Raw genomic sequence first — 72,089 nt, 5'->3', positions numbered from 1 at the left:
GGTTGCAGATAAACAACCGTTTAAGGGATTGGAGAATTACTTTACCGATTCCCTTCTTTACGGCGCTGAATCTGACACTGAATCATCGGCTCAAGGCACGGATAGCGGGGGAGAAGCTGACATAGAGGCAGGATTTGATTACAATGGCGGTTTTGTACTAAATGACATTGTACCCTTTGTAATCGGTCTTGACGATGACGAATCGTCAGACGGTAGTTGTAGGTGGCTCGGCCAAGGCCGAGCCACCCTGAGGTGGCTCGGCCAAGGCCGAGCCACCCCTGGGTGGCTCGGCTATGGCCGAGCCACCTAGGGGTGGCTAGGCTCAGAACTGTGCAAACGCACAGTTCTGAGAGCCTATAAATAGGCCTGGTACTCGTTCATTTGGGAGGACTTCTTCTGAAACTTTTGAGAGAGCCAAAACTCTGCCGGATTGTCACCTCAACTCGGAGATCTGAAGGCTTGAAGACTTGGAGACCCGGATTTGATTCTTAGCGAGCACCCGCACCGAAAAAGGCAGGAGTTCGAGAGAGTCTAATCCCCAGATCTACGTCGTCACACTCCGGATCTAAGCTTGGTTCTTAGATCCCGAGATTCGAGCGGTCGTTTCCTTGGTGAAACGATCCCTCCCGGCTATTATCTCCTTGGTGGGATAGTACCCGTAATACGTCGTAGATCTGCTTGGATCCAGATCACGCGGTGGTCCACGGTAAGCAACCCCGGCGCAGGCAAACAACCCACAGAAGCAAGAGACCGGATAACAGGATCTTGTGATTTGTTCGGTAAAAGAGAGAAGTTGTAATTTTGATTTCTTTGTTTTATTTTGATTTTCATTGTAAGCCGGATCTTATAAAAAGACCGGATCTCTTTGTAACGCATAAAGTTGTTAACTGAGTACAATGACATCGATAATGAAGAAAACACCAACTTTTCCCGCGAACATCGAGGAGACTGTTTCAAATCGTATAGCAATTTCTTTAACCTACAAACCAATTTATCTTTCCCTTCCCTATAGCTCGGAATCCTAATGGTCGAGTCATATATATTTCTTCATCAAGATCACCATGAAGAAATGCCGTATTCACATCCAACTGATCTAAGTCCAAACCATACTGTACCACCAAAGCTAGCAAAACCCGAATCAAAGAATGATTTACCACTGGAGAGAAAACCTCATTGTAATCAATACCTTCGTCCTGTGCATAGCCCTTCGCAACCAACCTAGTCTTGAACCTTACTGGAGTGCCTTCAATGCCCTCCTTCTTCGTGTATACCCACTTGCAACCAATCGCCTTCCGCCCCTGTGGAAGCTCAACAAGCTCCCATGTATCGTTCTTATGAAGAGACTTCATCTCCTCTTGCATAGCTACCTACCACGAATCAGCCTCTGAACTTTGCTTGGCCTCTCTAAAAGTAGTAGGTATCAACTCATCGATACTCTCTATCGGAAGTGCATGCGTAACTGTGTCGGTATACTGTGCTGGAACCCGATGTCTCTCCTCTATCTCCGAACCGTAATAGAATCCTGAACCTGAGCCGTCAGTCCCTGATCCTGCACATGAGTACCCGTATCATCCGTATCACCATCGTGGTCGCCTGGCATTACCTCAGTCGGCACTCTAATGGATACTACACCATCTGAACACTGTGGAGCTACATCGATCTCCACCACCTACGATATCTCCTCTGTCGGGTCGCTCTCCACCTGATGAGAGCTGGGAAGCTTCAAGATAGAAGTCTCATCGAATGTGACGTCCTTACTTAGCACAATCTTCTTATCAACTGGATCACAAAGCTTGTATCTCTTGACACCAAGCTTGAATCCTACAAATATGGCCTTCCTAGCTCGAGGTTCCAACTTATCAGTTCTAACATGATAATATGCAAGGCAACCAAATATCTTGAGCTGATCATAGTCATATGCTGTCTCTCCCGACCACATCTCCATAGAGGTCTTTCCCTCAATCGCAGATGAAGGCAGCCTATTAATGAGGTGGCTCGCATATGAAAGTGCCTCAGTCCAAAAGATCTTCTCCAAACTACTATGCACCAATAAACATCGAATCTTCTCCAGCAAAGACCAATTTAACCTATCTACCACCCCATTCTGCTGTGGTGTATGACTAACTGTGAAGTACCTCTCTATGCCCTCGTCTCGACATAACTGCTGAAAGGGGTCTGAAGTATACTCACCGCCGTTGTCGGATCTCAACGTCTTGATCTTTCTCTCAGTCTATAGTTCTAATCTCTTCTTCCACTCTACAAATATATCTAGGACTTTATTTTTCTTCGTCATGGTGTACACCCAACAACGCCTAGAATAGTCATCAATAAACGTGACGAACCAATATCGACCATCAAGTGATGCCATCTTGGTGGGACCCCAAACATCTGTGTGCACATAATCCAGGATTCCCCTCGTCCTATGAATGGTCATCGCAAACTTTACCTTTGTCTTCTTGCCAAGAACACAATGCTCACAGAAATCTACTTTTCCACTCTTGGCTTCCTTCAATAACCCCTTCTTGCACAAAGCCTGTAGTGATTTCTCTCCTGTATGCCCTAACCTGTAATGCCAAAGCCTACTCATGTCCGCCTCTGAAATAGCCGAAGCAACCTAGCCAACCTCAGTGTTCCCCTTTAGATAATACAAGTTTTGACTGTGGACTTCCTTCATCACCACTAAAGATCTCTTAGTAACCTATGCTACAGTGTTCTCAAAGGTCACCTTGAATCCCTTCGCCTCCAAAGCTCCAACTGAGATAAGATTCTTCTTCAGCTGAGGAATGAATCTCACCTTCTTTAATTCACAGACTACTCCATCGTGCATCCGAATCCGCATGGTACCTATCCCACAAATACCACATGATTGATCATTTACCATAACAACAACACCCCCATCGAGTCTCTCAAATGATGCAAACCAATCTCGCCTAGGGGTCACATGATAAGTAGCGCCAGAATCAAGCATCCAATCCGATGCATCTAAATGGTTCACCTCCGGAGTAATCAAAAGAGAAAAACTCGAATCATTAGAATCATCACCTTTCGTAACATTCACCTCATTAGCTTTCGGGTCCTTTTTCTTTCTATTCTCCTTCTCCTTGAACTTTGGGCAATCTCTCTTCCAATGTCCTTGTTCCTTACAGAAAGCACATTGGTTCTTAGCTAGCTGGTAACGACCTTTTGACTTTGACTTTCCTCTATTACCATCTTTCGGATATGAGCTTTTACCTCTCGTCGACAAGGCCTCTCCTGAAGTATTAGCGCGGGAAGTCTCCTTATCATTCCTCCTCAAATCATAGTTCGTTAATGCGTTAGTCACTTTACTATAAGTGATCTCCCATTCAGCAAAGTAAGCACGAAGGTATCATACTCCCCATCCGGTAAGGAGCCCAAAAGAATAATAGTCTTGTACTCATCTGTGATCTTCTCATCCACATTCGTCAAGTCCGACAATAACTTAGTGTAGTTGTTCACATGAGCTGCAAGCGAGGTGCCTCGAGCATCGGGAATCTGAATAACCTACGCAGCAAATGTAACCTATTCTCAACACTCTTCGTAAGATACTTATTGTTGAGAATTTCTCACATCTTCATCGTAGACGTCACCCAATCACATCATATTTCAACTCCTGTTCCAAACAGGACCTAATCACCCCACAAGTATTTCTATTCATCTTTTCCCATATCGCCTCTTCATATTTAGGTGGCCTCACATCGACCATGATGGTCTCCTCTAAATTTTGAGCATTGAGCGCGTCCTATACGTCGCTCATCCACAAACCAAAATTGATTTTATCGTTATATTTCACTACACTAATCTTAGTGTTCTGAAACCCAACTTGAACTGTACCCGTCATCTTGCTGCTTTCACCAACTTCTTCACCGATAATCATAAACTCCAAATTGTAAGGAAAAATTCAAACTTTATAGAATTTAGAAGTTACCCACTTGAACCCTAGATTGGATTCCAAATAGAACTCCTAACCACAAGGGGAAAGCGAGATCTTTCACGGTAACTTCAAACCCTAACTCCACCGAAGCCTAGAACTCCAAGAATCAAGCTTCAAACTGAATTTCCTCTACCTAATCCAAAACCCTAGATATGAAAACTAAGCTCTGATACCACTTGTCGTGCGCCTATGCGGAAGCATGCACACAAAGAGTCAGGAAGAAGAGAACCACACAAGTGCAATCCAAACCAAATATGACAAATCAAATCACAAACACGGAGATATACGTGGTTCGGTAACTTGCCTACGTCCACGGGGAGAGGACAGAGAGATTTCACTAAATCAAGGAGAGTACAAAGGCTTACAATCACACAAGATCACTCAATCTAACCCTCAACCAAAGCTCTTACCTTATTCACAATATCTCCCTCACACAATGCTCAAAAGACTCCTTAATCTTTGATAAAAACCCTAAAGAAAACGTGTTTTGATTATATATCAAAATCCAATCCCAAAGCGAACAGGAAACAAAGCCCAAAGCCCAGCAGCTCTCGCGGTCGACCGCGGCAGTCGACCGCGACACGCTTAGTCGAACACCGCCTCGACAGAAATTTAAATTCCTATCAGGGGTTTGGCAACCTAGATGCACACCCAGCCTCCTTGCATGTTTCCGGTCGACCGCGCCTGTCTCACGGTCGACTGCCGGGTGACCAAAACTGTTTTCCTGCTGTTTTTCTCCAGTTTGGAGAAACATGGGGAGTTTTTATCTGATTAGGACTTATTGTTCATCTATTTCTATAGTTTATGATTGTTGCTTTGATCGAAGAGAGAGGTGGGAGTTAAATGTTGGTTATTTTTGGAGAGAGATTATGAGTTAGTTATTCATTTTAATTGTTCATAATCTTAGATTACTATTCATTTTAGCTTTTTTATTGTTCTCCTTTAATAATAAAAAAATAGATTGAACAAGATCAACTATAATAACCCACTATTTAATCAATTACTTACAAATACGATCTCTAAAACAATGCATTTTACTGCACCGACAATAAAAACCACTCAACGTACCGACATGTTTACTTATTCCCTCACTTCTAGATGAACTCTTTGAAGAGATGGTGCTCAGGATAAGGTCTTCAGGCAAACAGGTTGGCAGTCGACCGGCACGGTCGACCGCATTCGTGCACAGGAGTTTCTGGGCATTAGGATTGGTGGCGGTCGACCGACACAGTCGACCGAAGATGGTAGCGGTCGACCGACGCGGTCGACCGCCGAACTCTCTGGATCTTTGGGCTCCTGGTCGGTCGACCGGGCCGGTCGACCGGAATTGATCGCGGTCGACCGGTCCGGTCGACCGACGCTGTTTTGGGCTGGGCTTTCAGGTTTCAGACCCGTTTCGTTTTGGATTTGTATAAATACCCTTTGGGTGTTTTTTAGGGTTAAGAGCAAGGACACATTTGAGCAGATTGAGAGAGTTTTCTTTGGGCTTCTATTCTAGGAGCAATTGGAGAGATTGAGAGTTGATTGTTGAGGGTTTATGAGAGATTTGTAACCCTAGTTTGTTCCTCTTGATTTCTAATAGTGAAAACTGTTGCCCTTCTTGTTTTGAAGATGATTTACAAACAATTTACTACTAATGTTGTTTGTCTAGTGTTTGTGCATTCCTATGTATTATAGACAAACAACGTTGTTGGAGGATGGATGGAATAGAGCTTCAACGATGATATCCAATGGAGGTTGGCGGAATTGTGGATTGAAGCCGCGTTGACTTTGGGATTTTTGGCTAACCCCCAGCCTTCAACGGATTTGATTAGCCTTTACCGACTACCGTTTGAGTCAGGCTAGCATGCGAATTGCCTAAATCCGTTCCGCATGTGACGTTGTGCTAAAAGAATGAACTCCCTTAGACTTGATGCTACGACTTCGAATATATATAGTTATATATATACATACATGTGTTTTAGTTTTTATGATATTACATACTCTATTGTGTTTTAGTACTTATTGCATATGATATGTAATTTTGTAAAAATATTGTCTTATTAGTTTATAGACTTCAATATCAGTTTATACATGTTTTATTAAGTCTATAAAATCATTTTGCATTGTTTTAAAACATGGTTTAGCTAAAATGTCAAAACTCATGTGGTAAGGCATGGATTTTGGTGTTATTAATAACAACCTGTCACAATGTTGAATATGTGAACGGGTGTTCTTTCTGACGGTTAAGAACTAACCGGCAGCGCGTGTTAGGTGCAGACTTATCCCTGCTTAGGTTTCAGGATATAATACCCCAGAATTGAATTCTGGTGTCTTTTTCTACGGAAAAAGACTAAACCGGCAGCGCGTGTTAGGCACCGACAATAGATCCGTTAGACACTAACGGCTATTTTTCTGAGCTGTCTTCTGGGGACTGTTTTGTCATTTTGTTTGAGGGTTTTTGTTAAAATCTTGAGTGGGTATAAATACCCAATTGCTGATCTCTTTTCAAAAAATCAAGAAGTGTTTTAAACAAAGTTTTTAAACAAGGGTTTAGGGTTTTACTGTTTGTTTAAAAGATTGGGTTTCTGTTTACAAAGGAGGAAGTTTTCACTGCAGATTGAGGGATTCATTCTCAATCCTCTTCATCCTAAGTTTTCTAAACTCAAACTCTAGCTTTACATTTATATACTTGTTTGATTATCATTGTTCTTAAGCTAGATTTTATATTTGAGTTTAGTTTGATTTTGATTTTACTCATTGTTACACACACCCACATTGAGCTTTTAGTATTTACATACATAGTATAGTTGGGTGGTGAGAGATTGTAACTTTGAGTTGTGCTTAATTGAGTTCTCATCCATAGTTGAGAACAATCATTTGTTATATTGTGCTTATTGTGAGAATCACTTTGTAATACACTTGTACACCGAGTGAGGAGTGTGTGGTGAGAGTCGGGGATCGTCCCAAGAGGAGTGGCGTCGGTTGACGTGCCTAGGGAGAGGTTGTAACCGAGCACTTGAGGGAGACACGACTAGGTCCAACACTTAGTGGGTGTAGAGTATGATTGCAAGAGTGTGAGTTGTAGAGTTTTCGGTTAGCTAGAAAACCGAGTGTGTAGAAGAAGTTCCGGCTTCCAAACAGGACTGTGTTAGTGGATTTCTTCCCGGGAGTAGGGAGCAGAGACGTAGGACGGAAGGTCCGAACTCCGTGATCATATTGATTGTTTGAGTGTGCTTTGGCGTTCATTCATATTTATGTTCATATCTTATATCGCCATTGTGCATTGCTCATTTCTATATCATCCACTATCTTGTTTAGATTGTTTACCCTTGTGTTGTTTATATATCCTTGCACATATATTGCCTATATCTCTTTTGCTAGGATATATCCCTTGTTCATATTGTTTATCCTAGCTCACATATCTTGTTGTATTTTATACTTGCTAGGATAACTTATTAATTAGTTTTAATTAGCATTTAATGAATGATGCATCTTGTTTAGGCTATGATTCTAGTGTTTCTCCTAGATTAGACAATTTCCCCTATGGTCAATGGTGTGTTAGATTTAAACTATTTGTTAGATCTAAACATTTTGATTTATGGGAAATTATTGATAATGCTTATATTGTACCCACTATGGAAAAATCCAAGTGGAGTAAAAATGACAAAAGATTGTTTACCATGAACAAGATTGTGTTAGAATATATGCATAATGCACTTGATTCCTCTATTTCTAACAAGCTTGTTTCCTTTGATAGTGCTTACAAATTGTGGACATTCATAGAAGCACATCATGATAACTTGGAGGAGATCCAAAGGATTCCGTTGGAGGATCCCGCTTCAAGTTCATATGGAGCATCATGCACACGGCCACTAGGCGATAGCCCTAGTGAGGTTTGCAAGTTCGAAACCATAAATGATTTACCTAATGATGAACTTGCTTGTGCTAGTGAAAAATTATTATATACCTTTAACAAATTGCAAAATGATTTTATTAATTTACAAAGCAAGCATGAAATTTTGAAATCCGATCATGAGTTGTTGTGGTAAGTCTGGAGGATGAACTCCTCAGTGATCGGGTCCCGACAGTTCATCGCCTTGTTCCGAAACCTCTTGACGAAGGTGTCGACTAATTCCCCGTCTTTCTGCTTCTCATCGAGCAATGATCCGATAGATATCTTGGTATCGTCGTCGAAGAAATTGGTGAGGAACATGGTCTCCATATCGTCCCAGCTGTTCATGCTACCTGGCTTGAGGCGGCGATACCAATCGAAGGCGGCTCCGCGAAGAGTGCCGACGAATGACCGCACCATCAGAGGCTCATTGCCGGAGATCACCCCCAAGTGTGATTTGAAATAAATCACATGCTGAGTGGGCGAACCCTTCCCATCAAACGACGTGAAGTTAATTAGGTTACATGTGTGCTAAGACTAAATCAAAATCATCCACTCATTATGCACACATGTATAGCAAAACTTATAAGTGTTCTATTTGTGGCCGTCAATGTCATTTAGCTAAGTTTTGTTATTATGCACAAAAACATAAGAATATTAATCATTCTTGTGCATCTCATGTAGCTTCTTCATCACATGTACACACACATGCACCCATTATTCATCATAAGCATGCTCATGTGTATAGATGTGATCATTGTGGTCGTCTTGGTCATTTGGCCAAATATTGTTTTGATTTAAAAAGAAAATCTTATTTGCCAAATACTTCTAGTAGGCCACATGTTTTTAGATGTGATGTTTGTGGTAGATATGGCCACTTAGGAAAGTTTTGTTTTAATAATGTTTCACATTTGCAAAATAATCTTAAAAGAAAATCTTTATTTGCAAATGTTTCCCGTGCACGAGCTAATGGTCCACAAAAACAAATGGATCTCTTTCATTGCACAAATTGCAATCGGAATGGTCATTTGAATGAATATTGTTTTGACCAAGTTAGTGCACCATATGTGCCTAAGAGGGTTCATAACCCTAGGGCTTTGAGCTTAAATGATAGGGGTCATGTCCCTAAATCTTTTGGTACCAAGAGTTCTTGGGTACCAAAACAAATTTGATTTTCAAACTAAGAATTTTAATGTTTTTATCCTTCTTTATCTTGGTTTTGAAAATTATGCTTTAAAATCTTTTGGTTATGAAAACAATTTTTCTTGTATCAAATCTTTTGTTTTCATGATTATTATTTTTGTTTTGATGAGAGGACTATGTTTATATAACCCTCCGGATTATTGGGTGTTTATTCCCAAATCATGTTTACCGGATGCTAGAATGTTTATATGGGTTGTTACTAGCTCAAGAGCTAGATATAGTTGCCCCTCTTGATTTTTAAAAATCAATGATGATTTGGCTTTATACTTTTAAAGATGATTTTTATTTTTCCAATAATTCATGATTCTTGTGCGTTTTGTAATTTTTTTTTGGAACTATGAAAATTTGTTGTGATTTATTCTCTTGAATTCATTATATAGCTCAAATAGATGATTCAAATTTTAAATTTGCTTTATAATTTCTTTATGTAGTTTGATCAAGTTTTACAAAGAAATTTTATTTATTGATCAAACATTGTTTTTTTTTGCTATAAACTTTGATTTATGATTTCATTTGATTGATTTGTTTTCTTTCGAAAACTCTTTTTTTTGCATGATTCTCATGTTATTCTCTCATTTGTTTTCATAAATCTATTTTTACATTTTTGTGTTAATTCCCTCTGGGGATATGACGCTTTATTAGCGTTTTCAAGAGTCGCTCGTTCAAGTCTACACTTTTGCGAGCGTAAAAACTTAACGGGCTCTTGAACTTTGACACACAACCCAATGCGGTCGGCAATAGGGGTTTTCCCTTTGTTATCTTCCTTGGGGAGATTAGCACGACCCCCAGTCGGGTTCATCATTTGGGGACCTTTCAACGGACCCAATCGCTCCTTGACAGGTGCTTTACCTCGGTTCCCAGGTAAAGGACCGAGGCGACCTTTCAAAGGAACCCTGGACCTTAAAGGATCCGTGTTCTTACCTGACTCTGCTGGAGGTGCGGGGGCAAGGGGAACGTGATCTGGATTTGATGAAGGTTGGACAGCAATACCGTCCGCTCTTGTGTTAGGCGCCGGCTTTGCCTTTAGCACCCACACCTGCTTGAGTTTTGACGGATTCTTAACCGTCTCTTCTTTCTGCATCTCCTCTGCTTTCTACAGAAGGGCTCGGGCATGCGCAAGCAATGCGCGACGCTTCTTGATTCGCTCTTCGAGGGTTGAGCGAGTCCTCGTGACACGAACCCAATCGTTCGTTTCTGCCTTAGAGGAGGAGTTGGTTATGCGCCGTTGTTGCTCTTGGCGCTGTCTGGAGTTGGAGGTTGGATGGATTGAGCCTACACGATCATATCAAGAGGAGGTTGGCGGAATTGTGGAGTGAAGCATCGTACAATTCAAGTTCAAGATCCAAGTTTAGCTTCATCCGCAACGTGTACCAAGTTGAGCTCAATGAAGATTAAGATCAAGCTTGGTTAATTCAGTTTAGGATTTATATTATGTGTGTTAAGAACGTTAAGCTCAATATCTATACACACACATTTATTGGTTTCTTCGTATATATATATAGTTATATATATATGGATGTCACGGGGCACGGGCGCAGCAATGGCGACGGGATCTTGGATCTTAGAGCCGGAGGTCCCGCGAATATTTTTGGAAGAGGATGCCTTCCTACGCCTGTTCGGAGAGGCGGATCTGGAGGAGGAGGAAGAGAGGTACTCTTCAAACTTTTGCTGATCGAACTCGTATTCGATCTCTTCATTCACCCGGATCTTGAATGCCGGTTGCGTCACGACGGCCTCGGCAGCGAGGCCGTTGGCTCCCACTGTGGTCGCCAGCTTGTTCGCATTGAAAATTGTTGTATTCATTGCTGTATTCATTACAACTTTAGTCGTTACAATGAAATCAAAAGGATTGTCTTTTTATAAGACCTTTACACAATGAAAACAAAAAGTTACAACTCTCGTCAAAACAAACGCAGAGATCGTTTATCGGTCTTCTGCTTGCGTGGGTCTTTTGCCTGTGACGGGGACGTCAATATCCGTGGACTACCTGGCACTCAGATCTGTTCCGGAAAAATCGGACAGAGCTTCGTCGATCCGCGTGAGATCTAGAAGCCTGAAGCGTCTATCTCGGCTAAAACGAGATATCTGCTCTTCTTAGTGATTACCGGCGAAGGGTAATACTAAGGAAAGGGGGGACGGGTGATGAAGACTCTGATGAAGACCTCTCCTCTGTTGAAGCGCTCGACCACTCTTCACCGCAGCAGGGCTTCGCCAACTCTCCAAAAAAATCCAGATCCTCAAAAATGAGGCCTAAGGTTGCTATTTATAGGCAATGGGGGCACCTGGGGCGCCTAGACACCCCTGGGGGTATTTTGGAATTCCTGAGACATTCCATTGAGGTGCATTCGTCCGCTTTCGCTGTAAATTCTTCGTCCAAACTCGGATTTGAGTGGTGGCTCGGCCACCGAGCCACCTCAGGGTGGCTCGGCTTTGGCCGAGCCACCTTGAGGCGGCTCGGTTTTGGCCGAGCCCCTCTGGGTTTGCTGTTTTCCGTCGTTTTGCGCTGTATCCGTTTCTCAGTTCTGTCCGTGATTCGGTTGACTTAGATTCTGATTTTGTTGATCTGATTTGGCAGTAAATCCGCTTCTGATTTGGCAGTAAATCTGCTTCTGAGTTCGAGTCTGAAACTGATCTTGATTCGATCGTGATTCGTCCGAGTTTGTCTTTGGTTGGATCACTCGTTGACTCTTCAACACTTGGCTTGATTCCGAACGCGAATGGATTTATTCCGTTGCTTGCGTGCGATTCGTCGCCTCGTTGGTTCGTCGGTTTGTGCCGAGCTGTGCTAAGGGACCTATAAGCAATTTTATATGCCTACATAGTAGTCAACCAAATACATGGAGAGTACGGAGTCAGAAACTAGAGCTTGATTCTGTACCATAAAGCGGCCATTGAGATGGCAGACTTGTTTGAAGGATTCTACATCGAGTACGTCCCGCGTCTCCAAAATACGTATGCAGACGCACTGGCGACACTAGCAGTGTCTTTGGCACATCCTCCCGACACTAAACAATTAGTTACCCTAAGGACTCACCAACTCTTCATACCAGACTACGCCTTGGATGCAAAAAAAGCACACGTGACCGGAATTGAACTCGAGCCTCGAGATTGGCGATTCCCCATTATCGACTATGTCGTGCATGGTATTTTGCCGCAAGATATAAAAGAAAGAGACTCAGTCTGACGAAGAGCGCCAAGATTTTATTATAACACGGTGACCCAGACATTGTATCGTCATGCATACGACGGTTTGCTACTCCGATGTCTTTCAACCAAAGAAGCGGAAGAGACTCTCAAAGAAGCGCATGACCGAACCTATGGTGCACATCAGCCCGGTTCCAAGCTCTGCGATCGTCTCAGAAGAATAGGATATTATTGGCCAACCATGGTTAAGGACATAGTTAATTACGCCCGGCGGCGTCATGCGTACCAAATGCATGCAAACTACATGCACCAAATCCCCGGAGCATTTACACCCTTCGGCCACTTTATGGCCATTTGAGACATGGGGAATGGACATCGTTGGCCCTATTTTCCCACCATCAGTTAAAGGTGACCGTTTCATCTTGGCGATTACTGATTATTTCTCCAAGTGGGCCGCAACTATTTTGTTCAGAGAAGTAAAGACGAGCAACATCATTGCATTCATCAAACACTACATTATTTATCGATATGGTGTGCTGAGGCAAATCGTGCATGACAATGGTCCTCAATTTGTCAGTAATGCCTTCATCAGATTTTGCGAGAAGTTTATAATTGAAGACATTTCATCAATGGCATACAATCCTACTGCAAACGGATTGGCTGAGGCCTTTAACAAAACAATCATAAAGATTTTGTCAAAGCTTGTGAGAGCTAACAAGCGAGACTGGGATGACAAACTTGGTAAAGCTCTCTGGGCCTATCGTACCACCGTTCGCACGCCTACTGGTGCAACCCTGTATTCTCTGGTGTATGGGTGTGAAGCCATCCTCCCGTTAGAGATTCAAATTCCATCCCTGCGTATTGCTCTTGCAACGGGGATGACGACTGATGAACAACATCAGAAACGTCTTGAAGAACTTGAGGCGTTAGATGAAAAGCGTCTAGAAGTTTAGTAGTAGATTCAGTTCTACCAAGCCAGAATCTCTAGGGCTTTTGATAAGAAAGTTCGACAATGAAGTTTTAAAGAAGGAGATTTGGTCCTTGTCGTTCGATGACTAATGATCCTTAATTCTAAGAAGAAGGGAAAATTCCAACCCAAATAGGAAGGACCATTCGTGGTAGAAACGGTTTACTCAAACGACGCATATCACCTGGTCACTCAAAACAGTGACAAGCTTATGATACCAATAAATGAGAAGTTCCTAAAAAGTACTATCGTAGTATGTTCGGGATAACCTATTTAACGAGAAGATCCTGAAGAACGCTATTCACGGTGTTCCTAAGGATAACCCAAGATCGGCTGACTATCCAAGATCAAAACTAATTGTCTGGATAAGTCATTTTTAATCACAATAAAATAATGATTAAGAACCTCCCGCTGTATTTTGGAGCCTTCTTTAATCGAGAGAAGATTTGATGACCTCATTCAATCAATCTTTCCTCACGAAACCCTACAGTTAAGTTGTGGAGTGCTTGGTGACTTATGATCCTCCACCCAAAAATCCCTCATCGATCAAACCAAATGACGATTGGCCCACCAAATTCTTTGTGGTTAAATCCACCCAAACTCCCACTATGTCTAAGCCTTTGACACTCCCACTATTGAGGTCTGACATGACACTCCCATCTTCGTGTTAAGTCATTATTACTTGACATCGAAAACCCCCACTGAGTGATTTGTACAAGTTAACATTCTTATTGTTATTTGTATCTTCACTCCTACTGTTTCTTGGTCAAACCTTCCTATAGTTAGGACCAAAACCAAAATCCCCTCTTGATTCCTTCAATGAACGAGAGGTCCACTTTCAAAACTAGAATTCGCTTTCGATAAACGAAAGGCCTCCACCCAAGTTGAACGATCAAAGCTATAAAAGTTATGGTCGTCTCAAACCCCCCACTCAGTTAAATCTCCCCACGGTTTACACCAAAGTTAGAATTTTATCTTGATAAACGAGAAAGTTGTCTTCTGATCGGGTCACCAATCCTATAAAAGTTAAGGTTATCCAGATCTTTTCGATTCTTGGAGTGGAGATCCCACTCTTAGTTTCACCTTCCAAGATTCTCGAGGTGGAGATCCTACTTTTAGTGTCTTTTGGATCATGGAGATAGAATATAAAATTCTTCCTCTCCAGATTTAGGAGATAGAATATAAAATTATTCCTCTCCCACATCGGGTTCGTCTTTACCCCAAAAGAAGACCTAGAGATAAAATATAAAATTCTTCCTCTCCAGCATTTGGTTCGTCTTTGCCCCAAGAAAAGACACAATCTTTCCACACAATCAAAATCCATGTCTTTGAGACATGATAGATTTTATCTTAAACCCTGAGTAGAGATAAGTCTACGCCTAACACGCATTGCCATTTAGTTTTTTTTTGTGAAAAAGACATCAGGATTCGTGCCTAGAGGAATTTATCTCAATCCTCAAACTGAGAAAAGTCTACGCCTAATACAAGCTGTTGGGTTGTACATTCTCGTGAAAACGACCAAGTCTACGTATTCAATATTGTAGCAACAAAAATCCATGCCTTTTAGGCATGGGGGATTTTATCTTGAACCCTGAGTAGAGATAAGTCTACACCTAACACGCGTTGCCATTTAGTCTTTTCTGTGAAAAAGGCATCAGGATTCGTGCCTAGAGGAATTTATCTCAATCCTCAAACCAAGATAAGTCTGCGCCTAATACGCGATGTCGCGTTGTACGTTCCCCATGAAAATGACCAAGTCTATGTATTCAAAATCATAGCACTAAGTCTAAAAAGAATTCACTCTTTTAGCATAACTTTACATGTGAAACGGGTTTTAACAATTCACATGCTAGGCCGATTCAAATGGTAATCGGTAAAAGCATGCCAAATCCGTTGATGGCTGAGGATTTGCCAAAAATCCTATGAGCACCCCACAAGGGATGATTAAGTCTATGTATTCAAAATCATAGCACTAAGTCTAAAAAAAATCATTCTTTTGGCATAACATCCTATGCAGAACGGAGTTAACAATCTGCATGCTAGCCCAATTCAAACGGTAATCGGTAAAGGCATGCCAAATCCATTGATGGCTGAGGATTTGCCAAAAATCCTATAGGTGTTGTGGTTATTCATCCTAGATTGGATAATGATCAAAATAAAGAGAAGAGTGTGGTAAGTAAAATACTTTGTTTCATTAATAAAGTCAAAATGAAAATACAAAAGTGGAAACTATCGCTCCGAGTACAATCCACGACTGAGGATCCGAAGTTCTAACATAGAGAGATCGTCGGCAAAGCTCTGCTCGAGTTTAGCCTACAACTCAGCCCGAATGGAATCTTCAGATGTAATTAGTGTCTTCACATCTGCGCTCCTCAACTTAGCCAACTTCTTTTCTACAGGATCTGGCTTCTCCAATGTCTGTCTTCGAGAGTCTTTAGCATTGGCTAAGTCGTCCTCAAGAATAGCAAGATTCTTCGGCATACTTCAAGGCCTTTTTGAGTTTAACAATCTTCTCATCGGCCGAAGCTAAACAGCTAGGTAATTCAGCCTTAGCTTTGTCCTTCCTCAAGAGATTAGCCTTCATCTGCATAGCAGAGCTCTCCCGTGACTGAAGATCATGTCCAATGGATGCTCTGGAGTCATGTCACTGCTTCAACTCAGATTCTAACTGAGTAGCAACAAAAGAGGAAACACTTCTAGTCCTCTGCTCCCCTAACTCTTGGGATTCGTGCTCCAGTACGGCAAGATCTGCAACGAGGGAATCAGCTAGCTCTGGGTACCTCTCCTCTCTAATCATAGTCATATGGCGGTCAAGAGATCGTTTGTACTGATCAAAATGGAATCCATGATGAACTATCCTCTTGACCATCTTGCCCAAGAAGGTAAGGAAACTCTCAAGGTCTATCCAGAACATGTCTGTGCTTGGATCAGTATTAGATAGTAAGGTCATAATGCACTCATATGGAGACAATGAAAACCCTATAAATAATCATACAGAAGAATAAGACACTTTACAACATTGTGGGGAAACTTAGAGCAAGTTATGAACTCACCAGCACTAGCAGAAGTCCCTTTAGTTTGGCGTCCTGTGCTGGGTTCTGCGGAACTAATCTCAGCGATCCCTGGAATGACGGTAGGCATAACTGTCGTTGGTATATCGACTCCACCAGGAGACCTCACAATCTCCGTCTTCATCGGATCAGAAGGAATAGTAGCCTAAAGCTGAGGACTAGGCAGCTGAGTTGTAGCCATAACTCTCTCTGATGATGAAGGGACAGAACTCTCAAGCAGGCTAGAAATGCCGAGGATCGTAGCTGTATCAGCCCTAGAGGCAGGTCCTACAATTAAAACTCCCATATGTTTGAGTAAAATATTGATAGATGAAGGAGAGCAATCTGTGAATCAGATGTATACCTGCAGATGAACCACCCTCAGCGGATGGTTCTGCAGCTCCTCGATTGGCCTATTTTGTCAACATATCAACGAGCAGTCTAGTATCAGATCCTGAGAAGCTCGACGCTGAGACAAATACGTGTTCACTGAATCTTCCAGGATCCACACCATGAAATGCTTCCTCCTCGATCAGTCTCCCTAGTGTGGCATCTACACAAGAGCTTAAATGTTCAGTAAAAGAGAAAGAGGCTACAATTCATAATAGCGGGAATCAGATTCACCTCCATCAGTTGCAGAAGGTTCTTTTACCCCGACATTCGTGTCCGCATCCTTCAATTTGTCTAAAAGAGAATGAAGTATGGAAACGATTAAAGGGGGAACAAGTTCTGAATTGCCTAACTCCTTTAATTGCCACTCGAATGGCTTACTACCGGTGTTAGATGTACCTGTCTTTAGAATCCTCGATTCAACATTGCTACCCTAGCTAACACCCTCGCCTTCCCCGACATGCACGAGATCATCGCCAATAGCATCACACATCTGCTGCACGAAGCTCGGTCCTTCAAAATGGTTAAAGTTGGAGAAGATAGAATCGTGCGTAAATTCATCCTCCCCATGACCCCCTGAAATACGAGACATGATTAAATTTGAAGAATCCATAAGAGAACCAATTAGAGACTGGTGGTGAGGGATTACCTTCTCCGCCAATGGGTACATGGCCAAGTAACTCTGCCTTGCGAATGCGCGGACCAACATACGACTTACTCACTATCTTCTTCCGCTTAGGGAAGCGAGCCTCTGTGTGGGTACTAGGTCTCTCGTGTTTGGATTTGGCACGTACCTCAATCCGTGTAGCAGACTCAGCGGAAGACCGTAATCTCACATGACGGAGGATAAGAGGCTCTTCTTCTTCAACCATCCCACCTAGGGTAACAAGAGTCATCTTGTTAGGATAAGTAAACAAAACCTCTCGCCTCGACTTTGATGGAGCAGGTAGAGGTGTAGGCAAAATAGAGCGCTAAGCCTGATGAGCAAACGCCAGACTCAGTAATTCAGAGAAGAAAGAGTCTGACAGACCTATCTCAACTTCTCCCTCATCGCCTCTAAGTCCGATATCCATATCTCGAAGGTCTTCTTCGGAAGTCTCCTCATCGTCATCGGTAGGAAGGAGCTCCTCCTCGTCCTCCACCCTATCTCTGCCTCTGCGGGAAATTCTGACAAGCTTCTTCCCATGCTTCTTCAAAAGCTCAGCATCATGAGTAGCTTTAGCGGTAGCTCGGACTAAATACTCAGGCTCCAACTTTGCGATGTCTCTCACATTCAGGAGCTCATTTGTAGAAATAATCCACTTACAGCTGAGGAAGGTAAGTTGTGGCTTGTGCTTGGATGTAGAGAGAGTGAAGGTGGCACCCGTGCAACCTGTCATAGTCCAAAGCTATGCTCGAACACCGTCTATAAGACCTCCCTCAGTCCTTAGGCCTCGGTTCGGGTTCCTAACATATAGTTGGTTGTAATCGAACTGACAAGCGAATTGAAAGGGAAAATGTGATTCTATATGGCAACAACCATTCACCCGAAGGAGAAGATATCCGGGGCGGATGTTCACCAACCATCGGAAGCAACCCATATCAAGAGAGGTCCGACCGGTCCCTAGCTTCTCTTTATCAACCAATACCTCGCCGTAACGACTCGAGAAGTAAGGAAAACATTTAAAGAATTCCCAAACCTTATGGACTTGAAGCTCATGCTTAGCATCAATAAAGTTCTTCGCAAACCATCTGCTCTCCTCTAATGACTGCAAGAGAGGCACTAAAGTGTCTACGACGCCCAGTGTCAACATCAACTCGGGCCGATGAAGGACAAGCAATGTCATCACGTATGTATAGGGGAACTCAACCTTCACAATAGGAATCTTCGTTGATGGTTCAGACCCTATATGTGTAAGTTATAGACCATATATCTGAGCCCACAATGAATACCGACGACCATCGCCGAAAGTAGAGATAGGTCCTTCCCATGAGCAAGTTGAATAGCCGGGAATAGAACATCAATCGACAAAGCATCGAAAAACAGATACGGAATGACGCACTTCTTCAACCAAATAGTGAGATACCCCGCCAGGAGAGTCATAGGCTAGATACGCTTCTACACATGCCACAAAAAGGACTGAAACTTGGCCCCTGCAGGAAAAGGACCCTCGACAGTCGAAGAAGTAAATGACTGGGCGCCAAATAGTGCAATAAAGTCATTAATCATTGAAGTAGTCAAAGGGGCTAACTCACAAATGACTTCACCAGAACTACTCTCCAAGTGCTAAAACAAATAATCAGCAAACTGCTTCAAGCTTATTTGTGTCCTCTTCTTCGCCAGTGAACTTACGCTGATCAGGGCGGTGTGGTAATGATAGGTAAGATCCCATAACGTGTCGTATATGTCGGAAGAGGCCCTCTTCAACTGTCTCAACTGCCAGTTCGAAGGAAAATACTCTTGATACGGGTGATCACCCATCGGTAGGCTAGAAACCTTCTGCATCTCATGAAGAGCCAACCCTAACTCTCCATTGCGGGTCAGGAAAGTGTTGGTATTAGGATTATAAAGTTCCAACAATGCTTGGAAATGGTGTTTTCTGATCTGTAAGCCATACATGGTGACACATACCGGAGCATACAATCCAATGCGCTTCAGTTCGTGCTCCTAATGCCCGAGGACATAGCCCATCATGCGAGTCCACCACTTCCTAGGCAGCGAGTGAACCCAATCATAGCACCTGAGGTCTCTCATGGGGAGTTTCCTCCCAAGTCTTGCAAGATGATTCCTCACTGTGCTGGCGGCTATCGATACTTTATCTGGCACTGCCGTATCAAGCACCAAAATTCACGGTTGAAGACCATGAATATAGTTATACCCATCTGAGTTCGGAGTCCTGTGATGGGTAATGAAGCCACAATGAACCCGCTCATGATCATATGTAAGATGCCAAGGCATCTCTCGTCCTACGGCTTGCTTCTCCAAGTGTGCAAACGAGTACTGGCGAGGAATGGAAAGGATATATAGGGGACTTACTTCATCATCATTCAGCCAGTCCTCATCATCAAGGGTCAACATATCTAGATCCTCGACATGATCACCAAACAAATAATTCGGCTTCTTCAGAGCTTGAGTGGAGCTAGAATCTTCAATAAGTGGAGCATCTGTGATCTGCTGGCGCAATGTACGACGATCCCCACTTTGTACTAGCCGATGAACCTCCCTAGGCCTATCTGGAGAAAACTGAGGAGTCAGGCCAATAAGTGATCTCAAAACATTAGCATCGAATGTCTCTCCGCTATTACCATTTGATAATCACATTTTATTGCAAATTTTATACCCTCATTATCTATTTTATATGAATAAATATGCTACTAATAATTGTTCTTATCTTTAATTACAAGTTAATGAAGAATAAATCTCAAACTCCAATCTCTCAATAAAAAGCCATTGATTTAATGAAGAAATGAAGCCCATGAAGCCAAAGGAATTCTTTCAAATATTTAATGAAGAAATAAATCAAAGCCCAGTGGAAAAATCAAGAGAAAATACCAAAGCCCAAATGTCAAAGCCCAAAAGTCCAAGCTAAAGCCAAAGACCCAAACCCAAAAGCCAAATACAAGAGGATCTGCGGACAGCACACAGGAGAAGGGCAGGCATCGATGACCGCATCGATGGCGGCGTCGATGCCTGCATCGATGCGGACATCAATACCCTGGGCAGTTAGTTACGAATCTAATGCTAATTTTTGATGTTTTTGGATAAGATTTCAATCCAATGGCTCTCATTCACTAATGTTTACTATAAATAGGGGTAGAGAGTGAGGGGTTAGAGGTGTGAAAATTCTTATAATTTATTTTGTAGTTTAGATTTTACAATTTATTTTGTAGTTAGATTTTAATTTCTTGCACTATTCACCTTGAGGCTAAAACCCTCTTGGGTTTAGTTTTTCTTTTTGTTTATTTTTATTTTGTTTGATTCGCCTTTAGGCTAGAACCCTCTAGGGAATCACTATTTTCTAAGAAGTGGGTTTAATTTTAGATTACTCATATCTATAATTGAATCCACCATCTTTAATTTATTGTATTTTCTTTTATTCTTGAATTTTATTTTTGATTTGTTTCTCAATTTTATTCATTCTTCTTTCTTGCCTTATTGATCACATTTATTCTCAAATACATTTATCACTTCCACTCTCTCTATCTCTCCACAATCACATTCACTTATCACTCCTACTTGTCACACACACAACATAAGAACCGATTTTATATTTTCTCCTACAAAACACCTTCCTCGTGGGATCGATATCTTAAATACTATAACTTGACACGGTTGTGCACTTGCAACCTTTTTGGTACATGTTTATGCCGCATCAAGTTTTTGGCGCCGTTGCCGGGGAAGGTGCTTAAGTAGGTTTTAATTATTTTGGTTCTTTAACTTGTGTGTTTTTTGTGAAGGAAACGCTTGGAGCTTGAAGATCGCGGATTGGAGAGCTAGGATTTGAAGATTTGCTTTCGGGTAAGTCCTCTTTATAGTTTTTAATTCCACCCTTTAGCTACTTCTTCACATTTAGAGACAATTAGGACTTAAAAAAAAAGATTTTATTTTTGTTGACCATAATAAAATTCACCCTCCACTTTGACATTTACTAACAAGATAATAAATTCAAACATTCCCCCCCCCCTTCTCATTTGTTTGATTCTGAACCTTAATTAAAAAAAAGATTTTTCTTTTCCATCCTTTTTAGTTGCTTTTAATTTATAGGGTTGCATTTCATATTGATAGTAGGAATTCACCAAGTGATTTGAGCATCTTAATTTGGCACATACTTAAAAATATTTTTAAGGATAAAACCCCATAATCAAGATAAGGTGAGGGATTTCATCACCCTTTCCTTAGACCAAAAATCACTAATTCCTCACTTCACAAACCCAAGCCTAATAAAACTCATTAGACGTTGGCCCCTTAGGATTCGAGCTCAATAAGGAACAAGAAATCCTTAAGTGAACCAGTTTAAGTTTTCTCAGATTAGTTGGTATCTAAGGTAAGGTTTAGGGGTTGCGTAAAGCGCTCCGTAAGGAACGAGGTACTTAATTGATCTCTGATCACCCTCTTGTATTATCCTTACCTGGCTAACTACCTGGGTAAAACTTTAATCTTTTCATTGTAGGAGTTTTTGGTTAGGAGCCGGTCTAGTTGAGTTAGGCTAAACCCTAGAATTAGAGTGATTGAAAAGTGATTGCTTTGATTTGTTTTAGTTAGGTTTTCTCTATTTTTTTCATAAAAAACTATTTTTTTCTCTTTTCTCTTTCTTTATAAAAAAAATATATAAAAAAATTAGTTTTGGTGTATGCAATAGTGGATTAGGGATAATACACGTCGATTAATTCACTTTGAACCAATCATAGAAATGGAGCATCCTAATCCATCCGTTCTTCATGATATGTGCTATCCCATTAGGAATGCAATCCCTTCGTGCATTAGGCTCCCCGAAACAAATGGAATAAATTTTGAGCTTAGACCGCAATACATAAACATGCTTCCCAAATTCCTTGGTAATGAAACAGAAGACGCATATATTTTTATTTCGGAATTTGAGGAAGTGTGTATTATGATTAAAATGAGAGAATTAAATGAAGATGCGGTTAAGCTTAGATTTATTCCATTTGCTCTTAAGGATAAAGCTAAAAAATGGCTGTACAGCTTACCAACAAATTCCATCTCAACTTGGGATGAATTTATCACTGTTTTTCTTAAGAATTTTTTTCCTATCCATAAAACGGTGAAGCTAAGAAACAATATCATGAATTTTAAAATTGTCTCGGGAGAACCCTTTTGGAAGTATTTTGACCGATTTAAAGATCTTCTCATCCAATGTCCTCATCACGGTTTAGAAAAATGGCGATTGTGCCAAATAATTTATGAGGGATTAGATTATTCTGCAAAAACTTCCTTAGAATCAATGTGCCACGGGGATTTCATGAGAAAAAACGCTGATGAAGCTTGGGAGTTTTTAGAGTCTTTCTAAAAAAACAATGCAATGGGAACACTGTGATGATAGGGTTTCATCAGTTCCCCAATCTAAGTCTAGTGGTCTTTCCTTGGAGATAAACATTGCTTCTGAAGCGAATATGGCGACGATTCTGCGAAGGTTAGAAGCTTTAGAAATTAAGAAACGAGCTCCAGCTCAAATCAATCATGTTTCTGCCTCAGGATGTCATAATTGTCAGTCTCCTACCCACGTTTCAGAGGAATGCCCTCTCCTAGAAAACAATAATGTATTAGAACAGATGAATGCTGCATTCCAGCACCCTAGAAATGATCCATTTTCTCTAACCTATAATCCAGGGTGGAGAAATCATCCCAATTTTGCATGGAATCTAGGAAATTCTCCCGGAACTCAAAACTTCACTTCCGCTTCGACCCAACATTATCCTAGGGGAAACACAGTTTCGTTCAATTTCTCATTCATAATTTTAACAACCCAATCTGCCGTATCAAAATCAGTCTCCTCTTCATCAAGCTGTAATTCAGACTCATCACAATCCAGATCAGGATAAACGTCTCAATGTCTTGGAAAGGGGTTTAGAAACCATAATTAAGGCCTCTACTCAAACCACGAATATGTTGACTCAAACGTCTAGCACGCTGAATTCCTTCATGCAATCAACCGGACAAATGCTCAACTCCAACACTCAAGCTATAGCTAGATTAGAATCCCAACTTGGTCAACTAGCTAGTGCCGTGAGTGAAAGAGAGAAAGGAAAATTTCTGAGTCAACCCGTGGTCAACCCTACGAACACAGGATGCAGTTCATCCTATGAAGCCCAAGTGAATGCAATCCATTCACTTCGGTCAGGTAGACAGGTCAATAATCAAGTGAGAACTCCTCCAAGTCAAACTCTTGATCCTGTACAAATTCCTTCTCCTTTTCCTTTTGATGAATCTATTCAACAATCACTCCCCTCAGATGACCAAGAACCTGAACCTGAACCTGAGCCTGCTTTTGATAGATTTAGACCGGTTGCTCCATTTCCAGATAGACTCAGGTCTAGGAAACACTCTCCTCAGGAGGAAAAGATACTAGAAACATTCAAGCAGATTAAGGTCAATATTCCTCTCTTAGATGTAATTGAACAAATTCCATCTTATGCTAAATTTTTAAAAGAATTGTGCACTAAGAAGAGGCGACTAAATGTTCCAAAGAAAGTCTTTTTAGCCGCCAAATAAGTGAAGTAGAGGAAGGAGAAATTCTGAGTCAACCCGTGGTCAATCCTAAGGACACTCAAATGAATGCACTACAGTCAGGAAAACAGGTCGATAATCAGGAAAGAACACCTTTAAGCCAAATTCTTGTTCCAATTCATTCTTCCCCTGATAATTCAATTCAGGAAAGACCGAGGGAAGAAGAAGAAGAGTCAGATCTAAGTTTTGAGGAAATTTTCGGTGAGGAGCTAAAAATATTAGGAGAAGCAGATCGGGTTTGTCAAAATAAAGAAACTGTGTTGGACAATTGCTGTTTTGAACTGAATTTTGAAAAACTCTTTCTTGATGAACTAAGATTTTTGGAAAATAAACAACAACCAAATTTTTACACATCAACCATGAATCTTGGGGTTGAGAAAATTGTTAAAGAAAAATTGGTTGTTAGAGAACAAACATTCACAAATCAAGAATCTAAGTCCAATATGCATGACACCAATAATACCTACCTTCCATTGCCACAAAAATCATTGAACACCCCGGAATGCTTAGAATTTCAGCACATTGTTGATTATATCATGTTGAATTTATTTAACATCCGTGGGAGAATTTTCAGCAATAAGGTAGGATTCAATGTAGAACAGGAACTCTTCATGTTGAATATTTCATTCTACATTGTTTATTTTGTTTATTTCAGAATAATAAAAAGAATTTATTCTTCTCTCATTTGAGAGTTTCTTGTTCAGTTGTTAAAAAAAGAAAAAAAAAAGAAGAAAAAAAGAAAAAAAAGAAAAGAAAAAGAAAAAAAAGAAAAGAAAAAAATAATAATAATAAATTTTTGATTTCATCCTCTTTAGACCAAAGGTAATTGCAGATTTTTATCAGCCGACCAAATGTAAGTGCTTCATTTCTTATCTGCTTTACTTCATGCATCATAGAGTTTGCATTGAGGACAATACAAAATTTAGGTGTGGGGGTAGGAATTAGTTATTTTCTCTCTTTATTTTACATTTTTAGTTACATTTTTTCCCTTTTTTTCTTTAAAAAAAATTTATAAAAATATCGTCACTTGCCAAATTGATGGAGTTATGTAATAATTGATTTATTTGATAAATTTGAAATTTTCTAATCTCTAGTTAGTTATTTACTTAAGTTCACCTTTTATGATAACTCTAAATAAATTTCTTAAGAAATAATTTTCAAAGTAGTATACTTTACAAGCCTTAACTTGGACTTTTATTTAAAATAATGAAATTTTTTCAATGCTTAGCTTAGAGTTGAAAATAATTTTTCAAAGTGTCTTGATTTACATATTTTTCAAAATATATATACATATACAAAAAAAAACATTTGCAAAAGAAGAATGCGAAAAATGGGCACCAAAAAGAAAAAAAACTCTTGAATTCTAGGTGATTCTATATTATAAAGCCTAAACTGACCGAGTAATTAAGCCCAATGAGTATTTTCGTACTTAATGACCTAAGCCCAATTGGGTTGGGATCCATTGGCCCAAAATTCATTAAAAGGTCACTTAGAAAGCCCGTTAAAGTAGAAAAAAAATCACCAAGGATGAAAGAGTTAAAAAAAATTAAAAAATAATAATAATAAATGTTTTATAGTTATATATATGGTCTTGAAAAATATTTTAGATCAAACAACTTGAAAATTATTTAAAACAAAGAGTTAGCATGTTCTTTTCAAAACTTTTAAATTAAATTTCTAAGTTTGGCTTGGTTTTGTATTGCTACAATGAGAAGATTTTCTTGAAAATATACCTTAGAGTTATATATAAAAACGTTTTCTATTGCTACAATGAGAAGATTTTCTTGAAAATATACCTTAGAGTTATATATAAAAATGTTTTCTTGAGGTGATAACTAGCTTCAATTAGATTGTCTAAAGTTATCAAGTGAATTTAGTTATTTACTGACTTCTTTAATTTGGCAAGTTGACCGAATTTTGTGAGTATATTCACTGCAAACCCTCACGAGACTACAACTCGTTCACTAGGGTAACCTAGGGGTTTAAAGACTTGTTATATGCGCTAAATACAACCGCGATTCCTGCGAAAGTGAGTTATGATTTTTTTATTTTTCTTTCTTTGCTAGAGGATTAGCAAAAGTTTAGGTGTGGGAGTATTTGATAATCACATTTTATTGCAAATTTTATACCCTCATTATCTATTTTATATGAATAAATATGCTACTAATAATTGTTCTTATCTTTAATTACAGGTTAATGAAGAATAAATCTCAAACTCTAATCTCTCAACAAAAAGCCCTTGATTTAATGAAGAAATGAAGCCCATGAAGCCAAAGGAATTCTTTCAAATATTTAATGAAGAAATAAATCAAAGCCCAGTGGAAAAATCAAGAGAAAATACCAAAGCCCAAATGTCAAAGCCCAAAAGTCCAAGCTAAAGCCAAAGACCCAAACCCAAAAGCCAAATACAAGAGGATCTGCGGACAACACACAGGAGAAGGGCAGGCATCGATGCCTGCATCGATACTGGCATCGATGCCTGCATCGATGCCTGTATCGATGCGGGCATCAATACCCTGGGCAGTTAGTTACGAATCTAAGGTTGATTTTTGATGTTTTTGGATAAGATTTCAATCCAATAGCTCTCATTCACTGATGTTTACTATAAATAGGGGTAGAGAGTGAGGGGTTAGAGGTGTGAAAATTTTTATAACTACTTTTGGAGAGGAGGGCTACTCTTAATTGAGAAGGTCTTCCAAATTTGTAATTTTTTATTATAATTAATAATAATAATTTTTTCACCACTTTAAATATTTTTTCTCTTTGTTGGATGATGAAGATGGAGATGAAGAATTGTTTAGAGGTTTGCATTTCTTTTCTTTTTCTCTTTTATTTCTTTTTTATTGCTTATTAGTTTAGATTTATTTCTATGCTTATAGTGAGATTTTATTTTCTTGTTAAATAGCCAAGAGGCTAGAACCCTCTTGCCTTAGATTTATTTCATGCTTATAGAGTAGATTTATTTTCTTGCATTTAATTCTTGTAATTTATTCTGTACTTTAGATTTTGTAATTTATTTTGTAGTTAGATTTTAATTTCTTGCACTATTCACCTTGAGGCTAAAACCCTCTTGGGTTTAGTTTTTCTTTTTGTTTATTTTTATTTTGTTTGATTCGCCTTTAGGCTAGAACCCTCTAGGGAATCACCCTTTTCTAAGAAGTGGGTTCAATTTTAGATTACCCATATCTATAATTGAATCCACCATTTTTAATTTCTTGTATTTTCTTTTATTCTTGAATTTTATTTTTGATTTGTTTCTCAATTTTATTCATTCTTCTTTCTTGCCTTATTAATCACATTTATTCTCAAATACATTGATCTACACACTATCACTCTCATTATCTCTCCACAATCATATTCACTCATCACTCCTATTTGTCACGCATACAACATAAGAACCGATTTTATATTTTCTCCTACAAAAACACATTCCTCGTGGGATCGATATCTTTATACTATAACTTGACACGGTTGTGCACTTGCAACCTTTTTGGTACGTGTTTATGCCGCACCACCACTCGTCGTGTGAAGTGGGAGCTACCCACCGGGAACTCAACTGAAACAAATAACACACAATCAGAAAGATTATTTCTAAGATAAAATGAGGAGTTGAACTCACCTGGCAAATTAGCCAGATAGGACCACTGTTTGGTCATGTCGGCAAGAAGATTTCAACTGTTTTACACAAGAGGGACAATGTACATCATTGTGCAAGTAACGTGCCAATATAGCCCACCCTACAGGGTACAATACAGTATGAAATCGCCCCATATGCCTTAAAATGTGTATTGGCCAAGCAACAGACGCCTCTCAAAGCTTTAATCCCCGCGAAGGAGGATATCAGCTCTTCCCGATTGACTCGTCGAGGAGACAAACAAGGGTGCAACATAACCTAATATCGTCCCGAATGCTTGAAAACGTGAATTGGCCAAGCAACACACGCCTCTCAAAGCTTCAATCCCTGCGAAGGAGGATATCAGCTCTTCCCGATTGACTCGTCAAGGAGACAAACGATGGTGTAATACACAGAATATCAAAAATTATGAAATCTCACCCCGTATGAGGAAACTACAGTAGCCGCCTTCTCATTATGTTGAGAGATGGAGCGACTCCTATGAAAGCGCGATCATCGTGGAGACATGGCTAACCTATAATGAAATCAAGTACAATCTCAAATTCAAGAACCCGAAATTAAAAAGAGAAATTTATGAACTTTAACTAAAAAATCCTACAAATAAAATGAGATTTTACGGTTAAAGTCTAATTAAACCTATGTGATCCATACAAGCCAATAACAGGTTCAAATTGTGTTCAGGACCCTCATGATCAATTTTGGGCAAAATACTCGAAATACCCCTCATGCTCAAGGCTCAATGCTAACCATGAGCACACTCAAAATTCGGCCATGTTTGAAGGGGGAACCTATTACCCTCAACACCAAAATTTTGGCCACTTTTGCATATAACCTCCTCAAGAAATTTTGGTCAATTTTGCATACAACCCCCTCCAAAATTTCAGCCATAAACCCACATCCACTCCTCACAAACTTTCGGCCATGGGTATACATCCCAAACTCCCAAAATTTCAGCCCCTTTTTGTACATAAAACCCCCAAAGAAATTCGGCCACTTTTTGCATATAAGCGCCAAAAAAATCAACAATATATATGCAATAAAACCCTTCAAAATTCGGGTATAATCAAATCACTTCAAACCCAAGTCTTAAATTTCTTTCTCAAGCCTAAATATCGGCCATACAAAAACCCACTTTCAAATTTCAATCTTTCCCACCAAACCCAATTCATGAGGTAAAAAAGCCCTAATCTTTGCATACAAATTCATGAACTCTTGATGCATACCCACATTACAAAATCAAAGTTCCAATCTCTATATCAACCCATAAGCTCTTGCATTAAAATCAAGCATACAAGTTGTGAAAGAAGCTTACCCAACTCAAAAGAAGCTTGAGAACCCAACAAATCCAACAAATCCAAGCTCTAGATTTTGAGGAGGAGGGCTTGGCTGAATTTATGATGAATTTTTGAGGGCTTGAGGAGTTTTAAAGTTAAGGGTTTAAGGGTTTTTAGAATCCTTACAGAGGGAAAACTATGAGTTATGGAGAGTTTTAAAAAGAAAGAAGTTGAGGAAGAAGATGAGAATAAGAGGGAGTTCAAATTTTGGTTTTGGATAAAGGGGGAACACAAAAAGAGTCATTGTACAAACCCTCTATTTTCTCTCTCCTAGGCCGGCCCTCTCTCTCCTCTATTTTCTCTCTCCTCTCTCTCATATTCACTTTCTCCCTTATCTTCTTTCTCTCTCATGAACCCTCTCTCTCTCTCTTGCTTGGCCAAGATTGTCTCGGCCAAATCGAGACTGTCCCGAGTCCAAGATTCTGTCCCGAGCCCAAGATTCTGTCCCGAGCCCAAAACAGGGTCCCTCGCATTTAAAATGTTGTATTTGGTCCGTATTCACTCGTTATTAGCCATTACGGTCTATTTGGAGCCCGTATTCACACACCGATGAGTATACGAGTCTAAATTGCATCTCCTTGCACCTCCGACGGGTACACGAGGTTAAACTGATTCCCGAAACTCTCAGGAGTATATGAGTATAAACTGGTCCTCCCCGCTTCAACACCTTAAGAGCCTAAACTATGTAGACTCCAGTCAACGTACGAGTATAAACTGTGTTTATGCCGGTCAACACGTAGCCATGAGTCAACGCCGGTCAACGCGTTGTGATGAAAGTCAATGCGTAGCTGTGAGTCGACATCGGTCAACGCGTTATAATAAAAGTCAATGACTATCAACGTGTTGCAATGAAGGTCAACGCTGGTCAACGCATTATAATAAAAGTCAACGCCAGTCAAAGTGTTGCAATGAAGGTCAACACCGATCAATGCATTGTAATAAAAGTCAATACTAATAAACGTGTTGTAATGAAAGTCAACGTCGATTAACGTGTTGCAATGAAGGTCAAAGCCGGTCAACGCGTAGCCGTAGGTCAACGCCGGTTAATGTGTTGCGATGAAGGTCAATGCTTCAACAGTTTGTACCGAAACAAGGCTTGAATTAAACCTAAGTCAAAGGATAATTCTGAGGATTTCAACCGTAACCCAGGTGTGAATCCCTGACGAAGATAATCAGCTCAACATCGACTCAACGATATGAGTTAAACACAACATTTTCAATTCAGGACTTCAACAACGGAGACGATAAGTGTAGCATGGGAAGAATTTTAGCTATTCGACAAAATACTAAGTAGACTAAAAATTGTAGAAGTTAAGAACTAAAGCTAATTACAGGTTCTTTTGTTGCGCGCAGCGAAAATTTCGGCAGCACTTCGGCAGCACAACAAGAGAGTCAGGTCGCAATAAGAATTCTTGTTTCTCAAAGGGAACAAGAATCTGAAGCCTAATATCCATCAAAGTGGGATATTAGCTCTTCCTCTCGTCAGCTCTAATTGTGATCACGTGAGTTGGGGGAACGCGGTTTCAAACCGCATGAAGCACAAGCCCACGCGGACACAACCAGGCCCACCCGAATCACACCCTCACAAATATATATACGTGAGGGTTTTGTAGGTTTTTTTTAGCAGCAGCAATTGAGGGTGCAAGAGGGCTTGGCTGCGGAACAAAAGCAAAAGCAGAGGAAAAAGTTTGCAGCAACGGCTGTAGAAGAAAAAAAAAACACAGAATTCAGGAGGAGATTTTGTGTGTAGGCTTTTGTGCTTTTGTAGAGAGAGTTTGTGAGGGATTTGAGAGAGTTTGTTTGAGGGTTTAGATTGTGAGTGATTGTAAACCCTAGTTGTATTCTCTCCCTCTATTAGTAGATCTCTCCCCCTCCTTGCCCCGTGGACGTAGGTAATTTGCCGAACCACGTAAAAATTGGTTGTATCGCTTTTGTGTGATTTGTAATAGCTTTTTTAGGTTCCCTCGACGCGTAGTCCTAGAGCTGACGAGAGGAAGAGCTAATATCCCACTTTGATGGGATATTAGGCTTCAGATTCTTGTTCCCTTTGAGAAACAAGAATTCTTATTGCGACCTGACTCTCTTGTTGTGCTGCCGAAGTGCTGCCGAAATTTTCGCTGCGCGCAACAAGTGGTATCAGAGCCCATATTTCAGATCTAGGGTGTTTTGGATTTGGTGGAAGAAGATTTTGTGTGAAGCTTGGTTCTTGGAGTTTTAGGCTTCGGTGGAGATAGCATTAGGAGTTGCCGTTGGAGATTTCGCTTTCCTCGTGTGGTTAGGAAATCTATTTGGAATCCAATCTAGGGTTCAGTTGGGTGGTTCCTAATTTCTATCAAATTTATTCTTTCTCTACAATTTTGGAGTTAGTTCGTAATGAGAGAAGAAGGTGAAAGCAGCAAATCGATGGCGAGTACAATACAAGTTGGTTTTCAGAACACTAAGATTAGTGTGGTGAAGTATGACGGCAAAATCAACTTTGGTTTGTGGATGAGCGACGTACAGGATGCACTCAATGCTCAGAATTTGGAAGAGACCATTATGGTCCACGAGAGGCCACCTAAATATGAAAAGGCGGTATGGGAGAAGATGAATAGAAACGCTTGTGGGGTGATCAGGTCCTGTTTGGAACAGGAACTGAAATATGATGTGATTGGGGTGACGTCTGCAATAAAGATGTGGGAAATTCTCAACAACAAGTATCTCACAAAGAGTGTTGAGAACATGTTGCACTTGCTGCGAAGACTCTTCAGATTTCAGATGTCCAGAGGCACCTCGCTAGCGGCTCATGTGAACAACTACACTAAGTTGTTGTCAGACTTGGCGAATGTTGATGAGAAGATATTGGATGAGTACAAGGCGATTATTTTGTTGGGATCCTAACCCGATGAGGAGTATGATACCTTCGTTCTCACTTTGTTGAACGGAATATCTTCTATCAGCTATAGTGAAGTGACTAACGCTTTGACAAATTACGATTTGAGGAGGAAGGACAAGGAGACTTCCCGCGCTAGTACTTCAGGAGAGGTCTTGTCGACGAGAGGTAGGAGCCCATATCCGAAAGGTGGTAACAGAGGGAGGTCAAAGTCTAGAGGCCGCCACCAATTAACAAAGAACCAATGTGCATTCTGCAAGGAGCAGGGACATTGGAAGAGAGACTGTCCGAAGCTCAAGGAGAAAGAGAATGGCAAGAAAAAGGGCCCGAAGGCCAATGAGGAGAACATTGCGAAAGGCGATGATTCCGATGATTCGTGCTTTTCTCTACTGATTACTCCAGAGGTGAACCATGTGGATGCATCAGATTGGATGCTTAATTCCGGTGCTACTTTTCATGTGACCCCTAGGTGAGACTGGTTTGCATCATTTGAGAAAGTCGACGGGGGCGTTGTTGTCATGGGAAATGATCAATCCTGTGGCGTTTGTGGGATAGGTACCGTACGGATTAGGATGCACGATGGAGTAGTCCGTGAGTTGAAGGAGGTGAGATTTGTTCCTCAACTGAAGAAAAATCTTATCTCAGTTGGAGCTTTGGAGGCGAAGGGATTCAAGGTGACTTTCGAAAACGCTGTAGCGAAGGTTACTAAGGGATCATTGGTGGTGATGAGGGGAGTCCGCAATCGGAATTTGTATTATCTGAAGGGAAGCACCGAGATTGGCCAGGTTGCTTCGGCTACTTTAGAAGCGGACATAAGCAGACTTTGACACTATAGGTTGGGGCACACATGTGAAAAGTCACTGCAGGCATTGTGCAAGCAGGGGCTATTCAAGGGAGCTAAGAGTGGGAAGATTGAGTTCTGTGAGCACTGTGTTCTTGGCAAGAAGACGAAGGTGAAGTTCGGGACTGCCATTCATCAGACGAGGGGCATCATGGATTACGTGCACACAGACGTTTGGGGTCCCACCAAGACTGCATCACTTGGTGGTCGACATTGGTTCGTCACTTTTGTAGATGACTATTCTAGGAGTTGTTGGGTAAACACCATGACGAAGAAGAGTGAAGTCCTAGATCTGTTTGTGGAGTAGAAGAAGAGATTGGAACTGCAGACTGGGAGAAAGATCAAGACGTTGCGATCCGACAATGGTGGTGAGTATACTTCTGACCCCTTTCAGCAGCTATGTCGAGAGGAGGGCATAGAGAGACACTTCACAGTTGACCCCTATGGAGATGTGGTCGGGAGAGACAGCACATGACTATGACCAGCTTAAGGTATTTGGTTGCCCTGCATATTATCATGTTAGAACTGATAAATTGGAACCTCGAGCTAGGAAGGCCATATTTGTAGGATTCAAGCGTGGTGTCAAGGGATACAAGCTTTGGGATCCAGTTGATAAGAAGATTGTGCTGAGTAGGGACGTCACGTTTGATGAGCCTTCTATCTTGAAGCTTTCAGCTCTCATCAGGTGGAGAGCGACCCGACGGAGGAGATATCGCAGGTGGTGGAGATCGATGCAGCTCCACATTGTCCAGATGGTACAGTATCCATGCAGGTGCCGACTGAGGTGACACCAGGCGAGCACGACAGTGACACGGAGGATACGAGTACAAATGTGCAGGATCAGGAACCGACGGCTCAGGTTCAGGATTCTATTGCGGTTCGGAGACAGAGGAGAAACATATAGATGCCAGCACGGTATGCCGACACAGTTATGTATGCACTTCTGGTGGAGAGTATCGATGATTTGGTGCCTACTACATTCAGAGAGGCCGAGCAGAGTTCGGAGGTTGATTCGTGGCAGGTGGCTATGCAGGAGGAGATGGAATCTCTTCATAAGAACGATACATGGGAGCTTGTTGAGCTTCCAAAGGGACGGAAGGCAATTGGTTGCAAGTGGGTATACACGAAGAAGGAGGGCATTGAGGGCACTCCATTAAGGTTCAAAGCTAGGTTGGTTGTGTAGGGCTATGCACAGGAGGAAGGTATTGACTATAATGAGGTTTTCTCTCCGGTGGTGAAGCACTCTTCGATTCGGATTCTGCTAGCTTTGGTGGCACGGTATGGTTTGGAGTTAGATCAGTTGGATGTGAAGACGACATTTCTTCATAGTGATCATGATGAAGAAATATATATGACTCAGCCATTGGGATTCCGAGCTGCAGTGAAAGATAAGTTGGTTTGCAGGTTGAAAAAATCGCTATACGGTTTGAAGCAGTCTCCTCGACAGTGGTATAGGCGATTTGATGGTTTTATGCTTGGTCATTTGTACACTCGGAGTCAGTTTGATCCTTGCGTATATTTTCGCAAGTTGAAGGGAGGTGCGTACATTTATTTGGTTCTCTATGTCGATGACATGTTGGTTGCCTCTATTTCCAGGTCGGCTATAGATGAATTGAAAGTTCAGCTTTCAAATGAGTTTGAGATGAAGGACTTGGGTGAGGCGAAGCGCATTCTAGGGATGGAGATTGGCAGAGACAAGAAGATGGGCAGAATTTGTTTGACACAGGTGGCTTATTTGAAGAAGGTTCTACAGCGATTCCATGTTAGCATGGATACGAAGCCAGTTGGTGTACCTTTGGGAGCCCATTTGAAGCTTTCAGCTGGTCTTTCACCAAAATCAGTTGAAGATCGTGAGTTGATGTTGAAGACTCCATATGCGAGCGCGGTTGGGAGCTTGATGTACGCCATGGTATGTACAAGATCAGATTTGTCACAGGCAGTAAGCATGGTATCGAGATACATGCACGATCCAGGAGTGGGTCATTGGGATGCTGTGAAATGGATTTTGAGGTACATTTAAGGTACGCTCAATGTTGGTTTGGTTTATGAGCGGGACACTACAGGTGGGCAGCTATGTATTGGTTATGTTGATTCGGATTATGCCGGGGATTTGGATAAGCGCCGGTCTACTACGAGGTATGTGTTTACTTTGCCGGGGATTTGGATAAGCGCCGGTCTACTACGAGGTATGTGTTTACTTTGACCCGTGCACCGGTGTGTTAGAGATGCACCTTACAGTCGACGGTGGCTTTGTCTACGGCGGAGGCAGAGTATATGGTAGTTACGGAGGCTGTAAAGGAGGCTATTTGGCTTCGAGGACTTTTAGAGGAACTTGGTATATCGCAGAGGTCCGTCACTATTCATTGTGATAGCATGAGTGCTATCTATTTGACGAAGAATCAGGTTTTTCATGCGAGAACGAAGCACATTGACGTTCGTTATCACTTCGTTCGGGATGCTCTTGAAGATGGCGATGTGGAGATTGTGAAAGTCCACACGAAGGATAATCCGGCAGATATGCTCACTATGGTGGTTCCGAGCAACAAGTTTGATCATTGTCGAGACTTGTTGCACATTCGTGATTGTTGAGGCCGTTGGTGGCCATTTGGGTGAACTACGTTCGGCTTGATTCCTTGGGCAAGAGGATACGTAGGCAGTCATGTTTGATGCAGCCGGTTTGGATTAGTTGATTTTGATGGGGGTGAGATTGTTTGAGATCTCGTTCGGGTTCTCGACTTGTCGTGGATTGAGTTCGTACTGGACACAACAAGTGAGATATTTGATTGCTTTGGTGTCGGCTCAGTTTTGGGAAAACTTTACCGAGGTGGAGAATTGTGATCACGTGAGTTGGGGGAACGCGGTTTCAAACCGCATGAAGCACAAGCCCACGCGGACACAACCAGGCCCACCCGAATCACACCCTCACAAATATATATACGTGAGGGTTTTGTAGGTTTTTTTTAGCAGCAGCAATTGAGGGTGCAAGAGGGCTTGGCTGCGGAACAAAAGCAAAAGCAGAGGAAAAAGTTTGCAGCAGCGACTGTAGAAGAAAAACACAGAATTCAAGAGGAGATTTTGTGTGTAGGCTTTTGTTCTTTTGTAGAGAGAGTTTGTGAGGGATTTGAGAGAGTTTGTTTGAGGGTTTAGATTGTGAGTGGTTGTAAACCCTAGTTGTATTCTCTCCCTCTATTAGTAGATCTCTCCCCTTCCTTGCCCCGTGGACGTAGGCAATTTGCCGAACCACGTAAAAATTGGTTGTATCGCTTTTGTGACGTAGGCAATTTGCCGAACCACGTAAAAATTGGTTGTATCGCTTTTGTGTGATTTGTAATAGCTTTTTTAGGTTCCCTCAATGCGTAGTCCTAGAGCTGACGAGAGGAAGAGCTAATATCCCACTTTGATGGGATATTAGGCTTCAGATTCTTGTTCCCTTTGAGAAACAAGAATTCTTATTGCGACCTGACTCTCTTGTTGTGCTGCCGAAGTGCTGCTAAAATTTTTGTTACGCGCAACAAGAACTCGGATAGGATAGTGGCCCCCACCCACGTGCAAGCTTTGAAGAAGAAAAAAAAAGGTGAACGCGGTTTCAATTTTTTTCGCGTGATGATGGCCCATGACCCGACTTCCAATATCCCTATATAAGACTTGTTAATTCATAGGGTTTGGTGAGCAGGAGGTTTTGTTTTCTTTTGTGGCTGCGGAACAGAGGCGCAGAGCAGGAGTTTTTGGTTGTGTGGTAAATTCGCAGCAGGAGAAAATTGGCTTTGGGTGCAAAAGATAAAGGAGCAGCTTTTGTTAGGGTTTGTGCATCCTTTTGTAGAGAGTTATTGTGAGGGATTTGAGAGTTTGTTTGAGGGTTTAGTTTGTGAGTGATTGTAAACCCTAGTTGTAATCTCTCCCTCTAATAGTAGATCTCTCCCCTCCTTGCCCCGTGGACGTAGGCAATTTGCCGAACCACGTAAAAATTAGTTGTATTGCTTTTGTGTGATTTGTAATAGCTTTTAGGTTCCCTCGACACACAGTCCGAGAGCTGACGAGAGGAAGAGCTAATATCCCACTTTGATGAGATATTAGGCTTCAGATTCTTGTTCCCTTTGAGAAACAAGAATTCTTATTGCAACCCAACTCTCTTGTTGTGCTGCCGAACTGCTGCCGAAATTTTCGTTGCGAGGACTACGCGTCGAGGGAACCTAAAAAAGCTATTACAAATCACACAAAAGCGATACAACCAATTTTTAGGTGGTTCGGCAAATTGCCTACGTCCACGGGGAAGGAGGGGGAGAGATCTACTAATAGAGGGAGAGAATACAACTAGGGTTTACAACCACTCACAATCTAAACCCTCAAACAAACTCTCTCAAATCCCTCACAAACTCTCTCTACAAAAGCACAAAAGCCTACACACAAAATCTCCTCTTGAATTCTGTGTTTTTCTTCTACAGTCGCTGCTGCAAACTTTTTCCTCTGCTTTTGCTTTTGTTCCGCAGCCAAGCCCTCTTGCACCCTCAATTGCTGCTGCTAAAAAAACCTACAAAACCCTCACGTATATATATTTGTGAGGGTGTGATTCGGGTGGGCTTGGTTGTGTCCGCGTGGGCTTATGCTTCATGCGGTTTGAAACCGCGTTCCCCCAACTCACGTGATCACAATTCTCCATCTCGGTGAAGTTTTCCCAAAACTAAGCCGACACCAAAGCAATCAAATGTCTCACTTGTTGTGTCCAGTACGAACTCAATCCACAACAAGTCGAGAACCCGAACGAGAGCTCAAACAATCTCACCCCCATCAAAATCAACTAATCCAAACCGGCTGCATCAAACATGACTGCCTACGTATCCTCTTGCCCAAGGAATCAAGCCGAACGTAGTTCACCCAAATGGCCACCAACGGCCTCAACAATCACGAATGTGCAACAAGTCTCGACAATGATCAAACTTGTTGCTCGGAACCACCTTAGTGAGCATATCTGTTGGATTATCCTTCGTGTGGACTTTCACAATCTCCACATCGCCATCTTCAAGAACATCCCGAACGAAGTGATAACGAACGTCAATGTGCTTCGTTCTCGCATGAAAAACCTAATTCTTCGCCAAATAGATAGCACTCATGCTATCACAATGAATAGTGACGGACCTCTGCGATATACCAAGTTCCTCTAAAAGTCCTCGAAGCCAAATAGCCTCCTTTACAGCCTCCGTAACTACCATATACTCTACCTCCGTCATAGACAAAGCCACCGTCGACTGTAAGGTGCATCTCCAACACACTGGTGCACGTGTCAAAGTAAACACATACCCCGTAGTAGACCGGCGCTTATCCAAATCCCTGGCATAATCCGAATCAACATAACCAATGCATAGCTGCCCACCTGTAGTGTCCCGCTCATAAACCAAACCAACATTGAGCGTACCTCGAATGTACCTCAAAATCCATTTCACGGCGTCCCAATGACCCACTCCTGGATCGTGCATGTATCTCGATACCATGCTTACTACCTGTGACAAATCTGGTCTCGTACATACCATTGCGTACATCAAGCTCCTAACCGCGCTCGCATATGGAGTCTTCGACATCAACTCACGATCTTCAACTGATTTTGGTGAAAGACCAGCTGAAAGCTTCAAATGGGCTCCCAAAGGTACACCAACTGGTTTCGTATCCATGCTAACATGGAATCGCTGTAGAACCTTCTTCAAATAAGCCACCCGTGTCAAACAAATTCTGCCCTTCTTCTTGTCTCTGCCAATCTCCATCCCTAGAATGCGCTTCGCCTCACCCAAGTTCTTCATCTCAAACTCATTTGAAAGCTAAACTTTCAATTCATCTATAGCCGACCTGGAAATAGAGGCAACCAACATGTCATCGACATAGAGAACCAAATAAATGTACGCACTTCCCTTCAACCTGTGAAAATATACGCAACGATCAAACTGACTCCGAGTGTACGAATGACCAAGCATAAAACCATCAAATCGCCTATACCACTGTCGAGGAGACTGCTTCAAACCGTATAGCGATTTCTTCAACCTGCAAACCAACTTATCTTTCACTGCAGCTTAGAATCCCAATGGCTGAGTCATATATATTTCTTCATCAAGATCACTATGAAGAAATGACGTCTTCACATCCAACTGATCTAACTCCAAACCATACTGTGCCATCAAAGCTAGCAGAATCCGAATCGAAGAGTGCTTCACCACCGGAGAGAAAACCTCATTATAGTCAATACCTTCCTCCTGTGCATAGCCCTTCGCAATCAACCTAGCTTTGAACCTTAATGGAGTGCCCTCAATGCCCTCCTTCTTCGTGTATACCCACTTGCAACCAATTGCCTTCCGTCCCTTTGGAAGCTCAACAAGCTCCCATGTATCGTTCTTATGAAGAGATTCCATCTCCTCCTGCATAGCTACCTGCCACGAATCAGCCTCCGAACTCTGCTCGTCCTCTCTGAATGTAGTAGGCACCAAATCATCGATACTCTCCACCGGAAGTGCATACGCAACTGTGTCGGCATACCGTGCTGGCATCTGTATGTTTCTCCTCTGTCTCTGAACCGCAATAGAATCCTGAACCTGAGCCGTCGGTTCCTGATCCTGCACATTTGTACTCGTATCCTCCGTGTCACTGTCGTGCTCGCCTGGTGTCACCTCAGTCGGCACCTGCATGGATACTGTACCATCTGGACAATGTGGAGCTGCATCGATCTCCACCACCTGCGATATCTCCTCCGTCAGGTCGTTCTCCACCTGATGAGAGTTAGGAAGCTTCAAGATAGAAGCCTCATCGAATGTGACGTCCCTACTCAGCATAATCTTCTTATCAACTGGATCCCAAAGCTTGTATCCCTTGACACCACGCTTGAATCCTACAAATATAGCCTTCCTAGCTCGAGGTTCTAATTTATCAGTTCTGACATGATAATATGCAGGGCACCCAAATACCTTGAGCTGATCATAGTCATGTGCTGGCTTTCCCGACCACATCTCCATAGGGGTTTTCCCCTCAATCGCAGATGAAGGCAGCCTATTAATGAGGTGGCTCGCATATGTAAGTGCCTCAGCCCAAAAGATCTTCTCCAAACCACTCTGCGACAATAAGCATCGAATCTTCTCCAGTAAAGACCGATTCAACCTCTCTGCCACCCCATTTTGCTGCGGTGTATGACTAACTGTGAAGTGTCACTCTATGCCCTCGTCTCGACATAGCTGCTGAAAGGGGTCAGAAGTATACTCACCACCGTTGTCGGGTCGCAATGTCTTGATCTTTCTCCCAGTCTGCAGTTCCAATCTCTTCTTCCACTCCACAAACAGATCTAAGACTTCACTCTTCTTCGTCATGGTGTTTACCCAACAACGCCTAGAATAGTCATCTACAAAAGTGACGAACCAATGTTGACCACCAAGTTATGCAGTCTTGGTGGGACCCCAAACGTCTGTGTGCACGTAATCCAGGATGCCCCTTGTCTGATGAATGACAGTCCCGAACTTCACTTTCGTCTTCTTGCCAAGAACACAGTGCTCACAGAACTCAATCTTCTCACTCTTGGCTCCGTTTAATAGCCCCTGCTTGCACAATGCCTGCAGTGACTTTTCACCTGTGTGCCCCAACCTATAGTGCCAAAGTGCCCCTGCTTGCACAATGCCTGCAGTGACTTTTCACCTGTGTGCCCCAACCTATAGTGCCAAAGTCTGCTTATGTCCGCTTCTGAAGTAGCCGAAGCAACCTGGCCAATCTCGGTGCTTCCCTTCAGATAATACAAATTCCGATTGCGGACTCCCTTTATCACCACCAATGATCCCTTAGTAACATTCGCTACAGCATTTTCGAAAGTCACCTTGAATCCCTTCGCCTCCAAAGCTCCAACTGAGATAAGATTTTTCTTCAGTTGAGGAACAAATCTCACCTCCTTCAACTCACGGACTACTCCATCGTGCATCCTAATCCGCACGGTACATATCCCACGAATGCCATAGGATTGATCATTTCTCATGACAACAACGCCCCCGTCGACTTTCTCAAATGATGCAAACCAGTCTCGCCTAGGGGTTACATGAAAAGTAGCACCGAATCAAGCATCCAATCTGATGCATCCACATGGTTCACCTCCAGAGTAATCAATAGAGAAAATCACGAATCATCGGAATCATCACCTTTCGCAATATTCACCTCATTGGCCTCCGGGCTCTTTTTCTTGCCATTCTCTTTCTCCTTGAGCTTCGGGCAGTCTCTCTTCCAATGTACCTGCTCCTTGCAGAATGCACATTGGTTCTTTGCTAATTGGTGGCGACTTCTTGACTTTGACCTTCCTCTATTATCACCTTTCGGATATGGGCTTCTACCTCTCGTCGACAAGGCCTCTCCTGAAGTACTAGCACGGGAAGTCTCCTTATCCTTCCTTCTCAAATCGTAATTTGTCAAAGCGTTAGTCACTTCACTATAGCTGATAGAAGATCTCCCGTTCAACAAAGTGAGCACGAAGGTATCATACTCCTCATCGGGTAAGGAGCCCAACAAAATAATCGCCTTGTACTCATCCGATATCTTCTCATCAACATTCGCCAAGTCCGACAACAACTTAGTATAGTTGTTAACATGTGCCGCTAGCGAGGTGTCTCTGGACATCTGAAATCTGAAGAGTCTTCGCAGCAAGTGCAACCTGTTCTCAACACTCTTTGTGAGATACTTGTTGTTAAGAATTTCCCACATCTTCATTGCAGACGTCACCCCAATCATATCATATTTCAGCTCCTGTTCCAAACAGGACCTGATCACCCCACAAGCATTCCTATTCATTTTCTCCCATACCGCCTCATCATATTTAGGTGGTCTCTCGTGGACCATGATGGTCTCTTCCAAATTCTGAGCATTGAGCGCATCCTGTACGTCGTTCATCTACAAACCAAAGTTGATTTTTCCGTCATACTTCACCACACTAATCTTAGTGTTCTGAAAACCAACTTGTATTGTACTCGCCATTGACTTGCTACTTTCACCTTCTTCTCCCATTGCAAACTAACTCTAAATTGTAGAGAAAGAACAAATTTGATAAAAAATTAGGAACCACCCAACTGAACCCTTGATCGGATTCCAAATAGATCTCCTATCCACACGAGGAAAGCGAAATCTCCAACGGCAACTCCTAATGCTATCTCCACCAAAGCCTAGAACTCCAAGAACCAAGCTTCACACAAAATCTTCCTCCATCAAAAAAACCCTAGATCTGAAATCTGGGCTCTGATACCACTTGTTGCGCACAGCGAAAATTTCGGCAACACTTCGGCAGCACAACAAGAGAGTCAGGTCGCAATAAGAATTCTTGTTTCTCAAAGGGAACAAGAATCTGAAGCCTAATATCCCATCAAAGTGGGATATTAGCTCTTCCTCTCGTCAGCTCTAGGACTACGCGTCGAGGGAACCTAAAAAAGCTATTACAAATCACACAAAAGCGATACAACCAATTTTTACGTGGTTCGGCAAATTACCTACGTCTACGGGACAAGGAGGGGGAGAGATCTACTAATAGAGGGAGAGAATACAACTAGTGTTTACAACCACTCACAATCTAAACCCTCAAACAAACTCTCTCAAATCCCTCACAAACTCTCTCTACAAAAGCACAAAAGCCTACACACAAAATCTCCTCTTGAATTCTGTGTTTTTCTTCTACAGCCGCTGCTACAAACTTTTTCCTCTGCTTTTGCTTTTGTTCCGCAGCCAAGCCCTCTTGCACCCTTAATTGCTGCTGCTAAAAAAAAACCTACAAAACCCTCACGTATATATATTTGTGAGGGTGTGATTCGGGTGGGCCTAGTTGTGTCCGCGTGGGCTTGTGCTTCATGCGGTTTGAAATCGCGTTCCCCCAACTCACGTGATCACATCTTTTACACCAACTAAAGGTTGGACCTATCACATCCAAATTATTCTAGGCTCTTCTATAAAAGAAACGAGACTGAAACACTTTGGAGGAGGTATTTGTAGGCATCCAAAATTGCCTACAGGTTACCACATATAGTTTGAGATGAAGAGAAGATGATAAATGACATTATCTGAGTCAAAGAGGATTATTTGATGTTGACAAACGAATGAAGCGAGTCGACAAAGCGTACGAATCAACGGGATGGCAGAATAGCAAAGAAATGATCCAATCAGGAATTATGTTTAACTCCACGTATGATTTACCCATGGGAGATTGTAGATCTTTTCCCTAGCTTTCTGACGCACTTCGAATCACGTCCATTCGAAACCAGATCGGAAAGTTATGACAAAAACAGTCAAAAGGGGGAAAACGACGTCTCGGCCAAGGCCAAGACACAAATGGCCGAGACAGTCTCACAGTCTCGGCCTGGCCGAGATAGTCTCGACCAAGCTGAGGCAATCTCGGCATGGCCGAGACTATCTCGGCCTAAACAGAACTGTCCCGGCCCCGAAAATACTGTTTCACTCCCGTTTCTTCGATGTTAACTACCCCGATTCTGATCTAAAGCCTCTCCAATTGATTTGGAGTTATCTTTGAATGTGTTAAGTGGTTACAATTGAGAATCAGATCAAATCATTCGTTCTTATCCAAAAACTAAGCTTCTGAAGCCTATAAATATGGCCCTAGGGCCTTCATTTACACAGATCCGGAATTCTCAAGCCTCGATGAAACCCTATCAAACTAAAGAGTGAGGAGCACGAATTTTGGAGAGGAGGAAGTGATATTGGCGAGTTCTTCAGCATAAGGAGGGGAAGAGTTTGAGAGATTTGTATCCGTTCATCCATTTCCTTGAGATCGTACCTAACTGTGATTCTCAAGAAGAGTGATTATCTCGCTTTGCTGAGATAGTTACTTCAGTTTCTTGTCTCCTTTGCGAGGCAACAAAATCTTTATATTGGATATGATCTGTCGGTGGTCCACGGATAAACCCCGACACAGGCTAAGATCCCATGCAAACAGCGGGTGATAAATGTCCGTTGTGTGTGTTTTTAGAAAGTTGTTATTTTTATTTTCATTTGTTGAGATCATTGTAACGGCTAAAGTTGTGATGAGTTTGTTAATGAAAGAACCAACTTTCCACCAAAACACCATCAATCTGCGACTCTCTGTGTGTTGGATTCGCTGTTTGAAAGAGGGGAAAACAACGAGCGTCAAAGCGCTAGTGAGATCATCTCCACCGTCCCCATGGGTGAGGGGTAGGAGTATATAAGAAAATACTGGTTAGTACATATAATTATAAAATCATCAATACTAAACAGAAATTGGTATTTAGACATTCATAACATGAGAATGGGTACGTCGAGAGAAATAATCCAATCAAGGAAACTCTCATGTATATACCTCGTATCCCAAATTATGAATTGCTAAATATCAATCTCAACTAAGAATAAAAATGTAAGTGAAATTAGTAACTAGAAATCCACAACTCGAGAGTGGTACGTCGAGCGAAATAATCCAAACAAGAAAACCCTCATGTATATACCATATATCTCGAACTATGAATCACTAACTACTAACTTCAAACCTATATATGAACAATAATCACAAATAGAATTATTACAACTTCTACCCTCAATCATAATGAAACAATTTGTCACAATCTCATACTACCCTCGGGTAGTTGGCACCATCGTAAGGAAATATTATCCAGCTCAAACATTACAATAAATCATATTATGTATGTCATATATCCAATGTATCCCCTACTCATGGTTAAACTACATGGGAACATACTACAATTATATATATGTTTGCATCTCTACTTGCAATAGTGATACTCTTATAAGGTTCTTACTCAATCGCTCTACGGCAATAGGTTTTATCACCTTATTCTGGCTACATGAAATAACAATACTCTTGTAAGGTTCGTACAATGACATGTGGATCAACTTCCTTACTCAATCGTTCTACATCAATAGGTTTTATCTCCCTATTCCGGATATGCTTCCAGATAATCGTACAACGGTGAATAGACACATCAGTCAACCCGAAAAAATACAACAATCATCTTCGAGTATTTTCTACAACCAAGGTCTCATTACAGGAAAAACAACTAAATACTCCTAGTGTGGTACAACCGAGGTCTCATTACGGGATAAACAACCACATTGAGCATCCATAACTGATGAGCAATGCTTTATCATATGTAATTTCACTTTCATCTACTTAACGTGTGTCAAGTATCTCGACAATGCATGTCAATTCAATATATACTAAGTGTACGTGCACAAATCTTGGTGTACGTGTCAATATTTGGTGTTCACCAACATCTTAGGTGTTAAACGGGTCATAAATATCATATTACATCTCAGATAGATCGAGAAAACCCCTCGAAAACATCAAACGTGAGTCGAAACATGCACAGGATTCTACCTGACTGGCCGTCGACCGCGCTTAAGCGGCGCTCGAATGGATCCCGTTCAGCAGCTGCTCATGCTTCTACCTGGCAGGCGGTCGACCGCACATATGCGGCGGTCGACTGGATCGCAAACAACAGCCTGCTAAGGTTTGTGATTTTTGTGTTCGAGCGTGTTTTTTGTGATCTAACTTGTTTAATTCATCATAAAACTTGTGTAGAACATTGTAAATATCACATTAACATCTCTGGAGATCATTAAACACATGAATCATGATTAATTGCATAAGATATCATGTACAAACCCTAAACATGCACGAAAACTTTGATACGTCGATAAAAACATTAAAACTCGGTTAAACCACCCTGTTATTTACTTTTAGATCTTAAAATATCTCTAGAAATTCGTTCTTAATCTTTTAAACACAGAAAGATCTGATCTTTATTCATATAATATCAAAGGATTGCTGTTATACTCAAATTAGTTGATTTAGCTCAATGAAATCACATTAAAACTCATTAAAATGTTTAAAAACTTGGGAGTAGGGTTAGCAGAGATGAAACTCGCCTGAGACTTATTAAAAAATGTGCAAGATGCAAATTCAAGGTAGATCCCTGAGCTGCAAGCCCAAAACAAACCGAAATCTCGCTCTGAAAGCTATTAAACACCCTCAAAAGAGATCTAGGGTTTAGGAGAGGGTTTGGTGGAAGCTAGGGTTTTTAGAATACTGAAATAATATGTAAAAAGTCGTGATCATGATATATATATGGCAGAGAAACCGGCCTAGGCCTGAAAATGCCCGAAACCAACTCAAATCAGGAAACTGGTTTTTTGATCGGCGGTCGACCGCACCTAAGCGACGGTCGATCGGACCGCAGAAAATAGATATGCAGGGATTTTGCCTGTGTGCATGTTTTCGATTCGTTTCTTTCTCATGTATAAACTTGTTTATACTCAAAACACTTGTTAGTGTACTCATACACTATTTAATGATATTTATCTTAATAAACATCCACTTATAATAGTTAATCACATATTAATTCAATTATCAATCATTAAATCGATTTTTCTGGGGTTTTACATTTACCCCCCTTAAAAGAATTTCGTCCTCGAAATTCCGTGATCGTATCTTAAAGATTAATAACACGAGAAAAGCACTAAGAGGGGATAATCTAGACAAGAAAACCCTCCCGTACACATCTCGTGTCATTAGTCCCCAGATATGAAACATAAGCAAACATTTAAACTTAACAATCTAGAATGCATGCACTCCCACTTAACCCATAGACGGAACTAGTACGTCGGGTGAAAAATCCAAACAAGGAACCCCCCATATATATACCATATGTTCCGAGTGATTAGGAGCTAAGTGTTAGTGCCTCATTCTAGCATTAAATATAAATGTGGCATAAAAATTTAATGTAATTACTAATGCATAAAAACATACTTAATATCAACATTTTATCTACTCAAACTGATATAAGTAGTAGCGACTTATATCCTTTTTGTGCTTTCAATAAACTTCTTCAGCTCCTTGTCGATTCCATTAAACTTTCACTAAATAAATCACTTTGTTTCTAAGCTTTTTGTTTTCTCTAACAGTAGTGCAAACCGGTATCTCTACGGTAATCAAATCATCCTGAATCTCAATACTTTGTGTATCAATTACACTCTGCTGCTCCTCATCGTGCAAGTGCATCTTGAGCATTAAAACATAAAATATATCGTGTATACTCGACCTTAATACTGAAAAATCAAATCTAAATGATATAACTTCAACATGCTCAAAAATTTCTGAGCGGTTTAACATATCTTAGGGTACGTTTTCCCCCGTCTACTAAATTGTTGAACGCCCTTTATCGATGATACTTTTCTTGTTATAAAATCTCCAACATGAAACTTTAGAGGTTTTCACCTCTAATCTATATTACTCTTTTGCCGACTATGAGTGGGAAGAATATGTTCTCAAATCAATATTACATTCCTCCTTAATGTGCTCTCACAACTTTTGGTCTAAGTAATATATCTTGCGGCTCTACCCACTAATAAGTAGTCTACAAGGTCTCCCGTACAGCGCCTCATATGGTGCAATAGACATTCAATAACTGTTGTTATAAATGAATTCTATCAATGGGGTTGTGGTCATCTTGTTTGTCCTGATAATCCATATCGCATGCTTGCAATACGTTCTCCAAAAGTGTAAAGTAAACACCAAGCTTTTGTTTGATACAATCATCTTTGCAACTTCATGAAATCTCACTATTTCCTAAATAATTATCTTTGCATACATTTTCGCTGTATAAGTCGTTTTCAAGGGTAAGAAATGCACTAGTTTCGTCAACCAATCATCCAAATAGATTCTATTTTTTTCTTTGATCTTGGAATCCCTTCAATGAAATCCATAGAAATATCTGCCCACTTCCACTCCGGAATGGGTAAAGGATGTAGGGTTCGAGCTGGTCTCTGACGTACTGCCTTCACTTGTTGGCAGGTAGAACATTTAGCTACATACTTCAAAATCTCCTTACGCAAGCCGCTCTGTTAATATGTCCTTTAAAGTCTTTGTACATTTTCGATGTGTCTAGATATACTGTATACTTAGTACGATATGCCTCATCCAATAAATCCTTCTTAAATTGTGGATAACTCGACATCACTAGCCGACCTTCCATTTAGAAACCCCCTGTCTATTTTAATAGTTCATTTTATTTAAATCTTTATAGAAGTTCCCTTCTTTCGGATTTTTGATCTAGGAATCTCTTAACTGGGTACTGATCTTTCCATAACTCCAAGATGACTTCACTAATAAAGCTCCTAAGAAAATGTTGTTTCTGCTAATCTCCTGTCTAAAGCTAATCTGGCTGAGAGTGTAAAGTTCTCGATGCAATAAACATTAAACACTTCAAAACTGTCTGTCTAAAGCTAATCTGGCTGAGAGTGTAAAGTTCTCGATGCAATAAACATTAAACACTTCAAAACTGTATATTCACATCAACGCTTTATACTCAAGTAAAGTTCTCGATGCAATAAACATTAAACACTTCAAAACTGTATATTCACATCAACGCTTTATACTCAATGCGTCTGCGACAACACTCGCCTTTTCTTTAGGATACTAAACTGCAAACTCAAAATCTTTAATAAACTCGACTCTTTGCCGCGGCCTCTGGTTAAATTTCTTCTGGGAAGAAGGTACTTCCAAGCTTTGATAATCCGTATATAGTTTCATTTGTACTCCATACAAATGATGTCTTAATTTCTTCATTGCGAAAACCACTGTTGCTATCTCTAAACCATATATGAGATAATTTTGCTCATGGGTCCCCAATTATCTTAAAATACAAATCTTTCCTCTCTAGGTCTATGTCAAAACACCTCTAGGATCCGATACATTCACATACGTGTAAACAATCAAAAATTTTATCACTAATCGGAATAACCATCACTAGTGCTGAAATCAATTTAACCTTCAAATGTTTTCTGGCACTATGCTTCAAATAAATTGTACACCCTTCTTCGTAAGGCGTGAAAGTGATGTCAAAATCTTCGAAAAATCTTGAAGTATCTTTCTATAATAGCCGGTCCAAAAATAAGAAGTTATGAATCTCTAAAACGATCTACACCTTAGCTAGATTTTACTGCGATGCCCTCTCGGCTGATAACATATTCCAAAATTCAGATATCAGATAACTAGAATTTATACTTGATAAAAAATTAGCGTATAGCTGGTGCTCCCGCAACGTATGCAATGCTAACCTCAAATGCTGTTCATTCTCGGCCTCTGATCCTAAATAGATAGGAATATCATCGATGAATACTATAACAAATTGGTCCAAGTATGGACAGAAAACCCGATTCATCGATCCCATAAATATCGTGGGTGCAATGGTCAGTCCAAACGACATGACAAGAAGCTCGAAAGACTCATATCGAGTCAGAAAGGTGGTCTTGGGGATATCCATCTCCCTAATCCGCAACAATTGATAACTAGAACGAAGATTAATCTTCGAGAAACTACACCCAGCCATGCTCTACCGACCATAAATCCTCTTTAGCAGATATCTAACTGGATCTAAAGCTTCTTTATCTCAACAGGTGTTATACGATAAGGTTCTAGGGGTATCGGTGTGGTGCTTGGCTATAACTCAATGTAAACTCGATCTCTCTCACTGGAGGTAAACCTGGTATGTACTACAAGACATCATGATACTCGGACACCACTCATGTCTCACTCAAATCTGCACCTGATCCCGTCTTATCACCTCCTCGACATATGCCAGAAATGACTCTGCATTCTGGTTACTCTATGAGGTTGCTACAAACTATATAAATCTATCGAATGCTCACAAAATGACTGTCTTCACCAACAATCGATACTAACGTGGTAGGAAAGTAACCAATCCATACCAAAACATCATATAAGCTCGAATATATATGCAAAATAGATAAATCAACTATGAACTTAGACTCATCTAAGCTGGTAATGTATCTCCTACAAATACTCTCTAAGAGAGACACCTCTCCTAAAGGAGTAGGTACAAATAACGAGATATCTAAAGGTTGCGCTACAAGCTGAAGACTACTCATAAAATTACAGGAGATGAAAGAATGTGAAGCGCTAGAATAAAAAAGAATACGGGCTGGAAAGGAATTCACAAGGAACGAACCTTCCACCACGGCCCCGCTTGCACCATAATCGCGAGGAATAACTGTATTTACTCTACCAGTAGCTGAAGGCTGCTGCGCTGCATCACCTAGAACGTGTGAGACTATCTGTCCCTACTGGACCTCTTGAATAGCTAGCACATGTCCCTTAATCCTCAGGACTGTTGTTGGTGCCTCAATCCTCAATGGCTAGTCATGTCCCTCTCCTTGAGCATGATTTTGCTGATGTTGGCTCTTATTCTTGCCATGTTGGCCTGCTGATGGTGCGCTGCGACACTCGGATGCTGGGTGTCCAAATTTGTTACAATTGTAACAATTCCTCTGAAACCTGCGTTGTTGTGCCTTTTGATCCTGCTAAGGTCCCTTCTTGTTGGGACCTTGCTGATGTGGACCATTTCCCTACTGCTGGGGTCCTCCTGAGCCTGCAAAAGGTCTTTTACCTTTACCATTACCTTTATCCCTGGGCTATCCTAATTTAAAATTGCCTTCTTTGCCCTTAAGGAACATAGCCGTCTTTGTCTCCTGAGCCATGGCGGCATCCGCTACCTCCCGTACTGATCGAAATCTCCGTGATACCAGATATCAACGTCAACATGGGTGAAACCCCATCATAAACATCTGAGCATGCCGCTCCTCGGTGTGCCACATACTCATGAATCTAAGTAATGTCATAAATTTACTCTCAAAATCCGTCACGGACATATTCCCATGTTCCAACCGGGCTAGCTCTAACTCCTTCCCAGCTTTCGCTGTAGCTAACACATACTGCTCGTCAAAGAAGTATACAAAAGTCTCCCACGAAACCGTCATGCTCTCCTCTGGAGTGAAACAAAGCCGATACCATCCTCTTGCATCGCCCTTGAGGCTGAAAGCTGCTAACCTCTGTTTCTGCACAGTATTCATATTAAGCATATCCAAAATGTTGCTCACATCTTCCTTCCATTTGTGTGCAGCAATGGAATCCGACGAACCATGAAACTCTGGAGCCTTCAACTTCTGGTATCTCTCTACCAGACGAAGCCAAGCCACCAGGTCAGTAGCTCCATCATCCTGGTAGTGGGGGTGTATCTTCGTGTCTCCTATGGTGTCACCTCGCCGAATGAGCGTCTCTCCCAAATGGGTGCTTCCTGCTGAGCCTAATTTGCTAACTACTCTCTCAATCGTTGTCAGTCAAGCTGCCAAAAGTGCTATGAGATCCACTAAGTACTGCGGAGCCTGCTGCAGCTCAGGCTCTTTATAATCTTGCTCAGCTCCCTGAACATGAGTACTTATGCGTCCACATCCTCTTCCCGACATCTATAAGTTTAGAAGTAGAGCCTATAAATAGGATCACAAGCATAAATATCAAAAAAAAAATACCAATAAGAAAATTGTATCACTTATCACCCGCAACATGCTTTATAACTCAAGCTAATAGTTTATAAAAAAATTTGGTAATTTTTCGCGTGTGCGTATATATAATTATAATATATATATATATATATAATATATATATATATATATATAATATTATATATATATATATATATATATATATATATATAATATATATATATATATATATATATATGATAGTATATATAATAGAGAAAAGTGAATCTAAAGGTGACAGGCCTCACAGGCTCGCCACCTAAGGACGGCGGCCTAAATCACATCATTTCCTTTTTTTTTGCCGATCTGCTCCGTTGAACTTGATGCTAACACGTGTCTTAACCGCAAAACACACCAAATTTTTGGGTGAACTACGCGTCGTGTTTTAACGGCGCTTATGCCACTTCGGCTGTAATTTTTAACGGGTTTGAATGAATTAGAACTTTTGCACGCTCAACGAATGGTCAAAACACAATGGGTTCAGCACCCAAAATTGAGTGTGTTTTATGGGTTAAAAACCTGTAGCATCAAGTTCACACGGAACGGATCGTAAAAATATTAGAAATATCTTGTGATTCTAGCCGCGTCCTTAGGTGGGAGCTAGGGTGTCACTAGAAGTTCACTTATATATATATAATATATTATATAATATTAAATATATATATAGTATAGATAGTAGTATCATATATATATAAATTATATACTATATATATATATATATATATATATATATATATATTATATATATATATATAATATATAAATGGAGAAACTTTGTACCAAGTTGTTTGGAGTAACTTGGAAGTGATGTGGTGCTAGATCTTGTCCCTACATCTACATTGGAGTTGGTGACATGTGGTGGTCTGAGCTCTATCTTCGAGGTGTGATGTAGGGGGCAAATTAGGTCAGCATCACTACCAATTTTTTGGGGCTTTAAAGAAACTTGTAAACCAAGGTTCTCCATTTTTTCCTTAATATATATATATATATATATATATATATATATATATATATATATATGTATATATACATGATATATGTATATATATATATAATATATATATAGTATATAATATATATTATATATATACTACTTATATATAATAATATATATAATTATTATATATATATATATATATATAATATATATATATATATATAGACAACACACATATACATACATCTACCGTATAATACAATACATAACATACAACATTTGAATAGGGAATTTAGCCTTATTAAACGCCCTAATTTTGTGCGTCAAAAAAAGTGAGCTGTTTTGGCATTTGTCCCTCAAATCTGAATATTTTGATATTAGGCTCTCAAATTGCCTTTAGTTATTGATGTTAGTCCTCTCTTAGGTTTTCTGTTAAATAACCTAAACTATGGTTTGGTTTAACCTTAAGCCATAATGTAAGTTGCCAAAATTCTCTAGTGTAATTAAAACCGTCGCCCAATAAGTCACCACTCACTACCCTTCTCTGTCTTCTCACCCGACCCTACTGCCCACCCACCAAACCAAATTGTCCAAATCAGGAGAAAAGGGTTTTTTTTCCCGTGTATCAATCTTGCGCCGACGATAGGAAAACTGCGTGCGGGGTGTCGGGTACAGGGCGTAATGTAAGTACGACGGCGTCGAGGGGAGGCGGAGCGTGTCTCCGCGACAGGCTAGTTGCCGAGCAGTCGAATACGGACTAGGAGGTCGTTGTGTATGAGTAGTGAGAATTCTGAGAACAGCGGCGTGTGTGGGGCTAATGGTGGAGAACAAAAATTCCCCAAAAAATTACCTGTAGACGGTAAAAATACCACCGGACGAATTTGTCATGAATCCGCCCGCGAAATCGGAACCCGCCTACTTGGGCGGAGGGGAGCGTAACGCAACAGGTTGGGCTCGCTGGCGGGCGGACTCGCAAACCGTACGAGCCCCATATTCGCCCTCATGAGCCAAAGTCATCTAGATTCGCCGGTAGGGCATGCTCGCCCTCATGAGCCAAAGTTACCCAGATTTGCCTGTATGATCGACTCGCCTGCTTGAGTCAAGATCATCCAAATTCGCCCGCTTACTCGACTCACCTCACAAGTCGAGAGCCAAATTCGTACCTGACGGCCCTTCCCCACTTGCCGTGATGTGAGGGGAGGGCGCACAGTGCTCCAAGCCCGTCGAGTGGCCGCTCACAGTACGAGCGAGCGGACAGGCGCCAAATCAGCCTGCGCACTCATAAATGCAGTTCACCTCGCCCGTCCGAGTCGAGAACTAGATCCGCCGACATCCGGCGAGCTGTCCAAACCCACTCGAGTACTGGGCACCCATCATCCCACTTCTCATGATGTGAAAGGAGAGGGCACAGTATTCCAAGCCCGTCGAATAGCCGCTCACAACACGAGTGATCGGACAGACGCCAGATCAACCTGCACCTCCATAAATGCAATTCACCTCACCTGTCCCAGTCAAGGTCTCGATTCGCCGGCATTCGGCAAGCTGGCCAAATGCACTCGAGTGTTGGGCAGCAGCTGTCTAACATACGAGAAAGAGGCCTTTTCACTCTTACACCACATGATGTGAAACACGGCCCCCTCGAATGATCTCTCAAGTACAGGTGAGCCGCAAGATACCTCTCAACAGTACATGGTCACATCCCATGATTCAAGGAGCAACCAAGCTGTCTCCCCTCTATTTAAGAGCTTCTTCCAGCCACAGTAAAGAGGTTCGAAGGTGGGGGAGCATTCAGCATAGAACGGTGCGACGTTCAGCAGTTCGCCCATAGTTAATTGATTGATCCAATCAGTTAACCGAACCACTAGCCCTCGACTCCCGATCGGGTCAACGGCAAGCTCTTTGCATAATCTTTGCACTGTAACATCCTCTTCTAGTTCCGAGCCCTGATCGCCGTCGAACTAGGAGATTCGAACTCTATCAATCCGAGCCTCTTCTGCGTACTGAAGCTCGCCAGTAACCTCAGTCGAACCGTCCAAGGGAAGCAGACTCGGTGCGAGAATCAAGCGAAGCATCCTGTAGCTACCGAACATGAGGCGAATCCTCAGTGCCACTGCGAAAGACTTATCCTAACAGTATTCGCCGACTGCTAATGTATAGGAACGATGAAACCTTCGGTGTTCGAGAGACTCTCTGGACAACCTTCTCAACCGAGACTCTCTCGTTGCAGGCGCCGTCACCAAAAAAGACGCATCACCTACGAGAAAGAGCTCTCGTCCGCTACAATCAACATGACAGACAAGGGCAAGGCCATCCTTTCTGGTTCTCAAGATTCTGACTCCTTCCTGGGACCTAGTCCTGCGCGCGTCCAACGTGAGCGAGACGGTATATACCGGCGCACTCGCAGTCGCACGGGGGTGAGCATCGGGTTTGATTATTCAACTTTAGCGCCTCCCTCCGACGGTGAAAACGAGGTTCACTTGGCAGCAGCTACGTCCCAGACGTCACACTCCAGTCAGGACGCACTGGCAAGGGTACACATGGCTGAACTCACCCATGAACAGGCGGTGACCCAAAAGCTCGAAGAACAACAGGCAACCATTGACTCTTTGAGAGAGATGTTGGAGCAGCTTCTAAACAAGAAGAAGAAGAAGAAAAGAGCCCAGCGCACCTTACCCCGGCAAACCGGGGATAAGGAGTGGATACCTCCCCATCGTCCGGCGACTGAAACGGAAGATAATATCGATCCGCCGTCGGATTTCTCTTCCAAGACATCACTAGGAACGTCGCATACTGGGGATAGCGCCCGCGACAAGAGGTTCGACGAGTTCCAAAACCAGCTCAACGCGTTGAAGCTGCAGCAGAACATGAACAAGCTGGGGGTGGTCCGACCCTATCCTGTCAAGTGGGATACGGTCCCCTACCTGGCGAAGTTCAAGCCAATTAGCTTGGTGCAATTTGACGGCAAGGGCTCGCCCTCGCAACACATTTATTACTTCATGGCATAAACCGGGTTCCTTACGGGGAACGACGCTATTCTCACCCGTTTATTCATAGGCACCCTCAAGGGGGTGGCCTTTGAATGGTTCCGTAAGTTAGAACCTGGTTCTATCAAGTCATGGGCCAACGCCGAAAGACTCTTTTTGGCCCACTTCTTCGACGACGACACATAGGTGTCGATGGCCACCCTCCTCGCCGAGAAGCAACGGAAGTCGGAGTCGGTCAACGACTTCGTGAAGAGGTTCAAGAACCGATCGGTCCACTGTCGGGATCAGGTTTTCGAATCAACACTGATCAAAATGTGCCGTAATAATCTCTTGATCCATATTCTATCTAAGGTCGGCGCGGTGGAAACCCGGACCTGGAAAGAACTTGTTCGTCAAGGCGAGCAGGTGGAAAACATGATCAAGAGGTTGGAGGCCGAAGAGCCGCAGCCCAAGAAAGGAGCTGTGGAGCCGGCCGTGCCAAACAATCCCCCTCGAACAAGAGGAAAAGTGATCATGGCCGTTGACTCCACTCCAGCTCCGAAAACCGCTCAAAGGACGAAGCCCAGACAATTCGAGCAATGCCCCCCGCGGCAATACGACTTCAAAGAAGAACATGTGATGGCGACATTCGATACTCTACTCAAAAGCGGTCGAATTAAATTGCCAGAAGCCGCGAAACCCGAGGAGGCGAACAAAACCAATGATCCGAGTTATTGTGCCTGTCACAGATTCCTTGGCCACCACACGTCTAAGTGCTACATCCTCAAGGATAAACTCCAGGCCCTCTATGATGCGGGAGTCCTAAAGAAGGAGAAGGTTCAAAAGCAAGTGACCACGAATATGGTCACCTTAAGCTTTGGAACCGGTCTCCCAGAGGTTCAGGCTCCAGCAGGGATAATCCCTATCCCCAAGGCAGTCCTGAAAATCACTAACGACGATCCTCACAACCAAAGAGAAAAAGGGTTAGTGCCGCAGATTTTGCCCTCGGGTCAGCTGATGTGGGTCCATCCGGGCCTCCTCAACGACGAGCAATGGACTGCAAAGTCCTCGAAAAAGGTTAAGGGAAAACCTTGCAACATCGTCTCCGCTATCCTGGGTGGAGATAAAACAGCAATGGCCACCCCCACCGACTCTGAGGAGGAAACCACTGTCTTCGCCACAAGAGCAGGGAAGGAATTCGCGAAAGAATATCCTGCGACGGCAGAAAGCCCAGCAGGACCTCCCACAAGGCCAGCCACGGCAACCCCTCCAGAGCCAGACAGGCCGAGCTCAAGCCGTCAACCTTTCCGATTCAACGTGCTTGCGTAGCTGAGGAGCCTGCGGCTATCCAGGCCTACCCGGGAAGCCCTACAAGAGGCGTTGGCCGACTCGGAGGCCTTCTCCACCCACTTCTCGAGGGAAGAGGATACAGAGAAGGAATGCACGACATGTTGCCAAACCTCCGAGAGGCGGGTCCCGTGCATCACTTTCACCCCTGAAGACATGCTCATCAAGAGCATGTCTCATGACCGACCCTTGTACTTCACGGGGTACGTCGGTTTGTCGAAAGTGTATCGAATTCAGGTCGACCCGGGCTCTGCATTGAGCATCGTTCCCCTAAAATTGATCAAATACCTGGGGATACCACCAAAGCGTCTGTCCATGACTACAACGACTATCTTTGGTTTTAATGCCACGGGGACTAGGCCACTCGGCAAGATCCGCCTGAAATGTCGAATAGGCGACATGAAGACTGAGGTGACCTGCTATGTTATCGATGCTGAGCCATCCTACAACGTGCTCTTGGGGCGTCCGTGGATCCACGACAACCGAATAGTCTCATCCACGTTACACCAATGTTTGAAGTATGTGGATAATTACGAGCAAGTAAAAACCATAGTGGCCGACAAGCAACCCTTCAAGGGTGTCGAGAACTACTTTACGGACTCTCTGCTATACCAAGACCCCGACGAGCCACCGGTTGAAGAACTGGAGAGAGGCAACGAGGCAGATAGCGAACCGGAGTACGGCGATAGTCTGATCTTGAATGACTTTGAGTCAATTGTAATCGGTTACGAGAGTCACAATGTAACCAATGCTGTTCAGGCAGAGGAGATTATCATGAATGGGAAGTCCAACTTTGCTTATTTGTAGTCTTGCTCCACATCCGAAGATGATGCGCCTAATAACCTAGTGTTAAAACTCCGTAGCGATCCCTCCCTGCACTTGCCCGTATGCTCGTCACACGTGGAGAAGGCCCGGCCGATCGAGTCGTCGCAAGCTGTGCTCGTCGTGCCAGCCCAGAATAACTATCAAGAAGACATTATCTTTGGGCGTATCGACCGCCCCTTGCGCACGCTGTGGGACGAGTCTGAAGACGAGGACCCCACGCCTCAATTTTCACAATACAGTCAAGTCGTAAAGTGCATGATGAACGACATGGGGTATGACCTCACTCGTTTAGAAGGCCTAAATTACGGCCGAGGGCGCAAGACGGTCATTAGACCCGCTTACGTACTTAAAGGCAAACCCTCAAATTACTTCAACAAGACTCGGAGAGGTTTGGGCTATTCTTCTTCCTCATCGGATCTATTCTGTTATGTCAATGATGATTCCGACTATGCGCGTTCGGGGGACCAATCGTCGACAACCTCGGCATGGGACTCGGACGTTAGCGTAAGGGACCTCTTCGACAACCTTACGGTCAACATGGCTGCAGTCGATCCCGCCGAAATGGCTGAGGACGAAACCTTACGGTCAACATGGCTGCAGTCGATCCCGCCGAAATGGCTGAGGACGAACAAGTCCCGCTTTATGACGAGACATGGGATCGTCATGTTAACGCTCAGTGGAACAGCCGCTTCGAACAACGTGAACCACCGACTGAAGATGAAATCCTTCAGGTGAACATGGGTGATGAGGCAAACCCCAAACCCATATTCATCAGCGGCAGTCTACCGCCTCAGGAAAAAGAAGATCTCATTACCCTCATACGAGAGTACATCGATGTCTTCGCATGGAATTACGAGGACATGCCCGGCCTCGACCCACGGGTCGCTATGCATCGCCTCAACATCGGCCCGGACGCCAGACCAGTCAAGCAACAGCAAAGGCGGTTACGTCCGCAAATCATGGAGGCAATCGAGGCTGAAGTGAAAAAGCTAATCGAATTCGGCTTCATCAGATAGGAACAACACCCCGACTGGGTACCCAATATTGTTCCAGTCCTGAAGAAAAACGGTAAGATCCGCATCTGCATTGACTTCAGGGATCTCAACGCTGCATGCCCTAAGGACGAATTCCCTTTGCCCATCACGGATGTCATCATTGATAACACGTGTGGATTCGAGAGGATGTCCTTCATGGATGGTTTCTCAGGGTACAATCAAATCAAAATGCACCCTAAGGACGAAAAACACACTTCATTCAGGACTCCTATGGGGGTATACTGCTACACAGTCATGCCCTTCGGACTCAAAAATGTCGGCGCAACCTATCAATGCGCCATGAGTATGATCTTTCGGGATTATCTGCAAAAGACAGACGAATGCTATGTGGACGACTTGGTCGTGAAGAGTCGCTGCAAAGGTGACCACCTCCAAGACTTGAGGGTGATGTTCGAGCTCATGAGGACTCATCAACTCAAGATGAATCCTACGAAATCATTCCTAGGGATGTCTAGTGGTAAATTCCTCGGGTTCGTCGTCACGACGAAAGGAATCCGGATCGACCCGGACAAGGTACGAGCTATTCAAGAGCTTCAACCGCCCGACGAAAGGAATCCGGATCGACCCGGACAAGGTACGAGCTATTCAAGAGCTTCAACCGCCCCGAAACCTCAAAGAACTAAGGGGTCTTCAGGGACGATTGGCCTACATTCGAAGGTTCATCTCGAATCTTTCGGGCAAATGTCAGCCCTTCTCTAAACTAATGAAGAAGGGTACTTCCTTCATATGGGACGAGCCTTGTCAACGGACATTTGAGGAAATCAAAGCTTACCTCTCGAACCCGCCCATCCTCGCGGCCCCGATATCAGGAAAGTCGTTCCTCATTTACATACGGGCTATGGATCATTCCCTAGGCGCCCTCCTGGCACAAAATGACGACACTGGCCACGAGCAAGGCATCTACTACCTAAGCAGGACCTTGCAAGGCGTCGAACAGCGGTACCCGATGGTCGAGAAGGAATGTTTGGCCTTAGTGTTCGCCATCCAAAAGATGCGGCACTACCTGGTCAGTCAGACAATCCACGTCATTTCCCGGATGAACCCCATCCGAGTTTTCATGACACAGCCTGCGATGTTAAACTGGCGTTTGGCCAGATGGGCACCCCTGCTGTCTTAATATGATATTCATTTCATGCCACAAAAGTCGGTCAAAGAACAGGCCATCTGCGATCTTATGGCTAGTCACCCGCTGAGGGCTGTAGGCATATAAAATTGCTTATAGGTCCCTTAGCACAGCTCGGCACAAACCGACGAACCAACGAGGCGACGAGGTTGACGAATCGCACGCAACCAACGGAATACATCCATTCGCGTGTGGAATCAAGCCAAGTGTTCGAAGAGTCAACGAGTCATCCAACCAAGGGCAGACTCGGATGAATCACGACCAAATCAAGATCGGTTTCGGACTCGAACTCAGAAGTGGGTTTACTGCTAAATCAGGTCAACAAATCGAGTCCAAACAAATCAACCGCACAAACGAATCACGGACAAAACAGGAACAACGACGGAACCCAAACACCCTGAGGGGCTCGGCCGAAACCGAGCCACTTCAGGGTGGCTCGGCCCAAGCCGAGCCACCCTGAGGTGGCTCGGTGGCCGAGCCACCTCAGCCCAGATCTGTGCCTAGGCACAGATCTGGGTGCCTATAAATAGGCCAAGGGTGGTTTATTTTGAAAGGTTGGATTTTTTGGAGGCGAAGCCCTGCTGGATTGAAGACTCAGATCTAAAAAAGATTCAAGCTTTAGGACTTCGAGGACTTGCTCATCCAGATCTGGTGCTCGGCGATCGTCAACGCCAAATAAGGCAAGAGTTCGAGAGGACCGGATCTCAGATCTACGCAGGCATACTCCGGATCAAAGCTTGGTCTTTGATCCCGAGATTTGGGCGATTGTTTCCTTGGTGACCAATCCCCCCAGCTGATTATTTCCTCGCTGAAATAACCCGGTCGTTACTTGCGTAGAATCCGAACCGCGATCTAGACGCGCCGGTGTTCCACGGATAAACCCAGCGCAGCGAAAGAACCCCAAAGTGAGCGACCCCAAAAGCTCGTGATCTTTGTTCGACACAAATAGGAATAATCTACCCCATTCATTGTAACCGGATCTGATAAAAAGATCGAATTCTTTTGTAACTTAAAAAAGCTGTTATTTAAAGAGGTGCCAATGGAATCAATGAAGAAAGACACAATTTTTCCTTGCGAAACAATCTGGCGACCACAAGTGGGAGCCGCCATCTCGCTGCGAGATCAGAGGTCGCAGCCGCCGGATCTCGATCCCGGTCGTGGAGGAGGTCGAAATACGAAATCGACCAGCCCAGAAGTCGAGGCAGTACTTGCTCGTCCTCGGTCTCGGTCAACCTCCCTCCGCAAGTCCAAGAGTCCAAGCTTCTCCTCAGGAAAAAAACTCGTGCGTATGAAGACGTTTGAAAAAACCACCAACGAAGATCTCACCCCGTTTGATGCAAGTCGCATCGGTAGATACTCCAATTTCCCAACCAGGTCCGGAGCTGCCTCTTGGCCAACCCTTTCTGCCGCAGAAGGGCGTGGTGGACTCTCTCGGAAGAGAAAGCCGCCAAAGGCAACATCAACGCCTGCGAAACAGTTCGCAAGGCCCATGGCAGTCCGTTGACGGGATCCGCTACAACACGGATCTGAAGAACAAAAGAGGCAAACAGCCTCAACAACAGATGAACGGCGCCTCTTCCAAGCCGCCAACAATGGAATGGGTCCGTGTCAAACGGAACCGATCAACGCTGGAGGAGCGCATTCGCAAGCGCCGCGCACTATCAGCGCAGGCACGGGCTCAAGCTGAAGAAGCCCGTAGGAAGTTGCAGAAAGAGGTAGCCAAGAAGCCGCCATCAACCAGCAAAGTTTGGAGGCCAAAGTCTGAAGCGGCGATTCAGACTAAGGAGCGACAACTGCAGCCTCCGAAAGTCCAACCTCCGGTGATTCAATCCAGACCACCGATGATTTCCACAACTGCTCCGGGAGATCCCACAAGACCATCCCAGAAAAGGAAGTCAGTCTTAGAGCGCCTCGGTCCACTTCCCGAGGAGCGAAGCAAAGCTCCAGTCCAGGAACGTTTGGGGCCAATGAAGAAGTCCCGAACGAATCAACATGCTGGGGGTCGCCGCAACCCTCAACATGACAAAGAAATCATGGCACCCAAGCGCACTACTTTGCGCATCGAAGTTCAGGAGCCCGTTGAGAATTCACGCCCACAAAGGCGCGTTTCGAGGCGCGTGACTCTCGAAAGTCCAAAGAAGGTAATTCACTCTTAGAAGGAAACGTTATCGTCTGATGATGATTGCGTTATACCTGAGAAATCGTGCCAACACACGATAGGTTGCTCCGACTTTCAAACGGAAGAGCTATACTATCGTGCTGGGGGTACGAACAAAGCCAGAAAGAGAAGTCCTCGAAGGCTAGAAACTCAGTGCCCCTGTTCCAAACTCATTCGGGCAGTATTGTCTGAATGCAGCTGCATCAAGGTGGTCCCCGAACGAGTTTCGGTTTTCGAAAGGCTCGGTACCGAAACGCCAAGACCGAGGTCTAGGCGCTTCCGACAAAGAAGAAGGGTAATTGAAGATGGAGAACTTCCTAGGGTCACTACCAATATGACCAGCAAAAGGGCATCGACAAGAGATAATCCCGAATCAATTCCGCCGGTACCCCAGTATCTAACTCGTCTGAGGTCTGGAGCCATCATACGAGGAACTTATGGTAGGGTTCGGAAAAGATTACCGTCGGAAGATGAAGAATCGGATTCCTGCTCTGCCATCGCATCAGATAACACGGTATCCAGCGATGGACAACCCCGCGAGTCGCTGATGATAAGCGTGGAACAAGTGGCCAAGAAGCTCGAAGAAGCCATGGCTAAACAGCAAGAGAGCTTCAAGCTCGAAATGCAGATGGCCATGCAGAACATGAGAGAAATGCATGACCAGCAAATCCGAGCGCTGACAAACCAGCAGGGTGAGCCAAGTCGTCGTAACAAGGTTCATCAAGAAGATGAGGATACGAATGCGGATGAAGCTCACAATGCCAATAATCTTCCCGTCAATGCAGGGGGTGGTAATGAGAATGCTAGTCGTAATGCCACACTTCCGCCTTAGAATCGTGCTAACGAAAACACAGGCGAAAGTCTGAAGATCAAGAACCTCGAGAGCAAAATCAACACATTGATCTCCGCTCAAGAGACGAAGAAAACAGGCATTCCCTGTCCATACCCAAGAGAGTGGGAATCGATCCCATATCCGGCGAAGTTCAACCTAATTAACTTCACGCCGTTTGATGGGAAGGGTTCGCCCACTCAGCATGTGATTTATTTCAAATCACACCTGGGGGTAATCTCTGGCAATGAGCCTCTGATGGTGCGGTCATTCGTCGGCACTCTTCGCGGAGCCGCCTTCGATTGGTATCGCCGCCTCAAGCCAGGTAGCGTGAACAGCTGGGACGATATGGAGACAATGTTCCTCACCAATTTCTTCGACGACGACACCGAAATATCTATCGGATCATTGCTCGATGAGAAGCAGAAAGACGGGGAGTTAGTCGACACCTTCGTCAAGAGGTTCCGGAACAAGGCGATGAACTGTCGGGACCCGATCACTGAGGAGTTCATCCTCCAGACTTGCCACAACAACCTTGCACTGGATGTGTTGGAAGCAATGGGAACAGCACCGTCTGACACTTGGAAAGACTTGAAGGTGCGCGGTGAACAAGCCGAACGCTTCCTCCGAAGGAAGAAGGCTGAGAGGAACCGACCGACGGTTAATCCGCTCAACTCAAACTTCGCCTCTCGTGGTAAGGGCAAGGCACCTGCAGCTGCTGATGGTGCTAATCAAACGTCACAACAGCAATCCCGAAGGCAGCAAAAGGCTTCGGGTCCGAGACTCCAAAGAGAGTATTCCTTCAAGGACAAAGACGTTCCAGCCATCTTCGGATCCCTTCTTGGAAGCAACAAGATCAAGCTACCGCCTATCACAAATCAGGAGGAAGCTGACAACACTACGAACCCAAAGTACTATGCATACCACAGGAGGGTCGTTCATCCCACCAAGGATTGCTTTGCTCTCAAGAATAGCATTCAGACCTTGGTTGAAGCCGGCGTTATATCGCTCAATTAAGTAAAGACTCCAAAGAGTATACGAGTATAAACAGTTTCTCAATCCTCCAACAAGTGCATGAGATTAAACTGCTTCTTTACATACTCCAACAGGTATATGAGTCTAAACTGTTTCCTTTCTTTCACGGGAAGTTCCTGGAGAATACCATGCTTGATATTCTTAAGGATAACCCGGACACCCAACTGAGTACAATACCATACCCAGTTTTGCAAAGGAAGCTGGGGGTGGATGATTCATGTAACGGGAAGTTCCCAAAAGAAATCCATATAGTGTATTCTTAGGGATAATCCGGTCACCACAGCAAGATGATGAATAAGAAACTCCCATTCAAATTCTCACCGCGTCTGTGCACTCAACACTCTCCCCCTCTCGATTCCCCCAATGAACGAGAGGTCCACAAATCGAGCGATCAAACCTTCCTACAGTTAGGATCGTCTCAAACCCCCCCAATTGGTCAAACCTTCTTACAGTTAGGACCACAGTCAAAAACCCCCTCTCGATTCCTCCAATGAACGAGAGGTCCACTTTCAAATCGAGTGATCAAACCTTCCTACAGTTAGGGTCATCTCAAACTCCTGCTTGGTCAAACCTTCCTACAGTTAGGACCAAAACCGCAATTCACTCTCGATAAACGAGAAATTCATCTTTAGTTCGGTAATCAAACCTTCCGATAGTTAGGGTTATCTGAATCTTTTCGATTCTCGGAGTAGAGATCCTACTTTTAGTTTCACCTTTCCGGATTCTGGGGGTGGAGATCCCACCTCGAGTCTCCTTTCCAGCTGAAGATAGAATATAAAATTCTTTTTTAGCTCGCTTGATTTCAATGAAGTATAAGGGCAAAGGAAATATCAGGGAGTACATTATGGAAATGTCTCATATTGCTTCAAAGCTTAAGGCACTTAAACTCGATCTTTGTGACGAGTTATTAGTGCATCTGGTTTTGTTGTCTCTTCCTGCACAGTTTAACCAATTTAAGGTCAGTTATAACTGTCAAAAGGAGAAATGGACTCTAAATGAGCTCATTTCATACTGTGTGCAAGAAGAAGACAGGTTGAAGCAAGATAAGACAGAAAGTGCTCATTTGGCCTATGCCTCTAAGGATAAGGGCAAGAAAAGGAAGAATGATAAGGAAGCTGCTAAGGGTCCAGTTGAGAAGAAACAACATAAGGATAATCAGGGTTGTTTCTTCTGTAAGAAGCCTGGACATGTAAAGAAGGACTGTACAAAATATCACGCCTGGCGTGATAATAAGGGTACGTTCCTTGCTTTGGTCTGTTCTGAGGTTAATTTAGCTTCAGTACCTAGAAACACTTGGTGGTTAGACTCTGGTGCTACTACTCACATAAGTGTTTCTATGCAGGGTTGCCTGAGCTACCGAAAGCCAAGTGATGTTGAAAGACACATCTTTGTGGGCGACGGACAATCGGTAGATGTGGAAGCAATTGGGCACTTTAGGTTGTTGTTAGGAACTGGTTATTATTTGGATTTAAAAGATACTTTTGTAGTACCGTCTTTTAGACGGAATTTGGTTTCTGTTTCTGTATTGGACAAATCAGGTTATTCTTGTTCATTTGGAAACAGTCAATTCAGTTTATCTTTTAATTCAAATGTTGTGGGAACCGGTTACTTGAGTATTTATGACAACCTATATTTGCTTGATACAATTGCTTCTTACAATGAATCCTTGCATGTGGAATCACGTGGTACTAAGCGTAAATTAAATAAGGAAAATTCGGCGACATTATGGCATAAGCGCTTAGGTCATATCTCAAAAGGTAGAGTTGAGCGTCTTGTGTCTGATGGCATTTTGGATTCCCTTGATTTTTCGGACTTCGACGTATGTGTTGAATGTATCAAGGGAAAACAGACCAAAGTGAAGAGATTAGGTGCCAACAGATCTTCGGATGTCTTAGAATTGATACATACGGATATTTGTGGGCCATTCCCTACGGAATCCTGGAATGGTCAACAATATTTTATATCATTCATAGACGATTACTCACGTTATGGGCACCTATATCTTATTCATGAAAAATCTGAGTCTCTGGACATGTTCAAAGCCTATAAAGCTGAAGTTGAGAATCAACTCAACAGAAGAATTAAAACCGTCAGATCTGATCGTGGTGGTGAGTACTACGGTAGATATGATGGTTCAGGTGAACAACGTCCAGGACCATTTGCTAGATACCTAGAGGAATGCGGTATCGTCCCACAGTACACTATGCCGGGTTCACCTAGCATGAATGGTGTAGCTGAAAGACGAAACAGGACTCTTAAGGATATGGTAAGAAGTATGATTGCTCATTCTTCTTTACCAGAGTCACTCTGGGGAGAAGCACTTAAGACAGCAGCTTACATTCTGAATAGAGTACCAAGTAAAGCAGTTGCTAAAACACCTTATGAGCTTTGGACTGGTCGAAAGCCCAGTTTAAAGCATTTACATATTTGGGGATGTCCAGCTGAGGCAAGGCCTTATAGGCCAAATGAAAAGAAATTGGACTCCAAAACAGTTAGCAGCTACTTTATTGGGTACCCTGATCGCTCTAGGGGCTATAAGTTTTATGATCCCACTATAAGGAATATTTTTGAGACGGGAACAGCAACATTCTTTGAGGATGTTGAGTTTGGGGGGAGAAATAAGGTTAGAGACATTAGTTTTGAGGAGGAATTGGCTTCAGATCCAATCCATACAGTTACTTTTGACAATATTCAGGTTCCTATACCTGTTGTTGCTCAAGAAGTAAATCCGGAACCTCAAGATGATAATGTTGAACAACTCCCTGTTCCAGAAGAACAAACTCAACAACCTCAAGAACCAGTGCCATTAAGGAGATCCACGAGAGAAAGGAGAAATGCTATTCCGGATGATTATATTGTATTTCTCCAAGAACATGAGGAAAGTAGTGGAATGTTAGAAGATGATCCAATCAACTTCTCTCAGGCCATGAAAAGTTCTAACTCTCAACAGTGGATTGATGCCATGAATGAAGAGTATAAGTCTATGCAAGACAATAAGGTTTGGGAACTTGTCCCATTGCCAGAAGGTGCAAAACCAATTGGTTGTAAATGGATTTTTAAAACCAAGCGGGATGCAAACGGTAATGTGGAGAGGTATAAGGCGCGTCTTGTGGCTAAAGGCTATACTCAAAAGGAAGGCATTGATTATACAGAGACTTTCTCTCCGGTTTCATCGAAAGACTCTTTCAGAATAATCATGGCACTTGTTGCTCATTATGATCTTGAGTTACATCAGATGGATGTTAAGACTGCATTTCTCAATGGAGACATTGATGAGATGATTTATATGGTGCAACCAGAAAACTTTGTGTCAGGAGACCCAAAGAATATGGTTTGCAAATTAAGGAAATCCATCTATGGACTCAAGCAAGCTCCTCGTCAATGGTATCATAAGTTTCAACAAATAGTTATCTCGTTCGGTTTTGAGATGAACATTGTTGATGACTGTGTATATCACAAGTTCAGTGGGAGTAAGTATATTTTTCTGGTTCTGTATGTGGATGACATCTTGCTTGCCACTAATGATATAGGCATGTTGCACGAAACCAAGAGATTTCTATCAAAGAATTTTGAGATGAAAGATCTTGGGGACGCCTCTTTTATATTAGGGATCCAGATACATCGAGATCGCTCTCGGGGTATTCTTGGATTATCACAAAAGAGCTATATCGATAAGGTACTTAAAAGGTTTGGCATGCAAGATTGCAGACCAGGTGACACCCCTGTTGCTAAAGGAGACAAGTTTAGTCTCAATCAGTGCCCTAAAGGTAACCTTGAAATTCAGGAAATGCAGAAGATTCCTTATGCTTCGGCTGTAGGAAGTCTAATGTATGCTCAGGTATGTACGCGTCCGGATATTGCGTACATTGTTGGGATGTTAGGCAGATACTTAAGCAACCCTGGTATGGATCATTGGATAGCAGTCAAAAGGGTTATGAGGTATCTTCAGAAAACAAAAGATTACATGCTCACATACAGAAAATCAGAGAAATTAGAGGTCATTGGGTATTCGGACTCTGATTTTGCTGGATGCCAAGATAGCAGGAAGTCTACATCAGGCTACATTTATATGTTAGCAGGAGGAGCTATATCATGGAAAAGTGTCAAACAAACACTAGTAGCTTCCTCCACTATGGCAGCAGAATTTGTAGCTTGCTATGAGGCATCCAATCAGGGAATATGGCTGCGAAATTTTGTCACGGGACTGCGCATTTTGGAAAATGTTGAAAGACCACTAAGGTTATATTGTGACAATAAATCTGCAGTAATGTATTCCAATAACAACAGGAGCTCAACTAAGTCAAAACATATTGACATTAAGTTCCTGGTTGTGAAAGAAAGGGTACAGAGTGGACAGATATCCATAGAGCACATTGGGACAAACTCCATGATAGCTGATCCTCTTACTAAGGGATTGCCACCTAAGGTCTTTCATGAGCATACTGCTCATATGGGTGTGGTATTATTTGAGGATATTATGTTTTAGTGGGAGTTTGTATTTGTGGTGCTTTATGTTTGTTTGTATTGTCTGATCAGAATAAAGTTTTCAGTTAAGACACTCTGTTACATTATGTTTGGTTTTGACCTCACTAAGGAGGACCAGTTGAAAATAGACATGTACTGATCACATTGCATGTAATTTTCATGCTGCACATCCATGATTGATCTATGTCGTTTGATTGTATTGGTATATGTGACCATTGATGGGTCGAGTCACGATAAATGTGACGAAGGCCGCTTTGATCCTATATTGATATAGTCAATGGACGAGATTGTTCGGAAATACCTTTTCAGTGATAGCAATTTTTGAGCTCATAAGGTTATACACAATTTAAGGAATCATATGGTGCCCAAGTGGGAGATTGTTGGATTTAATCTAATAAATCTATTTGTGGGCACATATGATTAATCAATGTGTATTGCTATCTTTCAGGATAACCCACTAAAGTGATCAATTAAGTTGGGTTAATTTGGTATTTAAATGATCATGGGGTCATATGTGCAGATACCAGGTTGTAATTGTAATTTATTGAGGGGCTAAATTACAAAAGTACAACATCTATAAATAAGGGGTTATGGTCCCTAACCTAGGGTTACATTCTCTAATTCTCTACACCCCCATCTAGCTAGAGAAATTCGGATTTAGAGAAACCCTAAGGTTAGAAGATCCAAAACCCATCTCAAGGTTCATCCATGGATTCAGGTATAAGCTTCCGCTCTTTTGATTTTGTTAATCTCTTTGAATTAATCATGGCTATATGGTTTTAGATCTCAAGTTTTATGATGTAGATCTAACAAGTGGTATCAGAGCCACCTTGATTAATTCTTAGGGATTTAAGTTTTATTGGGTTTTTGATCTTAAATCTCTGGTTAAAGATTCAATTTTTGGGTTCGGATGAACAGTAATGTTCTCGGATGAACAGTAACGAATTTTTTTTTCGGATGAACAGTAAAGTATTTTTTTCGGGTGAACAGTAACTTTTGGGAATTTTTTGGATTTTTCTTTGATTTTTCCTTCAATTTTTTCCAATTCTGGATCTGTTTTGAAAATAAAAATCAAAGGTTTTTTGGGTTTGTCGGCGGCGGTTTCAATTTGAAACCCTAAGGGTTCATGGCGAAAATTAAGGAGGTGGTTACCTCAAACGAACCTCGCGTTCGTTCAATTTTAACCGAGCTTCGCGCTCAACGAACCTCGCGTTCGTTCTAAGGTGAACCTCGCGTTCAACTCAGGTGAGCGTCAAGCTCAATTTTAACGAACCTCGCGTTCGTTCTAAGGTGAACCTCGCGTTCAACTCAGGTGAGCGTCAAGCTCAATTTTTTTAACGAACCTCGCGTTCGTTCTTCAGACGAACCTCGCGTTCGTACTTCAGACGAACCTCGCGTTCGTACTTCAGACGAACCTCGCGTTCGTACTTCAGACGAACCTCGCGTTCGTACTTCAGACGAACCTCGCGTTCGTACTTCAGACGAACCTCGCGTTCGTACTTCAGACGAACCTCGCGTTCGTACTTCAGACGAACCTCGCGTTCGTGCTTCAGTCGAGCCTCGCGTTCGAACTTCAGACGAACCTCGCGTTCGTACTTCAGACGAACCTCGCGTTCGTACTTCAGTCGAACCTCGCGTTCATTTTTTAAACGAACCTCGCGTTCGTTCCCAAGTTGAACCTCGCGTTCTTTTATCAAACGAACCTCGCGTTCGTTCATTTTCAGACGAACCTCGCGTTCGTGCTTAAGTGAGTCTCGTACTCAATACAGTCGAACCTCGCGTTCGAAGTTAAGGGAACTTCGTGTTCATTATGGTTAAGCCTCGGCTTTTCATGGGTCCACTTTGGTATACTTAATTTATTCAATTAAGTTATGGGCCCTAATTAAGCTGTGAGACCCCAATTAAGTTTTTGGAAATTCAGTTGATTTAAATTAAAACTTTTTAATTTAAATCTAATTTGGTTTTTAATCAATTATTTAATTCAAATATTATGACACTAAGGTATTAAGGTTGTCTCTCACTCCAATTGATTAATTGAAACAAGAAGTTGCCAAAGTAACCTCTCTTGTGTAGATTGTTCATGAGGAATGTGAGATGTTTGTGTGTATGCTTTCGTGTAAATATTTAATCGGCCCAAAGGAAGGTTAATATTTATTTAGACTGTATACACATCTGCGATGATAAGCGTGTGACAATTATAAGGTTTACATGTGAATAATGAATCGATCCAAAGATAGTTTCATTATTTGACATGAGTTATTGTCAATGTTTGATCATTGCAACAAGGTATCACTTACAAGTTAATATTACTGTCCAAAGACTTGATATTAATGTTGTGCCGGTATCTTGGATGGGGATTGTCATTATTTGAATTTTATTGATTATGGTTATTGATGTGAGCATTTTTGTTTTATTTCAGCTAATGCATCTGCTGCAACAATTTCTGCTAACATCAACTCAATTCCCATGCTAAATGGGACAAACTTCAAGGTTTGGAAAGAGAACATATTAATTGTTCTTGGCTGCATGGATCTTGACTATGCATTAAGAACTGAACAACCCCAACCTCTCAATGCGGATAGCACTCCTGATGCAAAGAAGGAGCATGAGAAGTGGGAGCGTTCAAATCGCATGAGTCTTATGATCATTAAGCGCGGCGTTCCGGAAGCCTTCAGGGGCATAGAATCCGAAGGGATTACTAAGGCTAAAGATTTCCTTGCCGAAATTGAGAAGCGTTTTGCGAAAAACGATAAGGTAGAAACAAGCACGCTTTTAGCTCGCTTGATTTCAATGAAGTATAAGGGCAAAGGAAATATCAGGGAGTACATTATGGAAATGTCTCATATTGCTTCAAAGCTTAAGGCACTTAAACTCGATCTTTGTGACGAGTTATTAGTGCATCTGGTTTTGTTGTCTCTTCCTGCACAGTTTAACCAATTTAAGGTCAGTTATAACTGTCAAAAGGAGAAATGGACTCTAAATGAGCTCATTTCATACTGTGTGCAAGAAGAAGACAGGTTGAAGCAAGATAAGACAGAAAGTGCTCATTTGGCCTATGCCTCTAAGGATAAGGGCAAGAAAAGGAAGAATGATAAGGAAGCTGCTAAGGGTCCAGTTGAGAAGAAACAACATAAGGATAATCAGGGTTGTTTCTTCTGTAAGAAGCCTGGACATGTAAAGAAGGACTGTACAAAATATCACGCCTGGCGTGATAATAAGGGTACGTTCCTTGCTTTGGTCTGTTCTGAGGTTAATTTAGCTTCAGTACCTAGAAACACTTGGTGGTTAGACTCTGGTGCTACTACTCACATAAGTGTTTCTATGCAGGGTTGCCTGAGCTACCGAAAGCCAAGTGATGTTGAAAGACACATCTTTGTGGGCGACGGACAATCGGTAGATGTGGAAGCAATTGGGCACTTTAGGTTGTTGTTAGGAACTGGTTATTATTTGGATTTAAAAGATACTTTTGTAGTACCGTCTTTTAGACGGAATTTGGTTTCTGTTTCTGTATTGGACAAATCAGGTTATTCTTGTTCATTTGGAAACAGTCAATTCAGTTTATCTTTTAATTCAAATGTTGTGGGAACCGGTTACTTGAGTATTTATGACAACCTATATTTGCTTGATACAATTGCTTCTTACAATGAATCCTTGCATGTGGAATCACGTGGTACTAAGCGTAAATTAAATAAGGAAAATTCGGCGACATTATGGCATAAGCGCTTAGGTCATATCTCAAAAGGTAGAGTTGAGCGTCTTGTGTCTGATGGCATTTTGGATTCCCTTGATTTTTCGGACTTCGACGTATGTGTTGAATGTATCAAGGGAAAACAGACCAAAGTGAAGAGATTAGGTGCCAACAGATCTTCGGATGTCTTAGAATTGATACATACGGATATTTGTGGGCCATTCCCTACGGAATCCTGGAATGGTCAACAATATTTTATATCATTCATAGACGATTACTCACGTTATGGGCACCTATATCTTATTCATGAAAAATCTGAGTCTCTGGACATGTTCAAAGCCTATAAAGCTGAAGTTGAGAATCAACTCAACAGAAGAATTAAAACCGTCAGATCTGATCGTGGTGGTGAGTACTACGGTAGATATGATGGTTCAGGTGAACAACGTCCAGGACCATTTGCTAGATACCTAGAGGAATGCGGTATCGTCCCACAGTACACTATGCCGGGTTCACCTAGCATGAATGGTGTAGCTGAAAGACGAAACAGGACTCTTAAGGATATGGTAAGAAGTATGATTGCTCATTCTTCTTTACCAGAGTCACTCTGGGGAGAAGCACTTAAGACAGCAGCTTACATTCTGAATAGAGTACCAAGTAAAGCAGTTGCTAAAACACCTTATGAGCTTTGGACTGGTCGAAAGCCCAGTTTAAAGCATTTACATATTTGGGGATGTCCAGCTGAGGCAAGGCCTTATAGGCCAAATGAAAAGAAATTGGACTCCAAAACAG

This window comes from Asparagus officinalis, chromosome 9 (genome assembly GCF_001876935.1).
Source record: "Asparagus officinalis chromosome 9, Aspof.V1, whole genome shotgun sequence".
Classification (NCBI taxonomy): domain Eukaryota; kingdom Viridiplantae; phylum Streptophyta; class Magnoliopsida; order Asparagales; family Asparagaceae; genus Asparagus; species Asparagus officinalis.
The sequence above is the reverse complement of the archived record's forward strand: the minus strand, read 5'-3'. Positions refer to the sequence as shown.